This window comes from Tympanuchus pallidicinctus, unplaced genomic scaffold (genome assembly GCF_026119805.1).
Source record: "Tympanuchus pallidicinctus isolate F22 unplaced genomic scaffold, pur_lepc_1.0 scaffold13, whole genome shotgun sequence".
Lineage (NCBI taxonomy): Eukaryota > Metazoa > Chordata > Aves > Galliformes > Phasianidae > Tympanuchus > Tympanuchus pallidicinctus.
Window position 1 is genome coordinate 3,087,642 of NW_026294648.1, and position 72,089 is coordinate 3,159,730.

The 72,089-nt window shown below is 39.7% G+C and overlaps 1 long non-coding RNA gene across 1 annotated transcript; it reads left to right on the forward strand.

Moving 5' to 3' along the window:
• The first annotated feature begins 10,188 nt into the window (after positions 1 to 10,188).
• On the forward strand, positions 10,189 to 49,450 carry LOC128076044 (uncharacterized). Its single transcript, XR_008204225.1, has 3 exons — positions 10,189 to 10,374; positions 45,298 to 45,345; positions 49,247 to 49,450. It is a non-coding gene; the product is annotated as an uncharacterized LOC128076044 (long non-coding RNA).
• Positions 49,451 to 72,089: the final 22,639 nt, after the last annotated feature.

The window sequence follows — 72,089 nt, forward strand, 5'->3', positions numbered from 1 at the left end:
CTCTGCAAGGAAACTTGGATGTTGGTGTGAGGATGTATGGTAGTGACTTATTATGTGAAGTAACAGAGAGACAGCAAAGGCTGTTTACAAATTGTCTTTCTAAGCACTGTTGGACTGTTGTAGTATCTGTGGTGTGTATTTCTGAGCGTCCCATCTGCATGTTCAGCATTCTGTACTCAAGACCACTTTTCAGTTCTTCATTGTCAGTTTGCAGCCTGCAAGAAAAGCCAGTCATGCTTCCATCCGAATGTCTGCTTATGCAGACATTGAAGAGGCCTTTAAAATCACCTTTCTGCTATATGTTGAAAATGTGGTGTTTACTGCAGGGCAGCATCTTATTTTAATACCGTGTACATCTCAAATTGCAGAACAAATCCCATATGTAGCTCTGCTCCCTTCAGTAGAACCCTCTAATAACAGACTTCTGGTCTTTTCCTATACGCATCAATTTTGCCTCAAAAGCCAATAAATGTTTGATGCATGCTTAATAATCTAATGAAAAAGTGATTTTCTGCTGTGTTGTATTTCTTTTCATCAGATATTTTAAAGAGGATATAATGTTGGTACTGTTCCCAGATGCTTCACGAAAACAAATACTAATACCTAATTACTGCCTTACAAACACTTCATTCTTTGTGGTGGTAATTTAGAACAGAATATTATTAATTAGACCAGAGGCTTGGTCCCAGTTGGTGAGGTATTTGCCTTTCTGATCTCATTTTTTTCCTTTAGCACGTACATCACTGTCATTGTCATTGTTTAATTGAGACAAAATAATGCTAAAATGCATTCTTAACTGTAATTTTACCTGAGTTTCTAGGAGACAAAAGGCAGTGAATGAAGTCATCTGGTGCCTTTCTCTATGTTGTCCTGAGTCATCAGAGTAGTCTGAGGGGTTAATGTCCTAACTAGTTCCAATTATTTCAAAGAGTGGCATCTGCTTTCAAACCAGAAACCATTCATGGGAAAGAAACCATTGAAAGAAGCTATTCAAAGAGCTCAGACATAGGAAAGACTGCATAGCAGCACAAATCCAATAATGGTAAGATCAAAACTGTGACATTTTTGTAGTGCCAGAGAGCAGTGGAACACCCAGCAATGAGCTGCTTGTCTCAGAACCCATGGTGGCTGGGCACCTCTAGGTATGACACGTGATACATCCCATGCAAGCATGATGTTTTCCATCCTTTTTGACATTGCTGACTGAAGCCAAAATGTTGTACTATTTGATTTAAGAATAATGTACAATTACACATTCTGGTGGATGTATTTATATCCTGTAGTGTGATTTTTTTTTTTTTCCCCATGAAATTCAGACTGTTAAAAAAAAAAATAAAAAAATTATGGAATGTAGGACTCAATAAAACCAAGCCATTGTCAACAGAGAAATTATTGTGCTTGCACAAAATAGTAAAATGGTTCTCTGGTGCAAATGAATTCATATAGAAGCTTGGTTGCCACAAACTGAGCCTTATATATGCAAATTATCAACAATTTCTTACAAATGCTCACTGTTGTGCCATCCAGATCTGTTTGGACTCCAGATCTATTCAACATTTTGCATTCTATGATCCTTTGATTTTGCATTCTACAATTCTATATTTAGCTATTCTATTGTGAATCTGTTTCTTGACAATCTGATAAAGTACAAGATAATAAAGAGACACAAAATGTAGCTTCTGTTCATTGGCAACGTATTTCTACATTATTATTGTCTCCACTGAATTAAAATATGTAAAAAAAAACCACCAAAACACCCAAAAAATAACAAAAGGCCAAACTTGCAAGCAGATTTAAATTATTAGTTAAATAATAAATTGTTAACTAGTCTCATCTGACTTTGCATAAAATCTGAATTCTTCCATTTTCAGGTGTACTCAGGTGCCTGCAGTGGTAATCAAGAGAAGAAAGCCATGGTATTGTCTGCTTGAGAGTAGGGGGAAAAAAGGTAGGCTTTGAATTCATTAGTTGCAACTTTGGTTCTTTCTTTGGAAGACTATCTCATTATCAGTGGATGGATTCTCTCAAAATGTTAATTCCTATTTATTGTCTTCTAAACCCACAAGTAATGAAAATTATTTCTTTAATCAAAAAGAAAAAATGAGATGGTATAATACATCATGAAATAAGCCTGTAAGTGCTACACAGAAGTTATAAACTACTTTTTATGATGCATAATAATGACTTTTATTCTTGAGAGACAAGACTGACATTCTTGCAGCTGAAATGTGTGTTAGGATTATGTGGTAGAAAGCTATTTTGGGATTACAACGTAATTTACAGTGAGGAATATGATTGGTGAATTGGGATGGCAGATTTTGTTCCTGGTGATTTCTGGTTTTTGGCCTTTCCAGGTGAGTCTGCCCCAAGCATGCAGGGAGCAGATAAGGGCTAGGTGAAGATAAAGATGGGAATCCTGGACCTTCTGGGCTCCTCTAAGGGTTGTGATAGGTTTCAGGATCAGTTTGTGTGTTATCTTTTTGGTTACTTGTTCATGATGTGGCAGCTGTTGGACAAGACTCCTAGCTGGTAAATGCACTTGTAGCCCAGGTAACTACGGAGCTGCACTACCCTATACTTTCTGCCATAGATTGCACTTGCGTTTTGCTCCTACATCTGCAAATGAGCAAATGGCCCAGAAGTTTCAGTGGAAATTACAACAACTCTGTAATAGTTCTTAGAGCAGTTCGAGGCTTCTCTGCAGAGCAGATAAAACTGTATTTCCCTGCCCTAACCAGAGGGCTGAGAGCAGAAGTGGGACAGGGAATGGTGCAGGGGAGGGCTGCAGAACTGGGCCGCTGACTCACGCTCCCTGGAGAGGCTGGCAGGAGCTGGGTCGATGACTGCCCTGCAGCCTGCAGAACAGCCCGTGCTTGACCCCTGCATGTAGGGCGAGGAGAGTCTGTCCACCATTAAAGTTTCATCCCAATTGTCTGGAGAGTGACTCAAAGCAGACAGCTCCTGTAGAGATGCTCATCTGTCCTTGTTTTTTAGCACCCAGCCGTAGGGCTGTTAATATGGGTGGTTTTGTTGTGTGTGCCCAGCCTCTGACTTTTTTGCCTGTTTTCTGTTTGTCTTCAGCCCTTTCCAATTGAAGCATCTTTACTTAGTAGTATTTATCATCTTGCTGGCAATGGCCATTTGTTAGGTGTAGGGTGCCAGATGCATGTGATGGTAGATCCTCCTGCTGCTGCAGAATGGCTTTGTAAAGTAATAAATGAAAATGATTCTCTCCATACCTCCCATCTCTGAGCACGTGAATACTGTAGCCTTGTTAAGAATGTTTCAGATATTTTCCTTTTTCTGAATGGTGTTGGTAATGCACTTCAAAGAGTGAAGTATCCCTGTGTTGGCTGTGCAGGATTTTATGTAATATTTAAGATTTTTTCTGGATCCTCTTGTTGTTCCCATGACTTGATATAGAATGGCTCACAAGGGAGACCAGGTGCAAAGTGTCCATAGAGAGCACATTGAGTTTAGGCTCTCAAACCCACAGGGAAATGTTCTGTTATCACCTGTTAGCATAAGCAGTTTCACAGCTGATGTGAAGTAACACAGGTTTGGAAGGCAGTCAGGTTCACAGATGCTACTTCTAGAAAAATGAATTGAGAAGGACCACTGAAAATGCTAAACTTGCAATGTATTTGCCTGTAACATGATTTTGAAACACAAGCAAAGAGAGTAGCAGGGTGAGCTATTAAAATTCAGCTTTACAACTGACAGAAAAGGTAGCGTGAGCTCATTTTCACAGGCGTTGGTTTCTGCTCTTTTGTTCTTGTGCTTAATATTTTGCTTAGTTAATTAAAGAGAACAGATCTAACTTGGAAATATTTGCATCACTGCATCATACTCCTATTTCCAGGGTTTATCTGCAGTAACGTTAAGATATAAGATTTTTCTTTCTTTATTATAATCTTTTTGAAGGTGACTGTTCTAGCAAATAAATGTAACGAAGGCAGCAAGGCAGCTGTGTGTTTCAGTTTTCAGATGGTGCTGGGCATGATTAGCATAGGCTGCAAGGGAGCAGACAGCATGGATTAAACAACATGCTCAAATCACTCTCAGGCTTTTCCTCAGGGCACTGTTCATTAATTCAAACAACAACAAAAAAGCCCTCGCAAGGCAACACAAAATGAAGCATCTTTCCTCAACCAGCACAGCTGCTGGCTGCCTTGCTTGCTTGCTTGGGGCTGGTTCCAGGAGTCACCTTCCCCTTCAAATCCTGCAAATGAGTCCCTTACAAAGGAGGAAAGACCTGGGAAGAAGATGACCTTAAAACCTGGAACGAACTGGAGGAAGGGGTGCTGGGTTTGTGAAAGGCAGGCCGTGTTACATATACTGTTTATACAATTATATTGATATGTAAATAATCTCTAATTCTGAGGCCGTGAGCTGTTTGAAAGGAGTTTGGGGATTTTGTGTCCTGGAAGAAGAGCTGAGTTTCCAGCTGTTTCCATACAAGTTTCTTCCTGCTCTGTGGTCAAGGTGGGCTGACAGAGGCACACTGCCCTCAGATGCTGGGAGATGTAGGATTTGAATTCAATTTGTAAACAAACACCTTGAGTTGCTACAAATGGGACTTCTGAAATGCCTTTTAGCTTGTATGCTTGAATGCTGGATGACTTTTCTTTGGCTCTGGGTTTGGTGGATTCAAGGCCTGATGCTCAAGAAGACCCCCTGCATTGCTATTGGGAGCAGTTATCCTTCCACTAACCCTTGGAGCAGTGTAGGGCTCTTCTCCTGTCTTAGGCAATAATCTCTGTCCCATAAGCAAGGCCTTGTTGTTGTCCTCTTGGTTTTCCTTTCACGTGTAAGGATGGTTCTCCTGCAAATCTACCTCATTCTGAATTTGATCAGTGAACATTATCATGACCGTGTCCCTTTAACAAATGTAATGATGTATAACAAGGCCTGCAGTAAGTAATTACTTGGACTCTCTTACTAATTAATTACCTGAGGATATTTATGGTCTGTTCAGCACAGAAGAACTGGCACTGAAAAAAAAAAAAAAAAGGAATGTATTTGCAGAAATGTTCCCAGTGTAAAGGGTGTTACATTAATGCTTCATTTCAAGAACTAAAGTTAATACAATTTTTTTTTGTTGTTGTTGAAATAATTGAATTCCAACCCTTCTGGTTCATAGAAGAGTCATGCATTTTCTCTAAGTAAATATTCCAAAGTCTTCTGTAATGAAATTGTAGAAGTGAAATTGACATGTTTATTCTTGCATCCCCATTTTTTTTTCCATTCCTTGGTTCCTGTAGAATATGTGCTGGTTTTTGGTACTGCAGAACAGCCTACCCCTGGGCTTTGTGCACCACACTTTTTGTACAACCCTTGTTTTAAATTCTGGCATTCTTGAAATCACTCTAACATTATCAGAGGCAAGCAGAGAACTGGAAATTCTCACTGCTTTGACATGATGCAGTGGAGTGGATGATCAGACCTTCCCAGTGGGAACTTTGACAAGTTGAAATGCAGAAGTACAATTTTATGTCTGTATGTCCTGCTATTGTAACATCCCTAGCAATTAGTTGATTGGCTGAGCAGTAGGATCTGCTCTCCTTGTCAGTGATTAGGAAAAACTATGCTTACCTTTAACCAGTCTTATTTTCTAGTTTATTTGCTAGGTTATATACTATATTATTATTTCTGATCGCTGTTGTCTTGACTTTGCTGAAGCCTGAAATGATGAAGGTCTGAGCATTACCCAAGAGGTGGCTTCATGAATTGCAGTGACATAAGCTAGCAGGAAAGCAGGATGGAGGGTACGGCGACAGTAGAAGGGAAGAGATGAATGATGGGGTGTAACAGTCAATGTATGTGTCCTTGCACTGAACAAGGGGCAAGGTACTGAAAAGGCTGGGGCAAGTGCTTTCTAGGGAGCTGAATCCTGGGAGCTCTTGTAGGGTGCTTGGGGAGGACTGGAGCAGGGTAGCAGGGATGCTGATTAGCATGAACACTGAAGTCTGTGGGTGCTTTGGAAGTTAGTTAACAAAGCTTGTGAGGATTTTCTTGTTTCACTCCTTCCTCAGTTGCTTTATAATCCTCAAAGTGTTTTGTTTCAGTGTTTTGTTTTGCTGTGTGCATAGTGCCATAGATCATGACTGTAATGGGTGAACTGCTGCCAGCTACCACTCTGTTAGCTCCCATATGCAGATAGCTGCTCTGAACGTGGCTGCGTGGTTAGTGGGTCATTACGTGAGGTCATCTACGTATTCCAAAGGTTAAAGGGAAGTATTTCTGGGCCATTCAAGCTGTTGTTTGTTTGTATGCTACTTGATAAAATAGCAGCAATTAGTATAATCTTTCTGAGAAACGGGAGTGATCTTACCAAATTTTGGGAGAAGGTTAGTGCTAATGCATGTTATTTATATGGCTTTGCATTGAAGAATTTCAATTTACAGCATGAATAGTTCAATTTCTATTTAGGGTGCGGTTCCAAAGGAAGTATAATTACAATCAAGGGGTGTCACAGAGCTGGTGAAGCATTAGGTTAAGACAACATAAGAGATATTTTGTGAAAACATTTTAGGGTTATGCCTTCCTAAATACAGAGGAAGCATAACTAAGCGAGAAAAAAAAATCTACTACTCAGTTTGAGCATTTAGAATCATGGAATCATTTGAGTTAGAAAGGGGCCTTGTCCTTCCTGAGGTTATCCATATACAGCTTCATAGCATCCCTATAGTCCTCCCAGGGTACCTGGACCCTGCTTCCTCAGCCAGTACATCATCTTCTTGCTCCAGCTTGACCAGCATGTCTTGGTTCAACTATGCTGATCTCTTGCCTTCCTTTCCTGACTTCCTACACCTCAGGTAGGAGAGCCCGACTGCTTTGCAGAAAGTTTCCTTAAAGATCAGCCAGCTCTGCTCTGTTGTTTGGTCCTTTGAGGTCTGTGTCCCAAGAGGAGATGTTGACTAACTCCCTATAGAGCCGGAATTTGGCTTTTCTAAAACTTAGTATCCTGATTTCATTCTTTGTCTGATATCCCTCAGGAGCATGAACTTCACTGCACAATTACTGCAGCCCAGGCAGCATCCAATCCTGATTTCACTAATTGGTTCACTTGCATTTATGAGGTCAAGTATTGCAAGTATCACACCCCCCTGGTGGAGCTTTCCATCACTTGGCTCAAGGAGCTATCCTTGATGAGTTCCAGGAGCCTCCTGGGTTGCCTTCAGCTTGCTGTGCTACTTTTCTAGTGGATGTCAGAGTGGTGGAAGTTCCCCAGCAGGATGAGAGCCTGCAATTGTGACACCTCCTGTAACTGGAGGAAGCTGGCTTCATCTAGAGGCTCTGCTTCATCAGGTGGCCAGTAATAGACACCAACTGCAAGGCTCCCTTTGTTGCCTGTCTCTAGCTCTCACTCATAAGCTTTTGACTTGCTTATGACAATTCTTCTTGGATAGCTCTTCACACTCCATTCCTTCTGCAGCATGGAGGGCAATGCTTCTACCCCTCCTTTCTTGCCTCTCTTCTGAACAGCTTGTAGCCATTGTTAGGGCTATCAATGCAGTCATGGGAATCACCTACCAAGTTTCGCTGACAGCAGAAAACATCATGGCTTTCTGTTAGCACAGTGGCTTCCAACTCCTCGTGTTTGTTTCCCAAACATTGTGCACTGGTGTAGAGAAATTTCAGCTGGGCAGCCAGCTGTGTTGCCTTCTTGGAGGATGACGCCTTGGTAACTCCTTGAGTTCTCTGTGGCCTCCTCCTGTAGTATGTGTGCCCTGGCTCATTTTAAGATTTCAAGTGCTGCAGTGTGGCCAGCACATCCTACAAGTGCTGTTCCTCTAACCTAGTTATGCTGTCTCTCACACGGTCATGGGCGGTCTCACTATCACCTTGCTCCCCCTTCAAACCTAGATAAAGCCTGCTAATGAGCCCCATTCACTCTTATAAAAGACACTTAACTTTGTTCACTTCATTTTTGAAGTAACCACCTCTGCTATATCCAGCCCATACATGAGACTATATCCATTTTTCCAAAAAGAGGTGTAATTAGTTGCACCTTTATCAGAATTTTTTTCAATCTGTCATGTTTGAGCTCTTTTTGTTAATGAGAAGATGATTCAGTACCATGTCAAAGCATACATAAATCTACTCAGTGGCAGTACGTATAATTCATTTCAAGTGGATACAATTGATACTTATTTAATATGGACAAAATTTGAAGATGCCCATTTTTCTTCACCTTTCCAGTTGGTTTTCCCTCACACAGTATGAATGCTTCAAGTGACCATGGTTGTCTCCCAGAAGCACCTGTCCAACCATACTTTTTAATCCATTCATTTACAGCAATCTTTGCTTGTAGGAAAATATTGAGATGCAGTCAGGCAAAGCTGTCAGATTGTTCTGTGTCTGAATGCAAGATGCTGATTACTGTTGCCATTGCTAGCTGAATTACACTATTAAAGGCTTTTATGAAGTATTTGCATTGCTTGTTCATACAAATATAAAATCTTGGCAACGCCGTGGTGAAAAAGGAAACAATGCTCATCTTGTGACACTTTTCTTCTAAGACAAGACAGCAACAGTAATCTGTGGAAAACATCTATATACACAGCACATTTAATAACGTCTTTTTGTTTGTTAATTGCTAAATTATTTAAACTGCATCTCTCTCTGTTGCGCACAGATTGTTGTGCACTCTCTGCACATGTTCTTTAGAATGCAGAGGTGATATGGATGGGGCAGACCTGTGCCTCTGTGGGATGTCCATGTTGTGTGCTGCTGCTGTTCTGGAGGATAGGGAGGGAAATCAGGGAGGGACCGACAAACGTGGGATAGGAAACTGCTAGAATAATAGTTGTGTTATTGCAGGAAGTTTATCCATGGGGCAGTAAGCCTTCTGTTGTGCAATGTTTTTTAGCACTGGACAAACCCACTGTACAGAGAGGTGGAAGCCTCTGTCATAGGGATTAGTGCAAATGGTGTCTGAGACAAGATGAACCAAGCAGTGGTTCAGCTTTCCTGGTGTTCTCCAGGAAAATTTCTGGCTAAGAAAATCCAGGTGTTGAAAATGTTGAGTGAGGAAGCAATTTCAGAGATCTCTCACAACACTACGTTATGCATCAGGCAAGGAAGAAGGATCTTGGTTTATATTCTAAAGCAAGAGCACCTCAAGCTCTCCTTGCTGTCAGCTGCAGCTGAAAACACAAATGTAAATATAAATTCTTATGAATGCCCAGGAAGCCTTTGTGGTGGTGCTGAGACACATCTGCTTTTTTCCACTGTTGCTTTGGTATTGCATTGTTTCTTGTGTTCCTTTGTATCAATTATGCTACTAAAACTAAAGAAAATATTCCACTGTTTTAGTAAGAGCCATTCACAACAAGCTTGGTTACAAAGCCATTTAGCAGCCAGAACTCAGCACAGCACAGAAACACTTTGCTACAGCTTCATCCTTGGCAGCAGGGAATGCCACAGCAGTACGGCCAAGGTCATGGCAACACTTGTGAAAAGGAACTGCTTGAAAGGGAGCTGTTGGGAAATGGCACAAAACCATAATCCTGGGAGTAACCTGCTGTTCTCCCTTGGCACCTTTCTAAAAAGTGTCTGTGTTACAGTAATACGCTTGAGAAAAAAAATTGCCTGCCTTGTCTTCTTGCTTTATTGCTTGCAAATGTCATTCTGCAAATTGCCGATGCACTTCTATTATTCAACAGCTATTTAATAAGATGGGATAAAGATTTTGCATTTCGGCTGTTGCTTTCAATGTAGCAGGCATTATTTGGTGCAGGTTGAAAGTTCCAGGGGACATTTGCTCTTGTCCAGCCATAATCTGAAGTTATAAGCACTTCTGCACTCCAAGACAATGCCTTTGTGGTTCTCACTTTAATTTGTGCCTGTTATCAATGCAGGACTGTCAAGAAACTGTGTTTCTGGAGAGGACAAACAGTTGTCAAGAGTAATTTAATACTTGATTATTTCTGCAAGCTGTATGACATAATGATTTATCCTATTTTTTAATACTACCTGTTTTCATTCTTACTACTTCGTATCTTTTAGCTGACATAGAAATAATTTCAACCTAGAGCCAACTTCTATACTCTAATAAGAGTTGAAAATATGGCAAAATGAATTCTACTGACCTGAAAGCAAATATAATGAGAATACAGAAAGTAGCAGTTTCATTGTCAATGCAGGATAATCCTTGGTGGATGTGCATTTCCCTGTTTAATGTGTTAGAGCCATTGAATTTGCATTACGAAGGATCTGCTGCCTTCTGAAGGTCCCAGCCTAGAGCAAGAGATGCAGAGCTGGGGGTCCTGAATTCTTCTTTGGAATCTGCTATGAAAACATGATGCCTGTGCTGTGGGTGTACTTTTATCACTTGGCCTCTGTTTCCCACCCATTCTCTATTTGGTGGTAAGTGAAGCCGCATGAAGTATTCTTGCAAAAAAATCTATAAAAATCACACCTATTCAAATTAGCTAAATATTCAGTAATTTCACTCTCATTAGGCCATATCAGCCCATTTTCTTCTGCCAGTTTCAATTAATCCATTGTTGAAACGGTTGACAGCATGTGACTGCATTTGCAGCCTTCCTGTCTCTTCACTTAGCACACGAGAAGCTGATGGACTGAAGACTCTTGTCAGCCTCTTCTGATGTGGTTTGCCAACAGATGGCAAACAGGTCTTTGAGGAGAAACCAGTTGTTGCTACTTTCAGCATCAACACAGAATTTCAGCACTGTCTGGGAGAAGGACATAACACGATCCTGAGCCTGTTTCCAGCCTCAGACATTCTTTTATCAATTAGCAAAACTGCTGATGGATTTGACACAGCCTTGGGAATGCCTGTGTCCCACAGGATGTAATCTGCTGTGCATACTGATGGTGATCCACTCTGCAGAAAGTTGAGAGATAAGAAGTCGAACGTAAGGTATAATTTTTTCTTATCAATAAGGCAGTCTTTCTTTTTTTGCTGGAAAATGTAGAGTGCAAAGCCTAATGTTTACAGGAGGCGTTACTGTGCATAGCATATAGGTAGACATTACAAATAGAAGCACACCTTGTCAAGTCTTCACCCAGGCAACACTGCCTGAGCAGTATCTTGAGTTCAATGCCATACAAGTGCTGGATGGTTACCATGTGACATGTGAGCGCTGGTATAATTAGTATATATAATTAGTAATATCAGCATTTCACAGTATCACACAGCACTCAAGCTGCTAAATGGGGCAAGTGCCAGCAGTGGGGCTGGTCAGGGCTTAACTTCCCAGGCATGTTGGTGACTCACTTTCCTGCCACTGGCTCCAGCACGTTTGCCATTCTCACTTACAGGAGTCATGAGCCCCAAAATGAACACTTATGTATGATTTGTTGAGGGAGAGACTGTTGCAGTGTGCAGTGAAGAACTGAAGGTAATCAGCTGGGATCATGCTCTTGTAGGCAGTAAGAAAGTGAGAAGAAAGCAAGGAGTTGCCCTTTTAAAATAAAAGGCTTGCAGAATGCTGAGATGAGAAGCATAGTGAAGCTTGGGTCCATGCAATATTCACTGCAAGATGGATATGTCCACATCTGCTTTGCACAATTCTGTTTTATAGCTCTCAACACAGTCCAAATAGTAAGAGCACCACAGCACATCAGGAATGATCATCCTGGTTGCAAAGGCAGTGGAAGTGATCCCGTTAGTGCTTAGGCTCATGTTTTAAAATGGATTTAGAGCCTCAGTTTGTTTGCTTTTTCTCTTTCTCTCTTAAAAACTGTACGTGGCTGACAGCAACAGTTCTGGTCTTTATCATCCTCATCTTCAGTGCATATGTGTTCACCAGTCTTATTCATTTCTGGTCACATTCTTATAGCTCTTCTGCAGCCTCTCGTAGGAAGCATGCTTTGGTATTTTGGCCATTTTCATTCTCCTGTTCACCATATGCTGTGGTAGATTTATGAAGGATTACATCTGCATAATCACCAACCTGCTTTATTTCATCAGCTGTTCCAGTTGGCAGCACCAGGTGCTTTCCTCAGTCTTTCTGCTTTCTCCCTTTTAGTTTTGTTCACTGCCCACAAAACAAATGGTCCTCCTATGGCCACCTAAATGGCTGCCATTTTCTAATTACCATATGGCTCAGCCCTCAGCGGCTCATGTGACGTGCAGAAATTGCCTCGCCAAGAAGCCTTGCTGCTGGTCGTTTCTCACAGACCAGGGCTGCTGGTGCTGCTTGGGGATATCTGTTGTGCAACTTCTGATGCGATCAAGGGATCTCACCATCGTGTCCTTCTCTGAGACTTCTGCATGTGTTTTGTCTCTGCATAAATAGTCATTTTATCAATTCATAAATATGTCTTCCCCTTAGTGAAATGAGATGGGACTTGCTCAGGAGTGAGGAAAAACTGAGTTTACTTCTGAAATTGACACTGGTCTACAAAATAAAATGTGTTCACTTGACAGCCTGTCAAGTCCCTTACTAGAAGGAACGCGCAGGCAGCCTCTATTAATGACTTGGTTCCACCTGAGTTTATTTCACAGACCTTGTTGTGTTTCAGGACTGTTTTTGTGTTTTTTCCTTTGTTTGGAACAGGAGGTCTCTGGGAGCCATCTGGGGCCTACTGTGTTATTTACCATAGAGATAATAATACAGTGATACATTTTAAACTGCTTTTTAATGTGTTTTCTGGCAAATTGTCTGTTGCTGTGCTAGGTGTGAAATCATCTTAAGGGGGACAAGCGGTATTGGCATTTGTGCAGGCTTGCTGATTCTAACTAACATTTGCATTAGATTAGAACGGTAAATGCTGTCTTCAGTGCAGAAACATTTTGCATGCTCTCAATGGTATTTTAAAATGGGGTATTGCTAGTTTGAATATGAGTCAGCTGAAATTACAGAAAACGTTTCCTTTAAAATACCATCTGAATAGAAACAGCTGTCATATCACACAGAACCTGAAACAAAGCATAGCACGAAACTTGTGTGGCATGTAATAACCCTAGTATTAGAATCTATAATGTTTTAATTTCTTCCTTGGGATATCTTTTGTGCTCTTGGAATAGTACATTTGCATGTGAATGGAAAAAGCTAAATTATATTCCTAGGTTCAAGGAAAGAAGCTAATTCTAACACTATTGATAGAGGAACTTCTTCATTTTATTTCTAACATCATCGTATCAGGCTAAAACTCTTATTGCCATCAGCATGTTTGTCAGGTGAAGTTCTGAGATCACCTAAATATTTTATGAGGTTCAATGAACAGTGAAAATAATCTTGCTAAGACCTGTCTCGCTAGTAGATTAATCAGTACTACAGTTTCTCTTTTTATTGGAAGTCGTTAGTATTCAACTTAGCTTATCCTCATCTTTCTGTTTACCTGTGAAAGCAGTGAACAAAGCAGTTCCATGTAGTTCCATGTCCAGGGATGGGCAGTGGAGCTGTGAGGGCTCTGGGGCACAAGTGTGATGGGGAGCGGCTGAGGGAGCTGGGATGGGTCAGTCTGGAGCAGAGGAGACTCAGGGGAGATCTTAAAGCACAGCTCCCCGAATGGAGGCTGTGGTGAGGTGGGGGTCGGCCTCTGCTCTCTGTACTACTGATGGGATGAGAGGTAGTGGCCTCCAGGTTCTCCAGAGGAGGTTCACGTTGGATATTAGGAAAAATTTCTTCTCCGAAAGAGTGTTCAGATGGAATCAGATGGAATGGGTGCCTGAGGGAGGTGGGTGAGTCACCAACCCTGCAGGAGGAGTTCAAGGAACAGTTTAGGTGTTGTACTAAGGGACAAGGCTCAGTGGGGAGGTATTGGTGATAGGTGGACCGTGGGACTGGATGGTCTTGGAGGTCTTTTCCAACCTTGGTGATTCTATGAATATCAGTTCATTTTAATTCAGGGAAAATGCCATGGTCTTTTTCACAAGGCATTTATTTGTGTATGTGTGTAGGTATCCATCCTCTGATACAAACCTAAATACACATATATGTGTACATTTATGTGCCTGTGTGCATGTATTGAGTTCTGTGAAGGAAACAAATGGGTGGAAAAAGCCAGAAATGATATCCTGTATTGGTCCATTTTGATGCTATAGAATAATATGAAATATCATTTTTGGAAGGGCCATCAAAATGAAATCTTGAGTGTGTTTGAAATCAAAATGATCTGGAGGCATAGCAAACACAAGGCGTTTTATTTATTGCAAAGAAGTTTCACAAAGAGGGAAGATAAGAGTGACTGGGTAAACAAGTAGCTTTTAGATAGCAGATAAACCTGTAAAATGAAATCAGTTGACTGATGGACAGAAAATATTATAAGTCTGTTCCCTGAGCTGTATTATCCATTTCACGGATGCTGAAGCAGCAGGCTGACTTCTTCACCTCTCCTGCTGGCAGTGTAAAATGGCAGCTACTGTATTTAGTTAAATTGTCACTTCAATGATTAATGATTTCTAGAGACAGCACAGAAATACAACCAGCATGCCGAAACCTAATGGTTAAAAACAAAAGAGTGGAATGTTCAGAGCACTCTTTCTTCATAATATGTAGGGCTGGCATGAGATGTAGATGAAGAGGATCGTAATCTTCTCCTACCACTGCTGGAGGCTTCATTTTGTTCAAAATGTGGCTGAGTCTGGGTCTTAAAAATATGCAAATAATATTTTAGGTGGAACTTATTATTATATACATTTTTAATTTCTGTGTAGCAAGGATTTCCAAATTCAAAACTGAGAGTAAGGCAAAACACTAAGAAAGGTGGAGGGCAGATTGGCTCTTGCTCATTACTGTATGCTCACTGTCATTAAACACACTCAGAAAAATACTCTTTGAAGCCTGTATAGATCTTTCAGCATAAAAGCAATTGGGCTTTTCTGAGGTTTATTAAGCAGTCGGGGTGAACCACGTGCTTCTGAGCTTGGCATGCAAATTAAAGACCTCAGTTTGGGATTAAATAGTTCTGGGAAATAATATGGAAATGTATTAAGAATTTTCCTTGTTCTTCAATTACTGCGTTGTACCTGCATAGTAGAGGGGATTATTATCATCCGGTAACCTGGTGCAATGCTTTAATTAAGAGCTACAGTCAATACAAAGAAAAAAGGATGTATCAGAGACGAAGGGGAGCCTTTCAGACTGACTGTTATGTTTCTGATGGCCTAAGTGCCAGAGTTGGTTCTGGAAGAAGTTTAATTCCCCTTTCCCTCTAGGTATTCTTTTAAATACAGAAAATATTGTAGCAGGAGTTGCGTTAAGACCAATGAAAGCTCCCCAGGTAATTTTTATTGCAAGTCTCAGATTTTGCACAAGATTTTGTGCTGTATAACACATATATAATATGCTATGGAGCCTTTGCAGTAGCTTTAAGGTGCCTTGTTCATCAGCAGCTATCTGAAATAGAGGAAGAAAGATACCCATGTGGAGATGCATAATATGCATAACACAGGGACTGAGAGTGCTCTCGGTATGGAATAGGATTCAATTAATGTCTTGTTAAAAATCTGGGAATGTTTCCAGATACAGGGATCCTCATTCATTCAACAACGAGGTAGAAAGGAGTGCAAAAAACCACCAGACAGGTGTAGGGTAATTTAACTCCATGGAGGCAGGGCAATGGTAGTGCAAGCACCAGTTCATCTTTACTCAGTGACTGATAGCACGGCTGTTCCTGAAAGACATGGGAATCAGTTAGGCTGTGCCTAATAAAAGTAGGGCACAAAAAATGTTGGAGCTCCGTTGCAGTATCTTTGAGTTCCTATTAAATTGCTAGCATTGCCCATTTCCATGACTGCACCTTACCGCTTGCCTTTCCTCGTGTGAGGATCTCAGCCCTAAAATCAAGTGATGTCTGCCTTGTTTTTTTTTCCTTGGTCAAGGATCTCAGTAATTTTCATACTGAGTATTTCTGGCAACTTCTTAACCAGTTAAAACTCCCCTTCTGCATCTATTGATGTCCTGTTGTGTCCTAGCACTCCACTGCACAAACACTAGAGATCTAGGAGATTTCACAGGTTTTATATTACTTCTAATGTTCTAGAACTGCCTAGAGGTTTGATTTTTATTTTAAATATTCTTCCTAGCTCACGGCCTCTCTCCTGATAGGACCAGCCCAAGGACGTTACTTGCTTTTGAGTTATAACAACTTGGATTTCAAAGTGCTTCTCACTCTGTTGCTGCTTATGCTGTCATTACAGAAAGGATAGTTTGTGTCTAAAATGAAATCTGGAATTTTGCAATATCCAGAGAAATGTGAATCTCCTTTTGTTTTAATATTTATTTTAAATTAATTTCAAAACCACAGAATGATTACTGGGCCAGATCTACAGGGAAGTAACCATGTTTGTTGATTAAAGAGTTGCTGTTTGATCAAAAATATTCGTAACAATTATGATCAAGATAGCAGCTTTAATTCCTCATACACCTCATAGGCAGCAGGATCTTTGAGCCTGTGGCAAAAATACACGCGGTACAAAGAATTGTTTTATCTTCTCTGACTTCCTATTGCCTCAGGGATATGATGCAGCAGTTGTTTTAACTGAGTATGAGTTACACATTGCTATGCTGTAGAGAGTTTTATTTGGAATGTTCCCAGGATGTGTGTTGATGGTATTTTTTCATTCGTATGAAAAGCTTCAGTACTATGAGAAACACATTGATCTTGCCTCAGTTGTCACTTGGGAAGAGAGCATCCCGTTCCCTCTTTTTGTGGCATCTCTCTTAGCTGACAAGATATCTGCATCTATTGTACTCTTTTCTTGTTCTCCTTTCACTCTGACTGGCATGTCAATATGTGCAGGTGCTAATCTATACACTTAGGGACAATACATTAATGAAAGAAGACTCGTCTATATACCCTAACAAAAATATCTTCAGTTCACAGTGCCCCTTTTCACTGATGTAACAGTTTACTTAATCTAAAAAAATTTCAAACTGCAGAGAAAGCTTCTCAAGAGTGGGGAGATTAGTCACAGAAATCTGCTTTGTCCTTCATTTAAACAATATTTTAAATAGCCAAAAGTAGTATTAAATGTCTCACACTGAGATTTTAGCAAGAAGACATTAAATAGTATGTAGAACTGAGCAGGAATCTATACTGAAGTGGCATTCTCTAAGGGGATGCTATTTTATCCTGCCACATCCTATTGTTACACAAAGATATTGTATACTTGATGAAGGATGTTCTTTCCGTGGATGCCGTGATTCAGGCTTATATTAAAGGAGAGAATAGGAAAAAATGTATCAACAAAGAGGTATTTTCTCATGCTCAGACAGAATTAGACTAGAGAATTTATAATACTCTAGTGTAATAATGGCTGTCGTTCAGATTTGTGCTGAACAGCCATGAAATGGACATGTGGAGTGTGTCCAGTGCCATCAGAAACACACTGAAAAACAGGACTAAATACTTAGTGGATCACCACTTCATGTATCTGGAAGGAGTAGCTTCAGAATTTATGGATGATGTATGGAGAAGGATGATGGATGGAGAAGTAAAAAGCAAGTACAGCCACTTGCAGGTGATGAGAATTTCATAGTTTAGAAACATGCACTTGAATAAATGATGACTAACAAATGTTAGCCATGGGTATTCATGCATCCAAAAATTATTATGACGTTCATAGTGAATAATCTAGCCTAAAATAATTCTGTACTTTATCAAAAGCATCTGTGTTTTCATTTCTGAAAATCTGAGAGCACCTTACCTTGATTCTTATATTTCAGGCTCTCATTTTTATTTCCATGTGATTCAGACACTTATGCTCAAGGGGCTAAAGCAGCCAAACTAGGAACCTTTCAGTGCAGACTGATATTTTATAGTCACTGCTAGTGTCCCTTCACTGACCTCAACAGCAGTCATGCAGGCACGCATTCTGTTCAGGTGACAAGTGCTGCAAGTCACCCACTGTGTGAATTAATTCAGCTTCAATAAGCAGAAACTGCTAAATGGTGTCCAATTGTGGGCAGAAGTTATATGAAGATTTTCCCCTAAAGATGAATCCAACAAGTAAGCTGGTCAATTTTAAGGAATGACACATAAAACCTGGTGGACCACATAAGGTTTTGTATTTGCAAAATCAACTGTCATGATCTGATTTTCACATCAGACAAAGGCAAAATATAGTGAACATGTTTCAAAAACTGTTGCCATGCAGTAGATTTACGAAATATATTGTTAGCTTTATACTTGGTGCTGTATTGATTTGTTACTTGCACACCCAATAAATCAGTCTTTTTCTACAGAAAAGACTTCAAAGAACAGTTCTTAGTATAATATTACAATGCCATAGAAATGGCTGATGTAAGTCTATCATTTTGTGTGGATTAGAAACATGTAACTTCTCATCTCGTCTCCAGTTCCATTGCAATGGGTTTTGTAGCTCTAGGAAGTTCCAGTTGTGTGCGTTACTGATTTTGGTTACTAAAATCCTTGTTACCACCTTTTCCTGTGAGACATAGTTAGATGCATGCATGTTTATAATGGATGCCATTAGGGAGTACTGTTTAACACAGTGCACATTCTAGAGGTTGGATCAGTGCTCTCCATTGGTGTCAACACACACCAGAACAGTTTCTTAGAAATGAGAAATAGGACAGGGTGATCCTGGCTCTCGTTTGAAATGAAATGGGCTGCTGCCTGTGTTGACCTATCTGAAGTTTTCTTTGTCTTTCCTTTCTTAGCTCATTGACTCATTTCCTTTTTATTTACTTGCTCCTGAACTCTGATTTTTTTTCCCCCAGTGCTTCACATATTAACCACTTCCCTCCTGTTTCCCTTTTGTCTACACAGGGAACTGTACAGAGAGATGGGGGTTTAGAGCACCTTAGAGATGGGTATTTATCAGCCGACTGTGATTTCACTACATACCAAACCTGAAAAAACTTGCACAGCAAGCTGTCCCAAAGAATACTCTGGATGATATTTCTTAATAGAAGAACATAGAAAGTGAGGTGGAGAAATTTATGGTTCAAGCCAATAAATGTTTTCTTTTGTGCTTGTTATTGTACTCTAGGCTTAGTAACTCTGTAGGTCTTCAGTAAAATATTGGAAAGGAATATGCCGTGCAGATTAAGGCAGTTCTGTAAAAACCACCATTACAAACTTTGAGTCACAGAACTCTTTGTTTAAATGGATTGTTAGCTAAGAAGACATGAGCCCTAAGTAAATAGTGTTGTTTCTTCAGCTTACCACAAATTCATGCTAGTCCTAACACGGTAGATGTAAAACTGTGTAATATGACTATGGCTTGGGACAGAGGCTGTTTCCCAAGAGGTTGCTGCACCACCTTTGCCACAATGCAGAATTCTCCTCAAGGGCGTTTTCACTTCATTTCTGTTGACTGAAAGTTTGAGACCCACTAAATTCATCCAAGGACAGAGCTTATTCAGTTGTCCAGCTACCAAATGTATTTGTCATCTCTTTTGTTTTCTTTCCTTTTAACTTGTCTAAGACTTTTTGAATGATAAATGGCTGCTCTAATTAGCTATTCAACATAGGTAAGAATGAGCAGCTTCTGAAACTCTTTAATGCCTATACTTTTAGGATGAATGTGATTTATGTACCATAGAATGGTTACTAAAATGACTCCTATTTCACGAGAAAGGAAATGTTCTTTTTACTTCAATTGAAAAACATTTTTTTCTGTGTTTTGCAAAATGTAACTAATTTCTTTTACACTTTCATTGATTGGATTTTGCAATTCAAAACATCTTTTACCCGTACACTTGTACATATTAAAGAGAAACAATTCATCTGAAATGAGATGCTTCACACTCAATTATATCTAAATTTCTCATCTACAACTCTTGATTTCAATCTTGGGTGTCTGTGCAGCTATTGAGGCTGAAACAATGCAGAAAGGAAATGCTGTTATTTTCAATTTGTAGCAATTATACTCAGAGCAAAGCAGATGTGGTGTTTTTCAGTTTCTGCACATGGAAAATGGCAGGCAACATGTGGAAAGGTTGGCTGATTTCTATTAGAGAGAATCCCAGAATCATAAGGGTTAGAAGGGACCACTGGAGATCATTTACTTCAATGTCCCCCTGCTAAAGCAAGTCCCCTAGAGTAGGCTGCACAGCAAAGTGTGAGCACTTGGTAAAAAAGCAAGACTAACATATAGATTGCCACCAATTTGTATTGCATCTAAACCAGAGCAGGCAAAAAAACGTTCCTCTAAGTTTCAGAAAGTGCAAACAATTCACAGATGGATTATTGTGGAGATAGTAACCAGGTCCTCCTGACTGTGCACATAAAGTCTGAAAAGAAACTGTTCCTGAAGACCAACAGTGCTCTAAGACGTAGTAAAGTCTCTCATGCCTGGGATATGGATATGACTGAAGCATCACCAAAACTAGGGCATGAATCTGTGCTCATGGTGAGACAAAGTGAAAAGAGCTTTCTTGAATCGGGCTGTAAGTAGGTGCCTACATTTTGCTCTGTTGTAATACAAGCATGCTGAACTTGTGGCAATATGTATATGGATCTCTTGAGGTAGATTAGCAAGATATTGGGAATGTTAATGCAGATTTAATGCACCTACTCCCAGCATATGCCTGGCATGCCAAGAAAGTATAAAACCTCATGCTGTGATTTAGTTAATAAAGATCCTGGAATTGTGTGTCCACTCAAATCCTCCCTAGCATTGAATAGTTGTATTTTGGAGCTGAAACACTCGGAGCAATTTGGGGAAGTGTACGTTTGGCTGAATTGAACGTTGTGTAGCCAAAACCCAAACCACTGTTGCAATAAGAAGTGTAGATTTTCATCCTACTAGAACTTCTCGTGGAATGCACCTATCCTGCACATCTCCCAGAATCAGGTCTTTTCTATTCCCAGCTCTTCTTGGGATGGCTAATGGAGGCTTGCAGCAGTTTGTGAACAACACTGTTAGCCTGAACTTCCAAGATGAGTGCTTTTCTTCAGATCTCAAATTTGTTCTATTTGGCTGTTAAGCATGAGGAAATTGTACAAGCACAGATCTGTTAACAGAATACCTTGTTATGGTTTAGAACAGCAGTGCCCCTGAAGGAGGGTGTTTAAAAGTGTCCAAAAACTTAATTTGTGTTTACCTTGATGGGAACTTAAAAGATGAAAGTATGCTAGACATGACCTAAAAACTGAATGGGCCTGATTTTACACTTATTGTAATGCAACTGTTCCACTTTCAGTGTTATTATTGTAACTGTTTTTCTAGTAATAACTTGGAGGACTCAGTAAAGTTCTGGATCCTGTGGTTTGTTTTTTTTTTTTTTTTTTTTTCCCCAAGATGTAACAAGAACATTATCTTGTCAAAATACGTTTTTTTTAATGTGGTATATGTAAGTGAGCTTGGAGCAGGGTATAGGAAATGTGACCTGCACTTAATGCTGTCACCCTGCAGAGCTCAGCTCCATGCGGATCTCTCTGAGATAATTTCTGGACTATGAAATAGAACAGCTTTAAGAGAAGAAATAGAAGGCAAATGTCATCGTTATATGTTTTGGCCTCACAATGGGAAGGTGTGCTTGCAAAATAAAACTGATGGGGAGGTTATTCAGAGCAAAAGAGAAAGGCAAAATGACAAGACTACCTGCGTGTTTCAGGACTTCTTTAGGGTTCCACCTTACAATTAGGGTTCTTCCTGGAAGGAATGTGTATCTGAGTCAGCATCAGGAGAGGATGAAACTGGACCCAATTCACCATCTCCTGGATGAATGCTCTGACATTTTTGCTCCTGGAGAGGGAAGAGGAGGCTCTGACCTTCCCTGCCTCCTTTTGGGAGGTTGTATTCAGTCTCTCAGAGAGTTGATAAAAGCTCAGGAAGAATAGAATCAGCAGAATACAATCCTGTATTTGATAGTCTGGTCAAACCTCCAGGAATAATCTCTTGCCTGCTTTAAAGCAAAACTAGTCAGAAAAGAGATTCTGCAGCAAATTATCTCTTGCCCTGGGGGCTGTTGAGAGGGATAGTGCTAGAGATAGGGTGAGGCACTGAGTGACCTCCACAGTGCTCCTAAGTACCTTTCATAAGAAAGGTCAAGGACAGACTTTTTCCTCTCTGTGAAGTTTCTTCAGACAGCTGGAGCCTTGTCTGGCTCTTTTTGCTGCTGGTTAGCCTGGCTTTCTACCAAGAGATTCCTTGATTCACAAGGCTGTATTTCTTTTCTCCTCTGACATTTTCTATCTCTCCTTCCTTCCCACTGGTTGTTTGACCTGGTGGTTTTTGGTTTATAGTTGCTACCTGCACAGAACGCAAATTTGAGAGAAGCAAACAAACAAAGACCCACCAGCAAACAGATTTGTGTATGATGAGAAGCATCCAAGTGTGCATCCTTTAAGAAAGAAAGTTACCTAACTGTCCTCCCTGTGCTGATGACCCTCATCCATCACACTTTTGAACTGAGGTTCAGGAGGAGGGATGAACTGTGATGATCTGTGCCGTCAAAATAGAATTTGCAGACTGACAGATTTACAGGGAGTTCATAAAATATGCACTGACTTCCAGGTTATGGAAACTGCAGAGTCATTTTTGCTAGTTCTCATTACAAGAACAACTGTGACCATTTAAAAATAATTTTGAGAGTGCTTTTGAGTATAAACATATTGTAACGTAGGCTATTAAATTAAGCATTGCAAGTAGTAAAGGTAGCTGTGTTTAGATTTAATATATTTAGTGATTAAAAATCAAAGTTTCACAGAAGTTAAGGCCTGCTGAGCATAATTAAACTGGATTCTGTTAAAAGATACTGTCATCAAAATAAAATGCAGGCTAAGGTAAAGTATACAGAACCTGCCATAAATTGAAAACCTGCCAGTTTACCTGCAGCTTGTTTGTTCCTCAGTCATGCTGAAGATAGATGAGTTTAAGAATTAGGATTGGAAAGAAGTAGTTATTACCTTTCACTTTGAGATGCTCAAGCTTCATATCTATTTGAAAAGCTACTGCTTCAACTCCATGCAGTGTGAAAGGCAATTGTGCTATCAAATACCAGCAAAAAAGAAGAGAGGGCTTGTGTTTTCACTTGCATTACAGAAATACGATTAGAGATTTTTTGTTTTTTTTAACCGTAGTATTCAGAGAAAGCTAAATGCTGAGAAAGTACAAATCAAGGTTTTTTTGAAGGGACTTTCTGCAGTTTCCAGTTTAGATGCTGCAGATTCTTTAGTAATCAACATGACTTCTGTCTAGTTTTCTTACATAATAATAATAAAAATACTAAAAAGAAGTCAGCACGGTTGCATCATGTCTAAGATTCTCCAATTTAAAAGAAAACTAAAAATCTGGCTTTTATTTCTGTTTAGTCGCAGGATTTTGCACACTGTGAATAGGGTTCTGTTGTGCTGCTGTAGATTTCTGCAGGGGATGTGGAGATGTTTGCTTCCAATAGTATTTCATTGTTCATGAATGTCACGGGTGACTCAGTACTGCACAAAGCAGGCATGTAAGATCTTATAGATATAATTTGCAAATTCTAGTTTCAAACAGCAAACAAACCTGAACACGGTCAGTTGCTTGGGTTTATAATTTACTCTGAGTTTTCCTGGTAAAGGCTGAAATAGAAGAACAGTTTGCTCCAGAGCTGCATCTCATTCTTGGGTATATTTATATGTACCCCTGTGCTTGATCTTACTGAGAAGCAGGCTGCAGTCTAGCAGCAGGCTATGAGAAGATGTTCTGTTTAGGTACCTCACATTTCCAGCAGCACTCACAAAAATAATGTTTGTGAGGGAACTAAGTATTTCATGAGCTTGCTTCAAATTCCTTCATTTTGGATGAGCAGATTTTTCTTATAACTTGCTTTGCTGTCACAGATGGAATGCAGAATTCAGTATTATTTTATACATCCTGGAAGTGAAAATTGAGCTGGAACATTAAGTCCCACTGATTCACCTATAGGAAAACAGGGAAATGCTAACATCCTCCTCACTGTATTAGTCAGAGGAATAAGGCATGAAGGCTAAAGTACTAATTTGGCAAAATACAGAAATATGTTAAATGCATATAGGTGTATGATTGTTATCCACACTTACTAAAGCTGGTGCTCTGACCACTGTGTCTCACGCCAGTTGTGATGCAGTGGGTGCACTGCACAGACACTGCTGTCGTGTGCCATGTCACAAAAACCTCAGTGGTGAATCTTCATGTGTTTATTACTTTTACTAGCATCTTTGCGTTGTTCTTTTTTGAAACAGAGATAAGGTTTCCCCCTCAAACCTCCAGCAGCCTGTACTGCACCAAGCATAGTCAACAGAGAGCTCTGGAATAAGCAAGGTGATGCATGAGTCCTGACAGTAAGGTGTTATGAGGGGGAAGCAGACGTTCACTTCCTTTGGCTGAATGAGACGTGGGGTCTTCCTTGACTCTTCTGTGCCCAGAGCTCTCAGCCAGGCATGGCGACCTGTCTGAGGGACAGGAGAGGTGCAAGGACAAAGGGGACGTTCCAGGAGTGGGAGAACCCAGTTTGGTGCAGGGATGGAGGCCAAGTATTGTCTTGGGCACACGCTGAGATGTAATAGTTGCTAAATTAGTACTCAATCAGCTCTGAAGATGTGTGATGAAAGAATGCAAGCATGCCGGAGGTAAATGTGTTTGCCTCAGCATCGACCTGAGTTTTTTTGAAAAGGCTTTTCCAGGCAGGGCGGAAGATGAATCTCATATGTGTGTTCTATATGTTATGTATTTGAATTGTTAGAGACTGCAATGTGCTTAAGTTTGCATGCTGTGAGAAATAGAAGCCAAGCAGACGCATAGCACAGGGCCGTGCAGGAGGCTGTGCCTGGTGGTGGCAGCCATTTGGGGTCTGAGGACAGCTCCCTTACCTTGCCTTGTCTTGTGGCAGAGGCACGCTGTGTGTGATTTGCAGCTTTCAATTAGGAATGTGAAACTTCCCTGCTGCATAAAAATTGAAAGCTGCTGATCCTGACGGGTAATCTGCGAAGGTGTCTGTCAGACTGCTTCAAAAACAGCGTACTGCAAATTGAAATTTACTAAACAGGCAAAACGCCGTCAGGGGAATTACGATGAGCCTGTAGAAGGAAGGCCAGATAAGTTAAACAACCTTGAGCGAAGGCGCTGCCAGTGCACTTGTTTTTTATGCCCCTCAGAGGTCAAGAGGACGGGTGCCATTTTCCTGCCTCTGAGGTGGGTGCTCTGCAGGAGAGGGTGGCTGTCCTACATAGCCAACCTGAGGCATTTTCTCTGTTTAATCCATTCTGCCCCATTTTCTATTGGATATCTGGCCTCCAAGCTGATCTGTCAGCACTGGGGCATGCCTCATCTCCCCTTCCAGCTCCACCTTGCCCAACTCTGGCAGAAGCTCTCTTCTACTGATTTTTAAGCCAGCGCCCATGTGGCTGTGCAGGAATGAAAATGCTAAGTGTTGTTCCTCAGGCAGTGCTGTTTGTTGCTATCTGCCAACGTGACCACCATGAGTTTCTTCTCCTCTGCGGTCAGACCAGCACAGGTTTTAGCTGCAGAGATGGTGGTGGATGTAATTTTTTATTGTGCCTACTGGGAACGCAATTTGACTAGAAATACAACTGATACTTTGGAGTATTTAGTGTTGGCTTTAACAAAGAGTTATATGTAAGCTGAAATAAAAGCCATAGTTTATATATCGCTCTTTAAAAGGAAATATGTACAAGCTGGCTTTTATATTTGGACATATTCTTTTTGCTGGCAACACACCTTAGCTAACAAAGCAGGATTTCTTACATTTTTACAAACTAAGGATTACTGCTACTATCAGGAGGAACTGCAGTCTAAAACAGTGAAATCTTTTTGTTGTTATCATAAAATCCAAGGTGTCTGAAGAAATCTGCTGCGTGTTTGGTTTCAATAGACCTTAAATGCAAACAAACAACAACAAAAAAGCACAAGTTTTTTTAGGGACTAAAATTAGATTTTCTAGACACTAATATCGTATTCCAGTTTCCCATTTTTCTTTTTTTTCCCTCCTGATGAGTGCCATACTTTATTTCTTCAGTTTTCTAGAGTTTCAGAAAAGATCCCTGAGCAGTTTGGCACTTCCAGACTATTTCTTTATTACCTTATTGCTGAGTATCACTGCTATTTGATGATCTGTATATAGCCATATTGAATAGTATATTCCCATGAATTTCATTAGTATTTTTATAGGCAATATATCCACAAATTCTTAATATTTTCCTAAATTTGTCTTCAGATGTACCAATATTTACAATGAAATAAACACTACTGCATCATTAAAATTTCTTTTTTTCTTTGTATGTACCTTTCTTTGCTGGTAGACCTAGAAAGATTTTCTTATTCCTCTTAAGACTAAGCATTGTCTTGTTCTGCCTTTTTGTGTCCTTTATTTTTTTGTTGTGAGCCTATAACTGATGCCTAAGGTACAGACTGCCCTCATATAACCCACTTGACTGCTCCGCATAAATGAGATTTTTAATGGTCTGGTTACTTGTCATTAATTGGCTCAGACAGGCTTGAATTTTGTCACACATCTTGACCTTTATTGAATCAACAGCTTTCACAAATAAAGGTCAACAAATTCTGGCCTTGGCACCTCTTTACAGAATTGCTTTGATCACATATGCCAAAATCCAAATCTCTGGTCCCTAAAAGTGCTTCTATAAATACACACATTCTAGCATATGACTGGACCTGAAACATTAAAATATACTTTACATTAGCAGCAATTTCAATAATTGACGCTCCTTTGACTCCAGTCTGCTTCAGTCTTTGAGGGGTAAGACCAAAACACCACACTTGAAAACCAGCCACCTTGCTTAGCAGAGACACAGCACCATCCATCTTCATGTCTTTTTGTCTGTTTGCGACCTGAGCGTGATGTGATCTGAGTAATGCCTCGATAACCTGTGCATTTGTTCTTTAAAGCATGGAATAAAGACCTAGCAGCATTAGTGGGTCTTTTGTGTAGTAACAAACGCCATATGGACAGGTGTAATCTTAGGTGCATACAGAAAAACAAATGCTTACTGGACCATGAGCTTATTTGAAATAAAAAATGATCTGTTTGCATGAGGTTTCCATGTCTGCAGAGTTTAAGACATGAATGAAATGTTATCCACTGTCTGTAAGTTAGTGCCTTATTTATATACTGATTTTTTTACATTCTATATGAAAGTAGTCAGGTTGGTCTTGTTCTTCTGTGTGCCTGTGTTTCTCTCAGAGACAAGATGTAGCACACTTAGGCTCAATAGAGGAAGAGCAAAACACCATTTTTATCACAAAGGAGGTTAAGACAGCTTATTTGTGGAGCAGTCCTTGTGTTTGTGTGTGTGATTCATGGCCTGCTTGTGCTCTCTGTAACCTATTTGTGAATATAGGGCACTGCTGTCTACCCATGTGTGCTGCTCTCCTAGTCCCATGGGTCCACAGCTATTAATAGTCCTTATTTCCAGGCTTTCTTGAACTGTGCTTTTCTTGCCCCATGGTTCATTTGTTGTAGGTGTTTATGAGTCTTGTAGCTTTGACTTTTGTGAGCTGTAATTGGGGCTGGATGTGCTCCTGTGTCAACATTCTCTGAAATCTGCCAGGGTAGGAAGAGTGTAATTTACAGTTGTTCTTGTAAGTGGTGGAAGCAAATATACTAATGAACATGACATATGGCATTACGTGACAAAACTCGCAGTGGCGATGCCCCTGATTTTAATGGCAGTTCTTTAAATCTGCTCAACCTGTGTGAATCTTTGGGCATGGTTTGTGCTTGTAATGTTTTAGATACGCATTTTCAGATGTCTGCCTTTAATTTTATGAGATAATCCACCCGAGATATTGAAAGATAAACTTTTTAAAGTGAAAAGCTAGAGAATGGCAGTACTTCAGAACTCCTAACCTTAATTAGCAGGGCTTCCCTTGTGCCTGGGGCCTGGTGAGGCAAGCAAAAGCTGAAGTAAGGTTACTGCAATGCCTGTAAAGGATTTTTTCATGACAATCTGTTTCATTTTTGTTACACAAATACGTAGCACATATCTTAAAGGAAAATAATGAAAAGACACAACTTTCTGGTTTGGATCAGCCTTATTTGCTTCAGGGTTTGGAAACTCTGTGATGCCAAATATAGTCGGCCCAGCAATCATATTTTGAGATAAAGTGGATAAGATGTTTTTAAGTACTGATGTACTATGTGCTCAGCTTAACAAGGCTGTTTATATTCTTTCATCAGTACGAGACATCTTATACTTTTTTATGATGAGGAAAAAGATGTAAGAAATAAAGAGTTGGTGTGAGATGAGGAACTTAGAAGGACTTCTCAACTTTATGTACTTTTAGCCATTTAAGGGCGGTACTGAAATGTTCAGAGAAACTGTGAAACAAGCTTGAACTGTTTACTGTTCAATTTTAATCACAGAGATGCTGATTACCCTGCTTTGCTATTTAGTGCTCTAAACAAGCCATCCAAGTTGGTATATTTTTGTCATTGACAGAATCCTGCTGAAAGTCTTTCATTTTAGAGTAAAGTCAGAATACTTGGAGGCAGCTGCCCTTCTGGTGATGCTGTAATCCTTGGTGTTGTTTCAGTAATAGATATTTCACCTCTGGTTTTGCCCTCAGTCTCTATTGCTTTGACATGAGAAAGCTGAAGAAATTACGAAGTGTGTATATTTCTACTCCTTCTTCTTACAGGATCATTACATAACCATGAGCTTTACTGATTTCAGTCATAATTTCAGTGCTTCTTTTCCCCTTCAGGTAATCTTTGCTAGTGAAACAGCTACTATCTGCACGGTATCTTAACACACCTAAAATGCAACTGAACTAAAGCCTGATACAAGGCCTCTTGATCTTGAAAGTCAGTGGCCGACTCAAAGAAAGGACAGGAAGAGTCAGTAGCTTGGGCAGATAAATAATGAATATAGGTATTTACTTCTTCATTTGAAACTATCCCTCCAGATGATTAAGAGCTATCAAAAGGTACTTTAAATTAATTTGCCTGCTGTCCACCTCTTCTTTTCCTTGGCAGGTTGTTGCCCCATGCAGTATATTTAATCGCAGTTTGGAAATACATATTGGGCACAGTTAAATCTGCATCAGCACAGCAAGCGAGTGTGGTGTAGATGAGTACTATTTTAGAGCCTTTGACTGTAATTTCTCCAGGCCACAGGCCATAACTTCTTTTGTTTATATTTATGATGCTAAAGATAATGAGACCTTGATCCTAAGTTGTGAAGAACTAACTGAACACGCACGGTACATTATCATTAATCTTAGAAGGTAGTTGGAGAATAGCACTTCATGCCCTCGTCTTGGTATGATTTAAAAGCTGATCTCTGAATGAAAGTGGCTTGAAAATAAAAAAAAAAAAAAAAAAGGAAGAAAAAAAAGAAAAATACTGTTGTGTTAAATTTTGGCTTTTGTTAGTGCCCGCATTGAGATCAGTAATGTTTCACTTCTTTTAAAGTAATTCCTACTAAGCAGGGTAAAAGGGTATATTAACATTTTCTCACAATTTAGGTTTAGTCAACCTATCATCATTTTTATCATTTTAATATCCTTCCAGATATGTTAGAAGATTTTAATGAAGTAAATGCTTTCCTTTCACTTCTTCTAAACAATATGAAGTTTACTGTGACATCTTATTTCAAGATTAACGTTCCTGTATTGCATCAGGTTATAACGAAATATCCCAAATAACCCTTAGTTTCTCAGAAACGCTTAGAAATTTGATAATTATCTTGTCCTACAGCAGATAATTTCAGTGCCATTGTATTGAAAAATACATTATTATTTTCTTTTCCAATTCCTGTTAAGATGGATATTTTTCAACATATTAGAAGATCATTACTAACTCAAAATAGACTTATGAAACTGGTAATTTGCCTGTCAAAAACAGACCACAGATGTAGCTGAGAGAGGTATACTAATGGAATGGCACTAATGCAATTTCACAAATAACTTAATGAAGCATGTAAAGCATATTTCTTCCATTAAGTACACATAGCATGAAGTCGCATTTTGCTTACTGGGTGTGAAAAATATTTTTAATCAGCTTAAAGATGAAGAGACTCTTCAAGGTTATGCTACCGAAAGCCATAAAAAGGAACAATTTCAACAGAAGACTAGGGAGAAAAAAAGCCAACACAATAAAGCAGCAGTATCTGTTTGCATATGTGCCTTTGTGGGGCCCTTAATCCCCGGGAAGGAACAGCCTGGGGAAGGGTGGCTGTCCTTCAGTGCGCAAGCTGGTGCTCTCAGATCTTCTGCTGCCTTATCCCAGAGTGTGGAATGAGGGGAAAGACAAATGAGAGGTAACGTTTTGGGCAATGTTAAGCACAAAAGCACTAAGACAAGAGGCTGTGCTTAATGCACAGATTTTTATACCCTTTTATAACCCTGTTGGGTGCAGTCCCAGCAACTGAAACCTGTGTGAAGTTTGCCCAGATGTTTGATGGCACGTTTTCCTTCAGGGTGCTTGTCTATAAAGTTCACCATGAATGTAACACCTCTTGAATAGAGCTAGGGGGTGCGTGTAGGAAATTCTTTTCTCCAGCATTCTTTATTGCTGCTGCTGTCACTGCCTGAGCGTGGCTCGGAGGAGAGCTCTATCATTCCTTAGATGAGTGCTGCACTGAACGATAACAGAGAGGAAACTAAGACAAAATAAATGAAAAAGTAGTACCATAAACTAGGGATTCCCACTATGAATTTATTGAAGGTGTTGTTGTGGCTTAACGAGAATGTTTTTAGAGTAGTTAAATAGCAGACCCGAGGCTATTCCCAAATGCCTTCCCAGTCTTTCCTTTTCTAAAGGTCGGTGTGATGGAGCATACAGTTGGCTTCTCACACTGAGATCATGTATTGCTGACAGTCTGTACTCCCAATTACCATTTTTCCAGTCTCCAGAGTGAGCCTGGCCCGCCATGCCTGGTTACGTTAATGTCACTCTGTAATGCCATTAACAATAAATGCACTGAATGCCAATACAATCCTGATCTGTACCATTCAGAGTGGTGCAGTTCTTACAAGTTTTTATATGTTAAAAAAAAAAAAAAAATTAAATCCCCTGAACCTTTTATTTCTTCATAGAATATTGTTGCTAAGGTGTAGAAATAGTTGGCACATTTTCTTATTGTAGGTACTGGTAAATTAATCTGTGTGTGCTCTTGCTGTAGTGCCAAGTACCAAGGAAATAATTCCTGTAGTGAATTACTGTCCAGTGCAGTGTAGGCAGGAGAAAAAATTCTATTTTTCTTTTATTTATGCTTTTACTATTGAATCTTTGAATCAGTAAAGAAGAAAATTTATTCAAGTAGTTTAGTATGTATCATATTTTTGACTAATGACATCAGATAGTATTACATTGAGTTTTAAGCTTGAATACTTGCATTAAAGGTCTTTGCTGATGGCTACTCAAGTTCTTCATCTCACCAGTAATTCATCAAAACAGTGAAAATGCAACCTCAGGTTGAACAAAGCCCAAAATTATTCAATGCTTTTGATGAATTCAAAAGTAAAATGTGTCATTTTTTTTTTTTTTTTCATTCGAAAGACAATGGTTCATTTAATTTTGAATGTTTCAGAGAAAATATGTTTTATATTTACGTCCTGGATTTCTGTTAGGAAATGTTCAAATTTATACATAGTTGTAAATTTTTTTTTGCTGAATTTTACTGAAAAAATTAAATTTGTCACATTTTGTTGACGAATGTGCATTAAATACTTTGCTCAAAGAATTGCACTCTACTGGAGATTAAGAAAAACATTAGAACAGCTTTTGAATTAAAGGATCTGCAGTCTTCATTAGAAATATTATGGGTAGCGCTTTGAATAACTCCTATTTTTGTCTGCATATGGGATGGAATTTGTACAGGCTGCAAAAGCATTCTTCTGGTGCTCAGAAGTGGGCTTGGAAGCTAGCCAGCATATGTCTTCAATCTATGGAGGTCGCTCCAAAAGTAATGCCTCCTACTTGTTTCTGTAGAAACTACAACGGATACAAACAGCATAATGACACAGTTTGAGAGAGCAAGTTCTCAGCTACAAAACACTCTTTTGCAGTGTAGTTACCACCAGGAGCTATGCATTTTCACTGAGCCTGTATGCTGCACTTGTGAAACTCTGCAAGGTAGTCCAGAAAGTCATGTCACCACCATGTCACCGTCAGCTCTGCAGAAACACACCACCCACTGCCTTGCTATGCTCACATTCACTATTTGGTCTCCATTAAGTCAGTGGTCATTCAGCAAGTGCCACTGAATGTCAATGGGTGCAATTACTTCTGTGTGGAAGAATTCAGTTCAACATCTTTGCTTTCCACGCACTTCAGTGTCAGAAGCCATTCAGACTGCCCCTTTGCTGCCTTCTGTTGCATGGCATCAAAATGTAACAGGATAGTGGTGGGAAGGTTCAACCTCTACGTTGACCATACGACCATACGACCATCATTTGCTTCTGAGGTTGTGGGCCAACAGAATAAAAAAGGAAGCCTTGCTCTTGGAGCAGCCCTCATACTTGTAACTGAGTAAAATGGTTCACTGTGGTGAGCCTCTTTCACTAGCGATGCACTATCTGTCCTTCCAGAAGCTGTTCATTTCAAAAAATGGTAGGTTAAAGTACTTACAGTATTCTAGAACATCTGAAATTCTCCAAATCCCTTTTTTTTTTTCCTTTAGCTGTGAATGAAAAGGTTTTATTCCTTCTTTCATAAAAGAGCATTCCTTTTATGTGAAGAGCCTGCCATGCACATCTATAAATGCAAGAATGAGTAAAAGAGAAGAACTGCAGCAGCTCCTTTCATTAAATGACCACAAAACAGGATGAAGGCTTCACTAATCTTGTTGATTTCTTACACTGTAGTTCCCTTTAGTCACCTCTACCAACACAAGCAGTCTAAAATATATAAGATGGAAAAAAGTTTTTGGAGTTAGCCAAAGATTTTACTGAAAAAAAAAAAAAAAAGTTGTCCTGTTTTGAACAACTAACTTTTGCATTATTGGAGTATTTGGCATGTCATTGAAAGCCTTTTGGAATATATACCCCTAATTACAGCTTTATTGAAGAGCACAGGGGAAATCATTCACTAGTTTGTCTAATAAAATCTCTTAGGGAGATTAATTTACAGCACCTGTTTTGTGATTAATTTCTATGCACATGTTTTGTGTGTGGTACGGCTAAAGTCAGTGGGAATTTGCAGTGGAATCACTGTGGATTTATCCACCTAATTTTTGCCCCCAAGGCAGACCATCAAGGTCTAAGTTTTGGAAATCACATTTATGCTCTTGTTCTGAGCTACGAGGCTGATTTCCCTCTGGCCGCTACCGGATAGAAATCAGGAATTAATCTCATTGATTTCAGCTGTTATGCTCATAGTAAGTCTGCTTAATGGAAGTTCACTTATTTAACACGTGGCAGTGATATGGAATGAACACGGCAGTCAGTTGTAGAAGTGGCTTTGCTATTTCTACTTTTCTTTCTGATAGGAGATTCATTATTATTATTTTCTTTCAGAAATTAATGCTTTGTCAGAGTTAAAAGCTTGCATTTAAGAATTGTCCAGTACGTAGTCTGTCAGTGTAAGCTTATTAGTAAAGATCCTTTTCTTAAAGATAATAAAAAGATGAGCTTAGAGAATACATAGCACATATTGGTCTTTTGTTAAATATCAGAAAACGACACAGTAATAAGGAGATGGCATTTCTTAAAAGCCTGTCATGTTCTGGAGGCTGCAGAAGGGAGATAAAAATGGTTTGCTATTTACCAAAGTTAGGGAAAAAAAAAAAAGATAAAATGATAGAGAGCAAACAGAGGCAGTTAACTTGCTTGAATAATTATCCATTAGCAGTTCTGATAATTATAGATGAAGCCCTGAACTTCTTAATCTTGCAAAATGCTACTGAAACCAGAAGCAGGAAGATCACTGTGCATGTTAATTATTTTTTCATGAATGCTTTCTTTCATCTTTAGTTTTCTAGCTCTTTGCTCCCATTTCCCCTAACGTTTCATAGGTGTAAGATAAATTTGATAAGGTCTGGAGTAAATTTGATAAGGTCTGAATTCCCTGTAAGCATGATGTAGGTAGAAAATTAGCTGATACATTTTCATGCATCTGTAATGGTTATTAACCTGTGTCTGTCTTAAGAGGGTCCTTGTGATGAATTCATAAGCCCTATTCAAAAGGGGAAGAAAATCAAATTAGAATATAAATGATATGAAATAAAAACTACCGATCAGTAAACAGAAACTACTTCACATAAATTGGAGTCAAAGTGTCTTTTCAGAAATTGACCATTTCTCATGCCGAATTAGAGATCAAGAATGAAATTACCAGCCATTCATCAGCTCTAACGCAGAAATGTTAATAAAGAAAGCATTGCCAGGAGTTTTCAAAAATAGGAAGTCTCCTTTCTTCATATATTGCTATTGATGTTAGTAAGAAGGTAAATTATGATGCAAAACCAAGTGGGTGCATACACAAGTAAACATGAATTACTGATTTTTTTTTCATTATTTTGTTTACTTTTTCAGACTTCATCATAGGCTAGAGATGTTGCATTATACTACCTAGTAAATTCTAATCAATATTATAAAAGTTATAGAATATCCTAAGCTGGAAAAGACCCACCTGGATTATGGAGTCCAACTCCTGGTCACACGTAGCATCACATGCAGTTCAAACCCTAAGTCTGAGAGTGATGTCTGAATACCTCTGGCAGCTCAGGGCTGTGATTCCTGCCCTGGACAACCTGTTCCAGTGCCTGATTGCTGTGTTTAAATATATACATATGTATATAAACACCCTTAATTTGTATTATGGAGAATTGATTTAGTATGAAAACAGGTAGTTTTCATGCTGAACATTTTCAATAGATACTAAGAAAAAGCTCAGTGCGTTTTCTACTGAGTAACTATTTGTAGTAGGCACTGTTCATGGTCTGGAAGAGTTCCACATAAACCCATTTCTATTGGGATTTTGCAGGATTGAATGGAAATAGCATGTTGATCAAGTAAATACTGCAAGCAAAGCCTGGCTTTCTGTAATTCATTTAGTTCTCTTCATCTATAGGGAATTCTTTTGGTCTATAGAGTAAATGCACCAGAAATGCCTTCTTTCTTAATGAACTTGTTGCTTCCTAGTGGCACTGCTGGCACTGTTTGAGCAGGCTAGCACTGAAAACACAGCTGAACTTTATCTGTGTTGAATTTTGTCTGTAATTCATCCATTGGTGCTCAGTTAAGTTAATGAAGTTGCAATGATGTAAATGAGGGCCCGGGAATTCTGGAGTTTATTGCTAATTGCCACTGATGCTGCAAGGACATGTGAAAGGTAGTAGGATCACCGGGGCTCCTAATTGCAGTGTCAGTGTCCATCAGCTGGCAATCACAGCCCTTTGTGTGAGGTTACTAGCTGAGCAATATGCAAGACCAGGCAGTTATGTTTTCTCATCTGTAGATATTGGTGGTCTCTGATTTTTGAAAGCATATCCTAAAATACATACTTTCAGAATAGGGAAGATTGCTTCAGCTGGAGGATTTTAAGGACCTGAGGCTGAACCTGAGAAATTATGTTTTACAAAAGTATAATGATGTCAGCTAGCTGTCAGAACAGCACTGCGCAAGAAGATCTATAGGAAAAAATAAATATAATGAGACTTTGCTGATACAACTGTAGAAACTTGTAGAATTTGAAAGCTACACTCAATTTGTTGTGCTTGTAAGGATTACCATTCCTTATCAAATGTTTTTGATTTCAGAGCAATGAGGTTTCCAGCTAAATGTTCTTTAGCACCAGGTTTAGCAGCTGCAGAGCTTTGTGCTCTAGCTTTGATAGGAGAAAGATAGAAGAGAATGTCGGAAACAGGGATAAAAAATACTAGGAAATTCTTGATCTATATTAAATATATTGACTATAAAACTTGAGTGCAGAGATGTGCACAAATTGGTTATACTATTTATCATTGATTGTATTGATCCACATAATGCAGAAAGCTTTGTTTGTGATCAGAACTCATCTCTGCATTGTGCTCTGTTGGACTGTTGCAAATGTAGCATTTTGAGTTTAGCAACTGGGAGATTGAGCTGGGGGGCTCAGCAGGGCCTTCCTGAAGGAAGGGAGAAGCTGAAGGAAGCAGCACAGACCCCGTCCTGCCAAGAGCCACGTGAACCCCGCTGCCCTCAAGTCCTTGCCTGTGTCACCAGACATCCCTGCTGTGGAAATAGAAGGAGTACAACTTGGACAGACTTCTCTCCAATGGCTGCAGATCCTTCTCTAGGCTCTCATGGCTTCTCATGGCTTGGGAGCTTGTTGTTGGCCCTAGTCCCACCACTACACAAAGTTCTCTAAAACAAAGTTCAGCAACAGCCTGTAGAGCACCCACAAAGCAGGCATTGGTGTTTGGGGAAGGTGTGTGAAAAAGAGGACACCAGGGATAAGCTTTTGTTTTGTACCTCTATTTGAGATTTGGAAGTCTTCTGGGTAATTTTTTTTAGTGGGAGCTGAATATAGGATGTACACAGCAGCATTGCTTAGGGGTCCACAGGCAGTCCTAGCCTTGATTTACTCAACAATCAAGGGAAATAGGCCAGTGGGGTCAGTTGCATTAGGAAGTTCTTGATGTGCAACAGAGCCAAATCCGTGACAGTGGTGTTCCTCCGCTCTGTGCCGTCCATCCATAGTTCATGCAGAGTCTTTCTGGCTTTTGTGTCACACAAAGCAGAGTGCAGCAGTCTGTGCTCAGATGTGTGCTGTCCTGCTCACATTGCTGGTCTGCTGCAACTAGTTAATTTACAGACTCCTTGGTTATCTCTACGTTGCAATGAAGGTCATATCTCCCTCTGTGTTAATCCTTTATTTACCTAGCTTTTCCTGTGCCCTACCATAACTTCCTTACAACTGTATAAAAGCTTTCTAAGCTTGCCTTAGAAGTGCAGGTCTTGGCTCTTCCTATTGATATTGGTTAGGCTGTTGCTAAGTGATGTATTTTTTTTTAGCAATTAAAGCTGGGCACAATAGCTGTCAACTTTCTTTGAACAGGTTTTTAATCCAAGGCATGGGTATTTGGCAATTTGTGGTTAGTGGATTTCCTGAAAGGCTTCAAGAAGCTGCTGTTGCTTTCCCTGTGCTGTTCTCCATTCTCATTTGAAAAAGTCAAGTGCTTCATGGATTAAAGAAAACACAGTAAAATTTTTTTGTGCATCTGCTTCCTGATTACATCCTGAGCACTCAGGTTTAACTTGCATGACCTTGGTATTGCTCTGGTTGATATTCAAGCTGTAATTTCACACTTAATCTTTCAAAGCATTTAGAAGAGGGAACCAATTTTGTTCAATTTCAGCAACAAGTGTTGCATCTCGTGTAGTCAAGGTCAGTCAGAACAGGGTATCCAACCTGAATGCTAGGATTAAATATGTGTGGCAAATTGAACATAATCAATTACAATTAAAGAGCTTAGCAATACAATCTCAAAATTACTTTTGAGATAAGTGCAAAATCTCATTATTTGTTTATGACTTTTAAGGGGCATTTTTCTCTTAAACGTTTATGATAGTTCTTGAAATGAAAAAGTAGCAAATTTAATAGCAATAATAGGTTGTAGGCTACTCAAAATGCAGTCCACCTGTGGTGCTTGTGATTGCAGGCTTTTTTTGTTGGACTTAAAAATAGATTGTTGAATTAAGAAGCAAAATGAATCATAGATGGCGAATGGATATAATGATCTTTGGAACTGCACAAAAAGCATCAGAATTGTTATTATTGACTGATTTCATGTAAATTAGTAAATTTGAAGGCCACCTGAAACCCTGGTATTCACTGAATCCAATCTCACAACTGCCATGGCCATTAGGTTCCAGCAGTTTGTGGTCACTTGAACACTGGTGTGCTGAGTCCTGCATGGCTTTCTGCTGGGCTGTGGTTGAATGGAGAAGGTTTGACAGACTTCTGGGAATTGTATCATGAAACTAACAGTTTTCTTACACCACAGGGGCACGCATGCCAGGTATATGTAGGCTTACCAAAGTAACTTTCACTGAGGTGTCACAGTTTTCCAGAGCATGAAAAACTATCCTTTAGTATGAACCACACAAAACCTGTCAGGGATACTGGCAGTGAAGTCCCTGAATGGCTCAGTGCTTTCCTCACTAGCACTGCTACCTGAGCTGACCTGTGTTGCATTGATACCATAATCACAACTGCAAAATGGGCAGATGTGTAAATGCATCTTCAGCCCTTTGGTGGTGTGATAAATGCATCTCTGCAAGCTGCATTTCCTGTCGTTTCTGTAGTAGCCTTCTCTAGTGACCTCACTTGACTGTAGTGGCTCTCATCTCTGTAACACAAATAGCTGGGCTCTGTGATTCATCTCCTTGCAAGGAGCAATCGGTTGCTCTCTGGAAGTCATCTGCTTGATGCTGTGGTAGGGTTTAATCATGGGAGAATCTATCAGGGCACTAAGTCCCTTCATTTCCTTGTGTGGATGAATTTCTCAGTTAGCTCTCTTCAGTGCTGAGCTAAAGGATGGTTAATTCTCACATTAATGAAGGCAGAGACAACCATCGGGTTGTGTTAGACTTTGTAATGACACAGGCAGCAGCGTGTATTAGTTATGGTTCTGTAAATAAACATTACCTCCTAAGGTTTGAGTAGGACTGGATGTAACCTGAGCTATATAAGCAAGTGTTATTTAGGCTTGCAAAGTGATTGAAATATAGAAAAAATTCTTAATAGAAAACAAACATACAATAAAATGTAGATATAATTTTGACAAGCACAAATGATATTTTGAAACCATTAAAAAAATTCTTGTTAGAAAAACATAGAAAACTTTAGTTTTTGGACTGAAACAACGCAATTTATTCAGCCTGACTTTTCAAATAGTTTTCTTAGATCCAAATTGTAAATAAAGATTTCTTTTTTGAGTTCCAGAGATTTTGAAGTAAAGCCTTAATGGAACATATTGTTTTCTTTAGAGGTGAAAACATGGAAAAGAAATATTGGTGTCTCCTTGGTCTTAGAAACAACACATCATATACTTTTGGAGACAAGGCTAAATAGATTATAAAGATTTAAAATGAGAAATACTGATACTGTAAATGAAAATTAGATATCTTAAACTTGAGTTGACATATATGTGATTTTGAAGTGCAGAATGTTTTAGGTACTGTGCTCTGAAATGAGTATTAAGTACAGAAGTTGATATTCTTCCTCTTTGTGCATCAGCAGGAGATGGCTCGTAACAATAAAATAATAATATAAAAAAGTGCTGAGATGCATCCTTTCTCTCAAAAGTGTTGCTGAGTTCCTTGGCACTGAACTAGTCTTCAAATTACTGAAAACAGTAGGTAAAAAAGGTCTTCTATTGCAGAGTAATAGGGCAGATTCACCTAGTTGTTGGGCTTTTTTCAGTGCTCTTTACGTGCTTCATTATTACTTGCCCTATGCGAGATTCAAAGCAGCTTTAAAAGCATTTAAGCCCCTGAAAGCAAAAATATTTTGTACATAGGCCAAAACGTTCCCCTTATTTCACTCTCTGTGGCACTGAGTCTCAGGAAATATGGCCATCTACCAAAGCTGACTCAAACACAATGAGGTGGAAAAACATGACCTTCAGAAGGATGATTTAGCATGTAGATTGTAGAATACATTTCTATTAGATTGCTTGCAGCTTGGAACCATTGAGGATATTTGTAAAAGAGCTTTGCAAATACGGCATGTTGCCATGTAAACAAGCTGCTACTATTAGGAATAAATTTTGCTTAATATGGAGAGTAGTTTCTTGGTATTTACACTGTGGAATTCTCACATCACAGACGTTATTTAATCCTCATGTTGGGAGAGCTTTGCTACCCATAAGTGGAAATGATCTTCCTTTTCACCATCTTTGAATGATTGCTTTTTATAAAGAAGGTGGTTCCTCATAACCAAAATTTTACCTTTGAAACAAGCAGAGCTAAAATGAGCACTTGCTATGTAACACAATAGACCTAATCCAAAGCCTTTTTCCTTCATTTGTTGCATGGCTCAAATCTGAGGGAATGCCTTCTCTTAATCCTGGCAGTGTTCCTGCCCCTCTGTGTGCTTCCTGGTTAATTTTCGCTCATTCCATATGGTGTTTAAACTCCAAACATCTCTGCCCAGACTCTGTAGCTGCTTGTAGGCTAGGCCTAGCACCATGTGGTCCTAAAAACAACTTTTATGCCAGAAAGATATTACTCAGATCTGCTATTAATAGTAGTATTGACTGCGATAATAAGGTTGCATTCTACCATAATTCTGAAAAGTCAGGAATGCATGGGCAGATTGGATAAGGGGTAGGAAATACCAGAAGAAAAACTAAATAAGGAATGGATGTGCAAATTTTTCTATGGCATTTGCATTAGTGCTCTCATGTAATGTTAGAACGAAGCTCAGTGCAATAGAACTTGCTTAGGAGTGCCTATCTCAAGTGCATAAACAGGCCTATAAAAATGATTGGATCTGATGTCGATGAGACTGTACTTGTCCCCCTTTTTTCCTACCATTACATCTGCCTGCACCTCTAATAACCACTGTCCTTCCCCCCAAAGCTGTGTCTAAAGCTCTGTGGCTGCCCAGCTGGGGGGTGCACAGTGCAGGGCAGAGCCTGGAGAACACAGCAATGTGCTGTGCCTTGGCCTCTGCTGGACAAAGGAATTGTCATGCACATGGCATGGCTAAATGCATTCAAACATGTATGTTTAGCCTTCAGGTCAGCTCTTGGACCTTTTGGCATACACTGAATTTGGTGACATGACCTGTGGGAAGATGAGATTGTCCCCATACTCCTTTTTAGATGACATCTTTGGGTGAGAGGCAGATATCTGTGGGTTTTAACCTGGGTCAGGGGTATGTTTTGGAGTTAGTCTTTTGGTGATCTGCCCACGTGAACTTTGGTCAGCATCAAGGCAGAGTCTTGAAGTTCATGAACTGGATTGCTTCTGGATGAAACAAAACTAGAAGACATGCTCTGGGAGCACAGATACAGTGCTCCAAGTGCAAATGAGCTTTCAGTGGATAGGACCAGACTAAAACTAGTCTGAAGTGGGTGAAACACCCTGGTACATGCAGTACATGGATATCAGGACCTCGGCATCTTTTTAGTCTACAGACCTGATCTTAGTGCATTCTGTTTTATAATTAACATATGCATAGCATAATGGCTATTCAAAATAGTTCAAAATCACAGTATTTGAAGAAGAGTCTGAGATTTACAGCTCCTTTTTCTCCCCTGAGCATGGTGTGGCCATGTGATGTAGGCACAGCTCTGTGACTGTGCCATCATCCCACCCACACCACGATTCAGTCCTGCTGATGTAACGCCATAACCACAGATGTGGTCTTTCAGGTTGACTTCCTCTAGAGCACTGGCCACAGATCTGTGAATGAAACCTTCATCTGGAGTAATGGACTTGAATGAACACTGGTGTTAATTTTCTGAGAGATAATGCAATCAGTTCATAATCTTTCATAGAGGAATCAGACTTGGAAAAGAGTTGCTAGGGCTTGCAATAAAGGAGTTAGTGACAGATGCTTGAGCAACCTTTAAGAGTGGTTATATGGAAGTTATATGGAGTAAGAGAGTTACTGGGGTGGAACAAATTGGGTCAGGCAGAGCAGCTAAGACAGGAGAAGAGTCAATATTTAGAGAGGAGTTGCAGACTGTTGTTGTCCAGGATAAGCAGGATGAGAATGCTATTGATCTTAGATATTTATAGAGCACCCATCACTGTAGTATATTATGTAATCAATACTCCAATTTTCAGGGGCATTCATGAGAAGCATGACATTTTAGAGAATCTGCTGATGGAAGTGGAATGGGTCCTGGTCCCTGCATGTTTCTGCTCACACAGATAACTAAGGAGCCTATGAGAACCAGTGCCAAATTCTCCAGCCACTTTCTGAAGACAGAAATTTCTGCATGTTTCAAGTTTGACATTGACTTCACTCCTGTAGCTTCTCTGCAAATTGCATCATTTTGAGGCAAAATCCCCATATAAAATGCAAAATCCAGGATGCAAATTAAAGATTTATGACTTTCTGTCTGTCAGTTTTGATTCCATCATGTGTTCATTAGTCGTGCCCTACTGTGCTGCCCTGTAACAGTGCTGACTGATGTTGACCGCAGACATTATAAATGATCCCTTTTGATACATTAGTTAATTACAAAGGAAATCAGCCTGTTCCTGGCAAATTCAAATCCATCTTAAAATTTCATGGAGAGACAATTAATTATGAGGAAAGTTATTTATGAATTTACTAAGAAAGTGGATCTGTTCTCATTAAAATAAGCTTGGAGGTACAAAATGATGATAAAATCAGTTACCTGCTTAACTCTTTTGGTGCATGTTACTCTAATGAGCTGAGAGACTCTGAGACTTCTCATTTAGCACTTACAATTAAATTCGGCTAATGTAAGGCAAAAAGAGACTTGGAAGGGACTTGCTTTACACATGCTGGGAAGTATGAAGGAACAGAAATTATGTATATGCACAGACTTTCTTACTTTAAAGAATGTTCAGATGCTGGTCAACTTTTGTCTTTGCTTTGTTTGTTTAAATATAGGAAATTTTGCACATAGTCCTGATTTACCCCAAGTAGAAGGCAGGATTTAAATTCAGGGATTGCACAGAAATTGTCATTTAATCCAGGGAGCCATGATAGAATTTGCCACAGCCTTTGAAATTTTATTTTCCTTATTTTATTATTTTTCACATCTTCCATTTTGGTAGGATTATGCCATCATGATGCAGAGTTTTCAATCCCAAGAAACCTTTTTCTTTCTCATGATCTTTACTCTAGAGATGCCAAGAACTCACTAAAGAGCATGGATGAGGACCAGTTGGTCACTTAAACCTACATGTCTAAATCACTGGCAAAGACTGAGAGATGTGAACCATCCCCTCGCTATCACCAATACATTATGTGTACAAGGTGATTTGAAAAGATGAATAGTACACAGATCTGTAAATCTACACACAAAAAGATGTGAAGATGGACTAAAGCTATATTTTCAAGCCATTTGAAGTCATGAAAAGCATCAGAATTGCCACATGATGTGGTAGATTTGTAAGATGTGGTTACATCTGAGCTGAGAGACTTATGATATCTTGGTTCTTTGACAGAGATGGATGCTGTACTGATCACACAACAAGTATTACGCCCTGGTGACCTGGTTCAGTGTTTCATTACAGCTGATTTTGTAGGATAGCAACATGTAACTTCTCTATGATTGAATGTGCAATCACTCTTACATTTGTTTTTCCACAGATGTTTCTTTCACTACACTGTAAGATCAGTAAAACGAAGACGAAAGAGATGATGAGAAGTGTTCTTGAGAATGTGTTTACTGAATGATTGGAGAGAAGTCATCATGACATCCATGTAATAGGTAGTGTTCTGCCTTCTTTCTGACTTCCAAAAATGTATATTTTTTTCACATCAAAATTACAGCTTGCAAATGAAATTTCAGTTGAAAAGGTGATTGCTTGTTTCCTTTCAGTTATTTCTGTGACATTGAAAGGTCACTGACAGGTGGCACTCTGTGTACATAGTGCTCAGGCCAAGGGACAAGGTCACTAACGGCACTGGTGAGGGGAAATCTGTTACTCTGTGTGTGAGTATGCTGAGAACTAGGGCTGTGTGATAGAAAAATCTAGTAATCAACTAAACAGCCACAAAGAGATAACTTTATTCATTTATTTAGTCATCAAATCTTAGCTCAGAATCCTTCTAAGCTTGCAGTACTTCTCAGTCAAAATTCAGATGTCCATTTGAATTCTATTATTTGATTATGTTTCTGAATAATGCTTATTCTCTGATAAAACCTAAACATTATAAAAGGATCTGATGCTCTGACCCACAAGTCAGTGGTTGTTTGTGGATATATCCAAACCACTCTCTAATTTTTAAGCTTCTTCAAGCCAGAGAAACATTTCTGTTTGATCTCAAGAGCAGATTTCTGAAGGTGACATGGATGTGACCATCTTCCCTCACCTTGCCAGCATTCCTGGCTGTGTACCTGCTGTGTGTCGTATGATAGGAGGAAGGCAACCAGGCACCACACCTGCATTGCCAGGTTGCCCTGGTGTGCTGCTGCCTCTGCTTTGACTCACTCAGGGAGAAACTCCAGCTTGATGGAACTGTGCTTCATCTGATGGATGCAGGAGTGTTTGAATAACAGCACTGGATGAACTCTTAGTGCTTTTTTTTCTTCCCTCAGAGGATCTGAATGTCATCTTTTGCTCTGGTCTAGGTTAACAGCTTAAAAAAATGAGGAAAGAAAGTGAAAATGCTCTCTGTCTTCTGGCACTTTTCTTTCATGATTACTTTCAGAAGTGGTGATAAGTGAAATTTCTTTTGCTATTTACATTTCCTGTCCCTAATTTGTACTGCAATGCTCATGGATCTCCTTGAAATGTAAAGTTAAGCCACTTCTAGCAATGTACTTCAATTTGCATCAGGAATTGCGTGTCAGTCCTTTGTAGACATCTGGGATAGTGTTGAATCAGCTTGTAGTTCCTGTGAAACCTGGGGCAGTTTCTCCTCAAGTATGAAGGGAAGAAGGACAGTGTGATTCATTCAGAAGTATTGGCTAAATCAGTTTTAAGTGCCAAAATTGAGCACATGATGACACAGTGTTTTATTTTTAATTTTGTTTTGTTAAATTTAGCCATTTTACTCAGCGGCAGGTTCAGCAAAGATCCCAGATATATCACAAGTAGTCTGCTATGTTATTTGAGAAATACTTTTTTCTCCTGTTATATTGTTTGCAAGCTGATACATTCTCCCCCAGGCAGTGTTTTTGCATCTGTGTGGCAGTGACAATAAACAATCACCTTCAGACCCAGATACAATAAATCAGCATGTTTTTCAGTTCATATCAATGTCAAACCAACTAGTCAGACTGGCTACACATTGCAGTGAAGTTTAATAAACCTAGGCCAGCTGTATTGTACAGTTCTGTCATTCTGCACTAAAGGGGATGTTTAAATTAAAGAGAAGGATGCGTGGTTTAAAATTAAAGCTGATGTAGCTGTGGTCGCAGCAGCAACTGCATTGTCTGTGAAAAATCTCTATGATTTGTCAACTTTTCAAGTGTACTGTGCAGGCTAGATCAGCAGTGAGAAACTGAACAGGGCCTTAACATTTGTCATGTGGGAATGTTCTGTGTCGGGTTTGGAGAAGGTACATTCAAAATACAGGTGATCCCGTTTCCTGTCTTGTGGTCCCTGTATGAAAAACTAACTGATGTCTGATGGTCAGCAAAATTGCATGGACTTTTATTGTTCCTTAGCAGTCAGGAAGAGAAAGAGATTAGTAGGGAAGGGATGTTAACAGTTATGATTTCCCTCTTGTAGAAGGCTCTATCAAAAAATTCTGCATCTTTCACTTTCCATACTCCTAATTTACTTCGACTGATTTTTCCTTTTATTTTTAGCATAATTAGATGTTCCATTGCCTCTGAGAAGTTGCTTCCTTTTCTAAGGTGAGTTCTATGCATTGCCTGTCTATCAGTGTTGACACATTCCTGTGGGCTCTTCAGACACATTTGGTCATGGTGGAAGGATATTTCCTCACCAGTGGTGCAGGCTTGTCTCCAGCTCCCCAGGCCTGGGTCCAACCGTTGAAGGGAGGGCAGCATGACAACATGATTTCTTGTGAGGGAGAGGAACCAAAATTAATTACTTAGGAGATTATTTCCATTCCTGCATACTTCTGCTCCATGATTCAAGGTAGAGCTGGCCTCTGGGTACATCTGCAAGAGCTTTGGAAGTGCTAAGATCTCAAGTTGCTCTCACTTTCCCAAGGGTAAATGGAGAAGAGAAGGAAGTCTCAGGGTGAGGGAGCTTCTGTTTCCTGCCTTGGCAACAGTGGCAACTGCTTTGGCTTTTCTGATTTGGTTTTCACTGTGATAGTTAAGAATCAATTCCAGAAACTGCACTGGATTTATTTGATGAGGTGCATATCTGAAAATGAGGCATGGCCTCCTGGACACACAACTGGTGCAGTGTCTGGAAGTGACAAAAGTTGAGATCTACCTCAAGTACTTCACTTTCTACCCCAACAAAGAATCTAAGAAGACTGCAATACCAAAGCCTGTTCCATCTAAACTATTTAGACTTAACTGGTAGTCTGCTTTATCCCAGCTCATTTTCAGCTGCAGAAAATATGGGAACAAAATGGAATATGGTTTCCTGAAGCAGGCAGGCATTTGCTGCTGCTTCAGCATGGCTTTGTGGAGGAAGCTGTTGTAAAGTCTTTTCCCCTGGAGCTATGGCTCTGCATACAGGGCCACACTTGCAGCCAAGTGATGAACTTCTGTCCTTCTATTCACGTTGATGGCATGCCCTTCATTTAGGCCCCCTGATAACCTGAGGTTGTGTATAATCTAAATCCAGCTGAGAAAATTTCCTTCTCAGCCTGGCAAAGAATCAGTGTGAATTTAAACTATAAAATGCACTCACAGTGAAAGCCTGTTTCCCCATAGTTCTTGTGGCGCTTCTGAAGCTCTTTCTGTGTGTGAATGGTCTGTGAAAGCACTTTAAATACTCATGAACACATTCATTAATTTGAAATTATTCAGTGAATGACATATGTAATTACGACTCAGTGTGTGGGTTGCCTATAAAGGATCAGCTCTGAAGCAGCAGTGGGGATTCACTCGATGATGTTTGCTATTTGTGTGATACAATCAGCCCCCGTCAGTGTTGGGACAGTACAGCAGCTCTTCCTCAGTGGCTCTTGAGTTTCCAAATCACTTTCTCACTGTGGCCTGGGCTGGCTAGGGGACTGGCTGTGGCAGTCCTGGCCTGTGATCAGCACGTCGTGGCACCATCATTACCCTGAAGCACATCTGAAGTCCTGCATTTCCTTCCTTCTTCCGATAGTGCTTTGCTATCAGTCCCACTGGGGCCATTTGGAAGAGTTCCTGGGCCCTGAATCAGAGCCTCCCACGTGCTGTGCTCACCAACGTACTGTGCTGCTCCTGAGCATCTTACTCCTCTTCAGCAATTGCTGACGAAACTCTGCATGTAACACATTCATAATCACAGTATGGAGAACTGTTCTCAAGATGCAGGCTGCCACTTACATGATTCATCGAATTCATTTTCCCTCTCTCTCTTCCAAGACATCTTCCTGCTCTCTTTGATGAATCTAGCTCGGAGCCTATTATTTATACAGGGCACTCTGTCGCTGTGCAGTTGACACCCATGTGTATCTACATTGTTGAAGTAATGCTTCCCTAATAGTTAATGGTTGCTGTTAAGATTAAATCAATCATTGTAGATCAGATGGGACAGGAACACTGAATCTCAGGTTAATGTATGAACCAGACAGATGCCTTAACTCCTTTCATTTATGTAGAGCATTAATTAATAGAAACATAAAGAATTTCAGAGGCAAAATCCTCAGCTTGGAAAGTGCTGTTGTGGAATGTGGTTTGAATACAGCAAGATTGGCGGTATGAGTGAAGCTGAAGGAGATGGTATTTATGCTGGTGGTGTTACGTGGTGTGCTAGGCATGGCATATTTTGGCAATTAGAGCAGCTATTTCAGAGCTCTGTTGTTTAACAGTTGTAATTGAAGTTGCAGTGTGTGGTACATTTATGTTTACGTTCTGTGTTTAGACAGAGGTGCACTTGTTTAGAAGCTATAAAATGCAAAATTTGTTTCGTGCTTCTCTATACTTTGCTTATCGAGGGAAATATAAACAAAATCATTTTGCAGTTTGAAATTATCTAGTCCTGAGAGGACAGTATTTGCATCTTAAATGTGACTTGAATATCAGCTTTATTTTTTACCTCTAAATAAAATTTTATTATTTGTATACTTGTTTAATTTGTATATTATGTGTGCCCCTAGAAAATAAACCTGTCAAAAACCGGAGGTTTCCAGCTATGGAAATAGCTTTTGGTATGGGATTTTTAGGAGTAACATTAATAATGCTCTTCATTTAGACCAGTATCTGAGTTTCTTTCATGGAAACATTTTCATAGCTTGCAAATATTTTTTGCTATTCAAGCTTTCAAAAGAGAAAGGAAATTGGAAAAACTGGGTCTTTGTGTACTGCTTGCTAGAAGAAGTGATGGATGAGCTTTGCCTTCCTCAGCAAGGTCTCCTTTGTAACTTTGCTGATAGGAGCAAGCTTTGGGTTTTCTCACATATTGCTGGTTCTAGCTGCACCTGTGAGACTTGTTCTCGAGGCACATCTGTTATTTTTGTGCTGCAGATTCTGTAGTGCTGCAGGGGCAGCATTCAAAACCTGAATTAGTCATAGCTATTGTTCTCTGGTGACCGGGAGAAGCAGAGTGCAAGCAGAGGTCTATTGAAAAGACTGTCAGGGTTGCATATTCAGAGATGCTTTCTGGTGAGGCTGCATGTCTGCACTTTGCTAATGACTAATTGCTGTGGAACAACTACTGTTTCTCTTCAATTTTGAACAGGCATTCTTTATTAATGCTGTGCAAATGCTCTGTTCTTCCCAACACGGGGAATGGGAAGTCATGTGGAGACCATCACATGCTAAGAGTTGTTAAACGTTCTCTCTCAAAGAATAAAAACTGGATGATCTATAATACAAATAAGTAAATTCTGCAGAAGGATCAATTGTCCTTGGAAAAGCAAAGCATTTTCTCTTACTGTTTCTATGAATATTTATAGTCATGGGCAATGATGTTGCCACAAAGATACTGCAAATTTATGTTGAATCTTTCTGAAAGTTGAAAAATCAACATTGGAATCTTAAAATAGAGACAGTATTGGACACATTCCCTTGTTCATTGCTCATTTGTACTGACATTGATTTTAGCTGGCAAACGATGCTAACATAAAAAGAAGCAAAAGGTCGTTCATATTTGCACAATCTAAATGAGGATTAGGCCCTGATGGTTCATTAAGTGCTGCTACAAATATACTTTATAGGTGTTACTGTTCTTGCCTTCATCTGAGATGTTTCAGTTTCTTGGGAGCTGTTTAGGATTTCTTTCAGGTTTGTAGAGTGTAGGAAAATTGTTTTTACAGTGAAAATCCTGAAGGCGATAGCTGGTATCCTTTGGAAGTAGCTGGTGTTAGAACTGATCCCCAGACACAGAGAATCTTTTCATGGCAGTAGTGAGTTAATGCTTTTTTTTAGCATATCACATCGAGTGCTTTCTCATGAGATACTTTGCCATCGTCAGTGCCACCCAAGCATTTTTTTGGACCCAGTTTTGTCCTGCTGGATTCATCCTGCCCCCAGGTTTGCTGAATGAGCCTGGAGCACAGCCCATTGCCTGGGGGAGCTGCCAGGTTCAGAGTACCATCCTATAAAATCACAGGAGCAGAAAAGCTGGAGGGAGAAAAAGGAGAAGCTTCTTGATAGACTCTGAATGTGCTCTTTGGTTTAGTTAGGAACCTGTGAAGAGGCAAAGGATTGTGAGGAGCCCTTTCAGCAGGGGGATGGCTGCTGGTCATGTAGAGGAAGAATCTTCCAGACTAGCCAACTCAGCCCACAGTGGGAGCGTTGGAACTGGGTGAACATCAAGGTCTCCTTCCAACCCATTCTATGATTCTTTGGTTCTATGATATAAGAAGACCTTGAGATATTATGTCTGGGTTTTAAGAAACTGATAAATTATGAGATTGTAATAAATAATGATAATGATAAAATGAATTGAGCATTCTTGCTGGCTCCTGTGACCTCTAAAGTATGTCTGAAATTTTAAATATATATTTTTTCACAATAATACTTAAACTTTAATGCAAGTTTATTCCCCTAGACTGTTTCACTGTAATGTCTCAGCTGATTGATCATCAGTTCAAATTTACACATTATACAGGTCTTTTTTTTTTTTTCCTGGTGAAACTGAAGCTGGAAGTCACATCACAACTTGCTGTTCTCCATGAAGGTACTTTAAAAGATGGTCTGTGAGCAGAGACTGTACATAAATCTCACAATTTATTACATTCATTAGTATCTAGATAAAGGTTATTAGACAATCAATCAGGGCCATGTCTCATTACCCTTTAGTACTTGGGATGTTTTTGAGGTTTTCATTATGGAGTCAGGTTATTTTCTTTCCTGCTGCTGAGCAAAGAACTCCTCCAAGTGGATATTGTCTAAACTGGAGTATTGGAACATTAAGATGAGACCACATGAAAAATCCTAATGACTCAGGCAGTATATTTGTCTTCCTGAACGAACACAAAGGAGATGTGCTTTCCAAATGGAGAATTGGATGAGTCAGTTAAAGGGCAGATAATATGCAAGGTCTGTGGGAGAGATTATGATGTGGCATATAGAGGTAGTAGCTAGCAGCACAGTTTTGGCTGTGAAGACAGATCAGGACATGAGTGTGTCTGGTGTGATCTTTTGTCTCACTTTTAGCTTTTGCAAGAGCACTAGGTAGGTACTGCCAGGCTGTTTCTGCAGTAAACCATAGGAGAATGATTCTGTTCAGATCAGCAGTCACAGGACTGGTGGGAACGTTCTTTGCCCAGTGGAGCTGCATTCATGTATGCTGGCAGAGAATTAACTTCTGGATGCTTAGCTGCTGCTCCAGCCCTTTTCGTTTTTCAACCTGGGGCTAGTAAACTTATGTCAACTGCTTTTCTCAAAGCATTTCAGCATTTAGGCTCTGTTTATCTGGACTCCTCAAGTACAAAGGCAATGAAAATCACCAAGATCTAAAAATAATAATTGAATTTATATAAATGTCAGTGGTATTTCATAGCTGAGCTGTGGGGAAATAGTTTTGGGAGGTTCCTGTATGTATTGGGCCCAGTTTACTCTGCTATCCCCTATTACTGATGATATTTGTATCCATGCTGATGTTCAAGATAGGTGTTCACAAGATCTCTTTTCTATCCTGTGTGTGTATGTACTGTGCATAGGGATGACTAATGACTGCATGAGCTTTGTGACATTTACAGCCTAGTGTGGAACTAGATTGCTAATAGGTTTATGTCCTAGCTCCAATTTACTGATCTTTTGCCAAAAGTCTCACTGAAACTCAGACTGTTTTGCATTGGTCCTCGTTTTTCAAACTGTGATTTTAAACTGCAGGTAGCACATTCCTGTCCTGCTGAAAGTGCTTTTAGTTTTAGAACAGAATAGAATAATAGAGTTGGAAGGGAATTTTTCTGATAATTTAGTCCAACTGCCTGACCATTTCAGGGCTAACCAAAAATTAAAACATATTTATGAGGGCATTATCAAAATGCCCCTTGAACACTGGCAGCTTGGGGCAATCATCTTCGCTTTGCAAGGAAGCCTGTGCCAGTGCTTGAAGACCCTCCTGGGAGAAAATTTCCTATCGTTCAGTCTAAACCTCCTCTGGTGCAGTTTTGTGCCATTTCCATGCATCCTGCTTTTAATTCCCAGGAGCAGAGCTCAGCAGCTCCCTTTCCATTTTCCACCTCAGGAAGCTGCAGAGCAATGAGGTCACCTTGGAGCCTCCTTTTCTCCAGATCGGGCAACCCAAATGTCCTAGCTTCTCCTCACAGGACATGCCTTCCAGTCCTTGTAGCAGTTTTGGTGCTTCTGGAAGCTTTTAGGGACCTTATCATCCATTTTATATAACGGAGATCACACTCTTGTGGGAGAATCTTGCTGGCTATGCTGGGTTTAATGCACCCCAAAATGTGATTTACTGCCAGGCATGCTGCTGGCTCACACTGAGCCTACTGTCAGCAGCACTCCCAGCTCCCATGCTGCTGAGCTGCTCCTCAGCCACTCATCTCCCATCTGTACCTGGGTCTGGCATTGCTCCATCCCAGGCACAGCACCTGACATTTGCTTTTGTTGAATTTCATGCTGTTGCTTAGTGTCCAATTTTAAATTGGGATTTTGTAAGTGTAAATCTTGTTGTGAAGCTCGTCTGTTTTCATTGTGCATCTCAGTCTCTCTTCCCTCAGGGTTGATGAGATGGGAAGAGGAAAAGAAGCTCTTTACTCTTGCTGCTGCACCCTGTGCTGTGCCATGGCAAGTGCTGTTGTCTGCTGCGCTGTGGGAGCTGGGGAGAGCAGCTCTACTTCTGAATGGAGCAATTCAAGCTGCATGGCAATTTGTCAGGAGTTGTGAATCTTGTCCAAGCAATGATGCTCTGCCATTCTTTTTTTCCCCCATGTGAAAGCTGTGGTTTGCTGTCAGACAAAGCAAGTGTGATAGGAGGGTAATTGCCTAACACTCTTCAGGAGAGACTGGGAGAGCAGAAAAGTGTGTGACTGATTATTATTGTATGATCCATTTTATATAACAGATGCACAAAGTTATAATCAGACAGATCTCCGCTGTGGAGCTGGTCAATGTGATTTTGAACAAAGCAAGGATTGACTAAAATTGCTGACTTTTGTGTTTTACAATGACTTTAGTGAATTATGATATAAATGCCACTTGAAGACAAAGTCATTCAAATTTGCACAGCTGATGGGATTATTCAAGAAAATAACATAAAGTTACCAAGATACGCTGTGTTCTAAAGGCTGATGAGTTAGGACTTACATTTGTAAGTAATCATACAGTGGATCATAAATGTGTGATTTTTAGTTTCTTTCCAAAAGCTGTTTCTGTTGAAATACATTGATACATGTATTCCAGAGCTGAATCAGGAAACTTGCTCTTTGGTATTGCTCTATGTCACCAGAGTAACTGGGAAATGAACTTCCATATGCTCTTTTAGCTGGGATATGCTCAGTTTGCCATTGTGTCAAAGGACTTGCTGTAAATTAAATTAGAAGTTGCTTGACTGCTTATCAAGTTCTTTGCCTCATCACTAGTAGAACAGCATGCCAAAATGACTGAAAGTTAATATCATGCTCTCTGACATCAGTCCTAGTGTTGTATCACTCACAGAATGAATTTTCATTGTCAGTAAAACTTAGAAAACATTTACATATATCAAACTCACAATTCTGGAACCTGGTAATGTCCTCTCAGTATATGACATGGATCCCAGAAGCAAAGTGACAGCTATATATCTATCTACTAGATTGTTCATTATCAGCTGAAGACAGGGGCATAATATCATTGCACATTTTCTGCTGTGAATGCCTGTACAGAGACAAATAAAGATGGAAAATGGGAAACTATTGCTCAAGGTTTTGCTTTGGTGGCAATATCCAATGTAAGTTTCAAATATTTTCAGAGATGCATGGTTTTCCATTTTCCTAGGTTCCTTCCCTCCATTTCTTCCTGCAAGGCCAGTCCTTTGCATGAATCACAGAAGTTGATGAGATCCTGGCAGAGTGCTCCTTAGGAACCCTACTGATGCATCTGCGCTGGGCCTTCCTGAAGGTTTTGGTTACCTTCACTGCTGCCTCAAAGCAGCACCTCATGTCAGCAGTCTGGAAAAGCAGACTGCTTTGAAAAGCAGTGGATAACAGGAGCAGTGAAAGAAAAAAACAGCCAACGTGAGTGTCTGAGGGCTGTGTGGGAAGAAGGGTGAAATCTCCAGTCCTATGCACAATGCACGCCTGCACGTGTTGGTAACAGCATCACTATTGACCAACAAATAGCATCTGTTTCATCTTCATTGAACCAAAATAAACAAAGTAGCATGCTGAGCAGCCCTAAGAAAGCACAGTGCTCTCCTTATCTGCAATTCCCATACCCTGTAGGGAAAAGAAATCACTAAGCATGTCCCTAGTGCTTTGTACCAATACTGCTGTGTTATCCTTCGGGGCATCCTCAGTGATTTGTGAAGGGTTTCTTAGACGTAATCTGACCAGATTCCACTGCATCATCAGTACCAGGAGCAACTGGATACTGGAGATGGGCTCTGGTGTGGTGAATCCACACATGCACAAAGGGGAGGAGAACAGACAGGGCAGATGCTAATCCATTCCAAGGTTAGGTAGTTACAGTCCCATAAGCCTGCTTGTAGGCTTTGCCGTCATTCTTATCATTACCTTCAGTGCTGGAAAGCCAAGAGCTACTCCTTCATCTTGTAGAGGTTGTCATACCTTGTGTGATCATGCATCCTACAGAGAATTTCAAATGAAGCAAATGAGAGGAGCCCAGGTTTTACTGAGATAGTATGCTATCAAGGATTTTAAAGGGAAGAAGTAGCAAACCATGCTTCTTAATGACATGTTTCTGTTAGTGTTGCAATGCATCCATCTCATTGTTTTGGGGATAAGTTTTCGCTGCTGTAGGTGAGTGCCTGGGATCTGCATGAATCTCAAAGTTCATCTGGAGCTGGAGCTGCAGCGTTGGCACCACAGTGCTGGCACACTGCTCTGGCATCCCAGGCTCTGGAATGCTCCCAGTCTTCTGGCTGTATTATTCGTACTGGCTATGCAGAACGATGATGTCCAAAGGATGCTACTTCACTTCACCACCACCCTCCTTGTATAGCTGTTGCAATTGATGCTTACATTTGCTCCCAGCACAAGCATAGCCAAGGTGGAGGCGTCTTACTCCTTTTCAGACTGGCTGCCTTGCAATTTTGTTTCAAGCTAACTTTCATTTTTCTTAGCGCTGTTCTGTGTTGTTACCTGGTGATGAAGTCATTGTGTGCCATGCCATCAGGTACAGTCACATCTGGCACATTCCTTGGAGCCTAACAGTAAAAGAACAGAATGAGGAGCGTGGAGATTTGCACGGCCTGGCACAGGATGGGACAGGACACCTAGAGGAGGGTTTTGTTTTATTTTGTTTTTGGTGTGTGTGTGAAAGTAAGCAGTTTGGCATTTCCTAGAATCATAGGAAAGCCTGGGTTGAAAAGGACCACAAAGATCATCTAGTTTCAATCCCCCTGCTATGTGCAGGGTTGCCATCCACCAGGCACGGCTGCCCAGAGCCACATCCAGCCTGATGTTAAAGTCTCATGACTGAATTCAGGCCTTTGTACTCATGACACCTATACCCATTAGCAGCAGATAAATGCAGATTCATTTGGTCTTGGGGCACTAGCAATGGTGGAGAGGAGATGGGAAAGAGAGAGGAAAGCTCTCTTTGGAGAACAGCTGCATTTTCTGCATTTTCCAGTGCATATTTTCACATTTCAGCTTTTGATTACATTTCAGTATTCAGCAATAATTCTATAAATCCACGTGTTTGCCATTTGCAGCAGCAGTGGTGGCTGGCATCAATGAACTTTAGAGAAGTAGGTTTTCATGTATTGCTTAATTGGGTCATACCAATTAAATGCTTGGCACTTTGTCATTACAAGAAGTCGTCATAAAAATAGATATATAAAGCAACTAGGTTTTGACACATTACATTTTTTACTCTCTTAAAAGCATTTGCAAGTAAAAATTAAAAATAAAACTATTTACATTCACAGAAGTAAAATTTATGCGTAAAGATCCGGTGTACAGGCAGCAGAGTGCATCCCACAGCACTGCAGATGGAGGCTGCTGCTGCAGGCTGAGTCATGATGTGCTCAGGATTTGTCTCAGGCTGATGTCAATTAATTGATAAATTCCACAGACTCATTTTTTACGGCTGATGCTCTATGAAACCAATAAAATACATCCACAAGGATGTCTTCAGCTGGAAGTCTGTTTCCATTGTGAGTGCACTGTTGGAATCAGAATGTATTTCCCTCTTTATTTAAGATAGATCTCTTATTATAAAATGCTGTCAGAAAAATAGAATTGCCACCCACTGAAACCAACATAAGTCATGGACAAGTGGGAATATAAGTGGATTTAAAGCCATAGATAAGAGATTTACTCTATTTGCTACATTCAGGCATCATTGTGGGTCTTCAGGCTGGGATATGGCTCTATCTTGGCAGAACAGGTTACCTGGTTAATACCACCCTTCAGCTTTGGGCAGTAGGCGAATGTATACATGCTTGTTGATACGGTGAACCCTGAGGTTTACTGTGTCCCTTTCAGAAATGAACTGATTTAAAGGCCTGATCCCTCCCCAAAGAGAGAAAGTAGAGACCTGAGGGTGGCAGCTGCCTTGCTGCCTTCAGAGCTCTCATGAGCATTGTATTCTTTTATCCCATTTTACAGAGATGTTGACTCCTTAGAGGAAAAGTCTTTTGCTGCAGTACACATATGCAAACTTCACCTTAGATTTCCTTCTTAGCTGCTAGCTGCAGTTCTGGCAGGTATGTTTTATTGCTTCCATTGTGAGGGATGCCGCCTGCAGCTGTGGGGGCAAAGGGCCAAACGAAAAGAGTATGTGAATGGCAAACCTCCAGCAAGTGATCTGTGCCACAGATTCATTTTGCAGGCTGCCTCCTGATCCTGGGTTGGGTCCCAAAGCATAGCTAAAAATTCTCCTGGAAGACATTGGTCTCCTAGCCCTAGGTACAGCATGGCCAGATCATTCCATTTCCACTGGCACCCAGTGCACTGCTTGCTGCAAGGCATGGCCAAACTTGATTGTCTTGAGTTCGTGTAGTTTTCTGACACAGTGGTTGGTATGGATTATATTAGCTTTCTCAGAATACCATCATAAAGCAGGAAGAAAAATTATCTTTCTTAGTCAAAAAATGAGGGAAGTAGGAGCGTGTGATTTATTTGCTCTCTGAAATTTTTTTTGTGGGGGGACCATCAGTTTCCATTGTGATTAGTGCTCTGTGTTAGGATGGGATGGCCTGGCATGCAGACATCCTTGATCCCAGCAAGGGCTGGGCAGAACTGTATGAGACAGTGTGGGCAAGAGTCTTAATAGGTGGTCATGCACAGAGATTTAAAATTCACTTTAATCAAGGCATTTGTCATTCCTTTAACTCGTTCAATGAGAGGATTCTAGTTTCCAATGAAAGGATTTCTTTAATTTGGCAGGTATCATAATTTAAGCTGTCGAAACGCACTGCAGACTCTGCTCTATCACTGCCAGTGTTCTGCATGCTTCACGTGTGAAGGATTGTTTGCATTTATTCTTCCACGTATTTCTTCTTTAAGAAGAATTCTATATTCCTTTTTGTTTTCTTTTTTTCTTTCTCTCCTTTTCCCCCTATCTTTATAGTATTAGTGCTGCTGAAAACGTGAATCATTGTTTGAATCACTGTTCTTTGAGACCATTGGAAATACATGCTTTTGGGTGACAAATTTGTTTTTCACACATATGGCAAATACCGTGTGGAAGAAATTATTCTAAGGAACAGAAGACAGAGATATGTAAGATTCAAAGTGATTTTCCACACCCAGCAGGGATTGGGAACTGACAGGAGTGGATTAGGATGGGGGTTTAAATCTTCACCTGTCAGTATTTCAGGGTGAAATTTGGACTTAAATGTCTGAGTCAGACAACACAACCACTGTTGGTTCCAGATGGGAAACACTGGAAGAACAGTTCCAAGTTACCGGTTCGAATATTTTGCGATAAAAAATGTGCGAAAATTTCTGGGGTCATTAATTCGGACAGAGATTTCCCTTCTTTAGGAGCAATTATAATATGCTTTCTTGTAAGTGCGTTAGAGATTTGTGAACGCTCTCAGGGAGTTTGGAACAGCTGCTGGAATCGAGTCCTCCTGCAGAGCCAGCATCCCGCTGTGTCACTGCAGCAGGCCTTCGCTGGGGTGAAGGGTCAGTTAGAGAACTGAAGTACTCAGCTCTGATTTGCGACTTCCTTGCCTTACAGTTTTTCTCTAGCTCAGAACGCAATAAAAAAAGCCCACAGATCCTGGTTTGGGTAATGCCAGGTAGTGCAGAGCCCGCAGTCCTTCACTCAGCCGTAGCCTTAGAGGCTGGCTGGAGAAAATGAAAGCCTTGCTTATATTTATAGTGATTTTATTAACAGTTCTGCACTACGAAACTGCTGAACATCCTACCACAGGGAGCTGTGGTTCTTTCTATTCAGTAAGGAATAATCTTACGTAGGGAGGCTGAAACCTCTGCTGCCTCTAATAAATATTACATGCCTGACATTTGAGCCTTGTGTCTCACAGTCACCGGGATCCTTCCGAAAGCAGAGCCTGAGGCCCTATTAGGTGAAAAACCAACTGTGCTGGCATCTAACTTGTGAAACCTGTTCTCCATGAGGTGTCTCAAAAATGACCCCGGCATCCTGGCTGGGAGCAATTCCAGCAGCTCAGCTGATCCTGCGAAAGCTCCACTTGGTTGACAGCACATAATCTTGCCTACAGAATAGCACTGCCTGGTTTCATATTAACACCCCAGGGTCAAGATGAACTCTTTGGGATGCAGGAAGAATCAAACTCAAGGTATCACTCCAGACGTATGTTGTACTTCTGGCAAATGAGCAGAATTAACACAATCCAAAAGTTCTAGTACATTTTTTAATGGTCATTAATCATTTTTTTTTTCTTGATGTTATATTTGTATTGTTTTTTCTTTGTGTTCTACTTACACGTTTGTAGAAAAAGGAGGAAGAATAAAAATTGCACTTGGAATTTACTCAGAACTGTCAGGCTCTGAGGTCAGGCTAAAACGCATCCTGTGCTCAAAACAACACCAATAGTTCTCATATCATTAAGTCTGAATAACTATTTCCCTCCTGGATTTACTCTATTTTGGTCTCACAGGAAAAAAAAACAAAAAAAAGCTGGCTTTTTCCACATCCATGTGAGTTTTTTCTTCATAATTCATGTCAGGAGGCTTTTTTACATTTGGACACTAATATGTCTTGCAGGTTCAAAGTACAGAGTCTGTCAGATACATGTTGTGTCAGAAGCCTCAAGAAAGTGGTCTTAATCTGTGCAGACTTTAGACAAAGTAAGAAGATAGGGCAAAAAACAAACAAAAAAAAAAAAGGTAAAAGTTCATGTGAAAGAATGACTTGCAGCAGGGGTCCTAAGCTACTTGAGTCTACAGAGGAGGTGGAGACCCAGAGAGGAGAAGAGCAAAGAGCTGGAAAATGAAACAAGCAGTTGACTGGGAGCTGAAAAAAAGGAGAGAGAAGAGAGAGAAGATGCCAGACTTGAAGGAACAAGGATGCTATTCCAGGTTCAGTGGGTGGGGTGAGAGAAGCCCCATGACAAGGAGCTGAGAAGAACACGCGGAACTTTTCTGCAGTACACATCACTGCCTGCTTCATCGACAGACACACATGTATTATAAAACTCTGCGTGGGGGAACCACATGGTGGTTTCCTCTGTCTTCTAAAAATCCCAAATGGAAACATTTCATGATTTGCCACCTGTCAGCTTCTTTAGATTTTTTTCACCTTTGCTTTCTCAGTTGTTGGAGGCAAATGTTTTCTGTCCTTTGCTGCTAGCTCTCCCTGCCCACCTCCCCACAGCAGCCACTGAGCTGACGTGGCTCTGGGCAATGCTTGACGCCTCTCAGTGACAGAAATCCCCCTGCTTGCCCACAGAGCAGGCTTGCTCTTATGGCTCTCGGCAGTGGAGCAGGGCCAGGAGTGACAGGAAGGGTGGCTTTTCTGTGCCTGGGAGAACAATCTGTGAAGGATTATGTGGGCAGGAAAAGAGGGAAGGTGGGAAGTGTGTCTGCTATGTCCCAGGCTTGAGAGACTTGAGGGATGGTTCAGTCTGCACAGAGAAAAGTTTCCATGACACCTAGATGCACAGCCTGTAGGGATCTCTCCCGAGCAGGATTCGTAACCTTTGCTTTAACTGTTTTTTTCATCCCCTCACTTTCATTTGTTAAGCATGGAAAATGTTGAACACAACAGTGACAGAAATGAGTGGCTCTCCCTAGAGGTGTAAGAAGAGGGTGGGTGTTGGAGACCAGGATTTCAGGGTGATGAGGATACCCTGAGAGTCTGCATAGATTCAGATGGCCTCTAACACATCGCTAAGAGTTGCTGCTTGCAAATTATTTTCTTTGTTTCATGCAGTGGTCCCCCCCCTTACAAGCAAAAAGAGAACGTTTAAATCTGTCAGAGTAGAAGATACCCTAATCAATCTAACACATGCATAGCATATTTACGGCTTTATATGTGCCTGTGTTGATGGATCTGGACAAGCAGCATGCTAATTGCTGTTCTCCAGAGAGGTGAGGGGCAGAATCATTAAAGGAGAAGTCCTTGGTATAATGAAAAATTGTGATGGTCTTTTCCAGCTTTCTTCAGTGTGCTTGTGAACAACAGGGTGGCTCACTTGATTTTAAAAAATATTATATATTTTGTAGTACGTGTCTGTAATATCATTATGTAAGAGCTGTTTTTGGGAATTAGAAGGATGAGTAAGGCAGGCATCATTCCTCACAAGGACAAGCAACATTGGGATTAAAAAGCAAAATGGATTATATTTATTTGGAATTTTCTCTGTCATTTAGTACAGGTTCTGTAATTTGTTTCTCTCTCCTTAAAATTGTGTATTGAATTTAATTAAATACAGCATAGATTTATGAGTCAGGGCAATATGATTTTTTTCTTTTTTTTTTTAAAGCAAGCCTATTTGTTCCTCAGATGAGTTTTCTCAAAGGTGTTGTCATTATATGCCTGGATTACTGCTGGCACTGCAGAAAGTTTACTCACATGGAGTAACTGCAGATAGGAAAGACACTTGTAGGCTCTATGAAATCTGCCAGTCTCCATGGCCACACAGCTACAGTCATCTGCATCAATTACTTAAGAAATCTTCATTGATGATGCATCTTTAATTACTCACCATAGAACTAATACTCTTAGATACGTGCATGGTTAATCTCAAATATCCTTTAATCCTAGCATATTGACTTTGTATGCTTGTCTAGACTCTTTCACAATTCTCTTTATTTATTTTTTCCTTCAAGAAATATAAAAATCTGTCTAATTTAATGTTGATGCAAATGGTTAGCATATCTGAGGGCTCTGTGACATCATGCCCATCAGCAAGAACAGAAAAATTAAGTCATTAAGTTAATGACAATAGTAAGGAGGAAAAAAAATACCATTGGTAAAAATTAGTTTGTGATCCTTTCTGGCTACAGATTTCCAGATAGGTGGTGCCATAAAGTTAACGAGGTAGCTAATCACAGTTTGTCAGTGATGGATGTGTAATTGTTAATCCATGCAAGTTTTGATTATTTCTGTAAATCTAAAGATAGTAAGGGATCTGATTAGGTCTATTTCATGTGTCTGGCTCACCCAAGAGAAGAGCTGTTGTTCCTATGAGTAAGGGCACATTATTTATGTTCTGTATGCCTGCATGTATTGTTCTCAAATGCACCTATGTACAACTACAATTGTGTGAGAACAGTCTGACCCAGCCACACCAAATTCAATGGAAAGAGCCTGGCTGAATCAAATTAAGTGTGAGGAAGCACAGCCTTGTTTAAGGGGCTTCTTTGTTCCTCCAGTGATCGTAACACACTGAAAAAATTACTAATTGTTGGGTTCAGAACCTTAGAGTGATGTAGCTGCAAACTATGCTCATGGTGGTTATTTTGTTGGGTTTGCCTTTATCAATGCTTAATAGAATGGTTTTAATTCATATTTTAAAAAAATCAATAATGATTTTTTTGTTTTCTTTTGACAAAATAAGGAATAGGTAAAATTCTAGTTTAAACTGTGCCTGTGGCAACCTTCACATTGCTTTCAAATAGAAGTTCACTGACCCAAAGTTATTTACGAATCAGAAATATTCTATTTCCAAACCGATGCTGCACCATATCATGGGATAGGATTAAATCTAAGGAGGTCCTGTGTCAGCCTCACCTTCATTTTTGGCACTGTTTATATTAAACTGTATGAACTTTGAGGCCAATTAATTTCGGTTCCTTAAAAAGGGCAGAAGTAGTAGAGGAATTTCAGAGAGTTTGAGGAAGCTGAGGTGGTTTGGGATTTTAATCAGATATTACAAGAGAAGCCTTTGATCAGAATCAAGTTTTTGATCAAACTTGATGGTTTCAGCTGAATTTCATGTTCCAATCTGAGATCCATTCAAACTCCTGAGAGAGAAAGGATAGTTGTCAACTGATACTGAATGAAATTTTCCTAAAGGTTTTCATGCTGAAATATCTCATTTGCTAAGTTGCATGCTATTGCTGCTATGGCCACTTTTTAATAACCATTTGTACTGTTTGTCTTTCTTTTTAGTAAGAAAATTGGTGAGAAGATGAGGACTGACATATTGTTTTGGAAAGGCATGAAAATGTGTGGGTACGAGGCAGCCATATGTGAAAGAAATAAATGGATGTGGTAAGTAAATAAAGCAGGAATATTTTCCATTTCTCCCATGAAAAAGTGGAAATACTTCTAAATTTTCACCTTTAATTTAAATAAAAGGATTAGGAGGAATGAGGTAGGCATTTGTAAGAAAGAGGAGAGAATTCATGATTACCACGTATCAAGTCTCATCTTTTTAAGATGAAGATTATAATTTTCTTTATCTTTGTGGTCTTGCCTATGAAGTTACTGGTTGCTGTCATGAGTTTGATGTATTTTAAAAAACATAAAAGCAATCATGCATAGGCTATAAGCCTTCTGAGTTACGTTCTGGTGCATTAGCCATGGGAATTCATGTCTTCCACAGAAGTTTTTTTCAGTGAACTAGTTTAAAAAATATGAGATGCTTCCAGCAACTTATGTTTTCAGCTTCACAGATTATAAAGGCAGAAAGAAGGACTCTTGCTTCTCCAGTCTGATCTGAACACTATAGGTCACAGTATTCATTTTTCTTTGTGGTAGAGGATGTCTTCTGGGAAATGGGAGTATAAAGATAATAAGTAACTTTTGGTGCTAAGCTCACCATAAAATTATTTCTGGTCAGATTTTGTGTAGTCTTCATCTCTAGCATTGTGTCTTTACCTGCCAGACTGTGGTGTCTCCATAATTGCATTCCAATAGTAAACTTCACAAAAGGATGGGATAGTTTCCTATCTCTGTGAATTTAGGAGACTAAAACTTTCCTCTAAATCATGCTGGAAAGACATCTGAAAAATATAAAACCAGTAGCTGAGAGGCTGACTAGCATCACATCCATTGACTCTGGAAGGCTGGTCAGCAGAACTGCAGATGCTTCAGATCTTGAGCAAGGTAGCATCATAACCTCAATGTGCTTCTTAGATGATTAAGGGAGGGTTTAAAATCTGCTCTTTGTTTTCTTTTCTAAAGCTGCCCATATCTGTGCACACATATGAGCTCTTCTGTTCTAGCACTGCTTTTCTGTGCAGTCATATCTTTTAGACTGTGCAAAGCGAGAGACTGTCTAAAAAAATAATATTCAAATTTTGATTGTTTTCTGGTAATTGTTTGACAAATGAGTTTTTGAGTTAGTTCCAAGAAGAGGCTGCATGCCTGACGGGGAGGTGAGCAAAGACATTTTTACAGGCATTGTATGTGAGTAAATTTTTGTGTCCAGGGCCATGAAAATGAGATCCCTGGAAATGCTTGTTTAACTGATGCTTCAGAACATCAGCTCAAAACTGACGTGGGAATTTTTAGGCTCAGGCTTTTGCAGCAGAACAAATCAGATCCATCCAGGGAAGCCAAGGCTGGAGTTGCCAGCCCATGCAGAAAGGAGGCTGAGATCATTAGTGCCCCTGGGGACTGAGGTACACCGAGCAATGGGACATTGCTCCCTTCTCAAATGCCTACAGCACTTGAGCTGTGAAACTTCAGCAGTTTCACTGTCATTTCAGTTGCAACTGTCAGAGTCCTAAAAAGCATATTGTGTTTCAGAATCAACATATGCTGGCATTTCCAAAATGAATTTCTCATCTCCTCTAGGATTTCATTTTATGGGAATCATGAAATATCAGAATTTCCTCTCTGTTGTTTTTTCTGTCCTGAAGAGGCTTGATCGCTATTGCTGCGGTTCCCTGTATCTTTTTCATCTTCAATGCTTTCCAAGGTGGAGCAATCAGATTTCATGCAACATAGGGTTATAAAACAGCACAATAGTATTTTCTCTTTTATTATCTCTTCCTTTCTAATAATTCCTAACATTTTATTTGCCTTTTAAAATGCTTCTGAGTAGCAAGCTGATGTTTTCATGGTACTATATATTATAACTCCAAGATAGGTTCCTTGAGGGGTAGTAGCTAATTTAGACTCAGTCTTGGAATGTGCATAGTTAAGGTTACTGTTCCTTGTGTATTACTTCACATTTATTGACACTGAATTTTGTCTGTAAGTTTATTGCCTAATCATTCTATATCATGACACTCTTGTGCAAATCTTTGCAGTTTGATTGCCATTTTACTGCCTTGAATCACTTGTAATCACAGTATCAAATGTTGCAATTCTGTCCAGCCCTTCTCCAGATAGTTTATTAAAAAACTAAAAAGTGGAAGCCTCAAGGCAGAGTCTTCATTTGAAACCTTCCTACTTATCCCTACTTTAGTTTCCTTTTAAACTGTTATTAACCCATAATGAAACATTCCTATGGCATTTTATGAACCTCCAGTTAAAAAATCCTACTGAAAACTTCTAGAGATTTTGACTACAGGATATAACTAGCTTTTCCATGCCCTATTGAGAACTCAAACATGCCTCTGTGGTATGGCTTACCTTTACAAGGACTATGTTGACTGACTGTTTTTTATTATAACGGGTTTGTTCCTGTATATTCTATTCTTATATAATGTATATTCTTATATGAACTTTATTCTTATAAATTTAATTTTAAACTAAAAGAGGAGATATTTGTATTAGATTTTAGGAGGAAACTCTTTACTCAGAGGGCGGTGAGGCCCTGGCACTGCTCCCCAGGGCTGTGGGTGCCCACGTGGAGCTCCAAGTCTTGGCTGGGTGGGCCCTGGGCAGCCTGAGCTGGGGGAGCTGTCAGCCCATGGCAGCTTTAAGGTCCTTCCAACCCAAGCCATCCTATGATGCTATGATCATATGATTGGTATAATAGTTCAGCAGTGTTACATTTAAGATTCATGAGCTCCTCTGTTTCCTGTAATTTACCATTCCTTTTTTTCCAGTTTTTTTGATGCCCCCCTTCTCCTAACACAACCATTCAATACCAATCCTCTGATATATCCCCAAAGGCTGTTGAGTCCAAGTGCCTGCACTTATCCCTGTGACAGTAATGTATTGACTTTTCTTCTATGGCATTATCCTCCATGAATGATCCCTTTCTATCCCTGTTATCACCTGGTCATGCAGAAGGACTGATTGCCTGTATACTTTGGCCATTCTTTAAGAATTAGTCATTAGCTTTAGTGTTTTCTGGTAGTTGTTTGTCAAGAAAAGATCTTAAGGTCTCTGTTTGTTTGTATGTATTTTTTTGTGTTTTTATATGTAGCTTGCTGATAGTCCATTCTACTGTTTTCCTTCTTGGAGACTTTTGCAGTACTTGAAACATATCTTCTTGCTTCTAATAGATTCTGTTTTGAACTACATTGGCTTCCTGGAGCTCCTTAAAGATTTTTTTTCATATGTTGCCTGCTATTGCTGATGTCATTATATATAATGTCACCTTTGAAAATGTAACTTTTTGGCTGTTGCTTCTGAACTCCCTTACTGAAACCAAGCACGTGTTGGGACTCTTCTGTAACACCATGCCTTTGAAACAATATTCTGTGTAAGGTCATAAACACTATTCAATATGAAATCAAGGGCTAGGTTTAAGGTTTTAAGTGAGTATTTCCTTTTTCCTTTCTGTTTCCCAAGTAATTACCCCAAAAAGCAGATGCTTTTGTTATCTAAGATTTTTGTATTGCCTACACTGACCAGTATCCAGTTTACCTGAGCATAGATGAAAAACCTTCTGTTATGCTTTGTGTCCTTGAAGTTGCTCTTCACAGTCATCATCATCTTTCTGGCACATTAGTGGTATAAGCTTACTACTGTTCTTTTGTTGCTGAGGACTAGAATTACAATCCGTGGTGATTCTGTTCCTTGTTGATATGTTTAATTTACTTATCAAAATTCATTCTGAGCTTTCTTTAGCAAACAGACTGTATGTATTTGTTCTGGTTGCTTATTCTTAGGCTCAAATTTAGCATTTTTTGTTGCAACTTTTATTTGATGCTTCCTACTGGCATTTTGTTGATGTTTGTCCTATGTTTTGCTGGAGGGTACAGAACTATTCTGTCTTTGCTCATAGGAGAAGTGTTATGCTGAACTGTATATTCTACTCCTATCAACTTTCTCTACCTTTCAGTTCAAAAACACTTCCATACAACCATTTTAAGTGGAAGTACCGAAATAAATTTCCTGGGCGGTTAATGCCATGTTAATCTCTGGGCATGCTTGACAAACATCTGTCAGAAGTGATACAGAGATATCTGAACCTGCTGTGAGGCTGGGAGATGGACTATATGACCTCCAACCATCCCTTCCAGACTTATCTTTTCCTTTGAATTTGTATCTAGGTAAACAGATGCAGCTTCTGAAATCTTAACAAAGTATCAAATCCATCTTTTTTTTTTCCCTTTTGATGGAGATTGGAGCTCCTCAAAGATAAAGGTATTGAATATTCTATTGAAGTACTAGAGAGAGAGTGATTCTGATGTAGTTTTTACTGCTGTTTTAGGACTGAAGTACAGAAAGGTCTTTTCTTCTCACATTCCTTAAAATAGTCAGCCATAGCTCCAGTGCACATCCAGTATTTGCTTTTAAGAAATAGGATTTTTCTTTTAATGGTGATGACAGTGTGTTCAGAGTCCTTTAAATTACTCTCTTTGGTTAAACTGTTTCCTAAACCATGATGCAACATGGCAGAATTCATTCAATCAAGTTAGAATGGTCAATTGGCTTGAAAAACATAGAAGAAAACCTCACACTGTAAAAATAGCTACATGCAGAGATGAAAAATGGATTTTTTTCTTATATATTTGTTGGTAAAAATTGTGCTACTGAACAGCACACTTCCAGTTACTGCAGTGGTTAGGTAACCATGCAGCTTAGGTTAAACAGAGCACTTGTGATTCCTAATGTAATACCCTTCTCCCTAAACATTCCATCTGTGAAAACACTCTGACTTCCACTGTGTATTTGTCTGAAATAGCAGAAGGGGCAGTCATGCCATACTTTATTCCACTTGCATTCAACACGGCGCTTGCTAAGAATAGGTGGATATCATTGTATGAAAAGTAGCATAATGGCATGTGACTGTATTTTCAATGAGGGAGGCAGTATGTGACTGTACTGTCAATGAGACTGCTGCCTCGCAATTTGTTATGCAGTCCTGCTTTCATGAAATCAAAATATGGATGACTCATTGCACCCACTCAAATATTGTCACAGCGTATCTTCGTTGCACAAAACAGTATTTAAGACTTCCTAATCATGTTACAAATCATCTTGGTAATTCCACATGGTGTTGATAGTGAGCAATAGACTTCAGGAAATATTTTTGAAATATCCATTACGTAAAGGCAGAGGCATTAGGTTTGTCTGCGAGGCACACATAATCACTGACCTCTGATGCAGAGTGATGCAGATGAAAGCACTGACAATGTTACTGAACTTCTAAATAGGAAAATTAACATAATCAATTTGACATTAAATATGTCCTATTACAACTGATTTAACGTTTTCCTTGGTAATGTCAAACTTCCAATCTAATTTAGTGTCCAGGGACACAGGCAAAACTTGTGTGTGCAGGTCACCAGAGTACAGAGACAGAGGTATATGCTTTTGAATTTGAAATACAGGAGAGATTTTGAAGAAATGTTAGCAAAAAATGAGATAGCGGAAGAAAGATGGAAATAATAAGACAGAAACATTATACTCAATGATGGAAAGAAAAAAATGGTATAAAATTTAGTGTTTCAAAAATTAATGCACATGGGACAAATAAGCGGAGCTGCAGATACATAAGAGTGGACTCCGAATCTTCTATTATTGTTCAGGGAACAAATCCTGGAGTAATTGCGGACATCTCACTAAAGAATCAGTCAATTTCTTAGCAATAAAATAGGATTTGAATCATTATTAGTGTAGGAAATGAGAGCAAAGCTGAGAACATCATTACACCACTGTCTATTCCCCATTTGCCCATATCTTGATTTGTGCTTCCAGCTCTGCCCCCACAGCCAGCACTGAAAACACAAGGAGAAGGCAAGCTAACATGGTTGGTTGGAAGCACTGGAAGGTTTCTCATTAGGAAGGTACCAAAGGGGCCAGGATTCTTCAGTCTAGAAGGGAGATGACTGAGAGGAATGATATCTATAAATTCAGATAGGATCTCTTGGGATCCTTTCCAACCCAAGACATTCTATGATTCTGTGGCATGTGGATCACAAACATTTCTTGTTTCTTGTGATAGAAAACTAGAAGTCTCTTAAGCTACTAGGTAGGAGAGTTAAACAAATGAAAAGATGTGCTTCTTGTGCAGACTTAGCTGCAAAATTCATGATTACTGAAAGTTTTGGAATACAAAACTGTGCATAGGTGTAAGAAAGGATCTGGCAGATCAATAGGGTGTAGACACACAGACCAATGGTGACTAAATGCAATTGCCTGGTTGCAGCCACTGGCTCAAGAAGACCTAAATAGATACCTGCGATCCCTGAGCACAGGTGGGAGTTTCACTCCTTTTTGTTATATACTTTTTCCTGCCCAGTCACAGCTGGAGACAGAGTTATACTAAGGCTGAACTAATGTTCGGGTAGACCTACTAAGAAGTTATAATGTTCTGGCATGCAACTACCAAACAAAGAGGGTGATAGGTTTTCATATCCTGCTGACTAACTTAGAATCTCCAGTGTCTACAGATTGATACCAGAGATGATATCAGATGGAAAATTTCTTGTTTGGGAACTCTGAACTATTACCCATTGTGGTCTTCTGTGTTCGAGTGCAGTGTATAGATCAGAAATGGTTGCATTAGCTGAGTCTTTGATTCTCTTTCCACTCCTACCAGCAATGTGCCCCATTTCTCTGATATCTGTCTTGAATTGTAAGCTTTTGGGAGTGAAAAACCTCCCCACAAGTTGAAATATCTTTTTGAGCATACCGACTGACTTTTGGCTAAAGCCTGGAGGTCAAACTGTGGTTTGACACTTTTTCTGCTGCTGAGGAAACATGTTTTCTGATGGATTTGTGCAGAACTTTAGCACGCCTACACTTCTCCTCCTTCACAGGCAGCCCCCATCATAGGCCTGCTTGTCCAAGTCCTGGGGGCAGTGTGCCCTGCAAGGTGTCAGCCTGGCCAGCCACACTGCAGCTGTAAGCTGAGTTTTTCTCCTCTCATTGTTCTTGCTTTTCATGAAATACACAGAAATTTGTACGACTGAGACCTTCAGCCTTCTGTCAAATTGGCTGAAATCATTCAACAAGTTCAAAATATGCTTGAGGGAAAATAGCAAACTAACAGATGGCCAGGCAGCACAGCATATGCCTTTTTTCTTAAAGAACCAGGCTAAGAATTCACCATTTTAATAGACCTCAAGCAGGATGGCTGTCACAAGAAAACCATAGGTTAGACTGCCGAGAATTGACGATTTGATGTATACTTCTGTCTCTGTGTGGTCCTTCTAGTTCTGTGGGAAGTACCTCCTATTTGTACATTCCTTTTGGAACCTCACATTTTCACTGAATTTGTTGAACCCATCCCTTAGCTCTGACAAATGTCATATTTTTCTGTATTGTTCTTATCGACCTTACCACATTGGTAGTTGTCACTGGTAACCACAACTAGGGAACAGGTGTACTTATGGTCACTTAATTACAATACATATCTATTAGCTTTAATTATATATAGTGGGTTAAAGGTCTTCTTGCTGAAAGCTAAGAAGTGAGATGAGTTGCATATTGTTTAAATTGCCTTTCATGAAGTAATTTTTTGTAAACGCTCATATATTTTTCACTTCTTTTAGTTCCCTGGTCGATCAAGGTGGACAAATTATTTCGTCTTCCTCCTCTGTTCTCCATTGCTACTGAGACACAGTGGCTCTGACTGCTGTAGTATTTTAGATGGAGGAGAGCAATCTGCAGCAAACACACTCTGAAAATTTCCCTTTGTTTTACTTCCTCACTTTATCTGAGATTGAGTTTTTGTGAAAATCTGGTTGCTCGTAGCAGAGCATTTTAACTGTCCTTGTTTGGGTAAAGCATGCATATTAGAAATGTCGTTTAGGAGGAATGCTTGTGCTCACAGCAAAAACTCTTACACCCCTTTAGAGACAGGCAGTTAATATCTTCAGATTTTTTTACCATCAGCAGATTAATTAAAACAATCACCACCTCCTTTTTAATTTTAGGAAATTGCTTCATCCCATGGGATAAAGTAGTCTGAAATGTGTTAGCTACGGCACTTGAGGATGATCCCTTCCTGCACACAGCAGAACAATCAACAGCTTTCTCAGTTCTCATTCATTCTCAGTGTTAGTAAATAGATTAAGCAAAGAAAAACTTTGAGTCTCATATTTTTAACTGGCCTATAATGAATAAGTATGTTATGTATGGAGCTAGTCCTATTTTCATTTTGAATAGGAGCACTCCGTAACTGAGGAAGTTAATTGCTAATTACTAATAAAGGTCTAATTACACACAAAAAAGCAATATATGACACATATATTACAGACACATCAAGTAATGTTGCTATTTCACAAATATTACTTCAGAATAAAGGAAATGGGTTTAGCTGTGTTCCCTGAAGCAGACAACATATTGTTCTCTGGCACGAAGTCTGTCTGTGGAAACTGGCAGATGCCGCCTTAAAAGGTGGAACCGTGGAAGTTCTATTTAAACATTTGTGCTTTTAAACTCAGTCATGACGTTCAACATTCTACATGATCCGCTTTTTTATGCAATATTTTTATTTGCTCTGTTAAATTTTCTAAAGTTTCTTTAGTACTAAGACATTTGGAAAAAAAATAATGAATATCTCCAGAGCACTGGAAGACATAATTGCTCTGCCTACTCGGGCATTCCCCCTGTCTGCATTTTCTTTTATTTTCATCTGTTCTCGAGTATTGTCTTGCAGTTTAATACACAGAAGCTGATCCTGAGCTCCATCCCATCAGCTTCTCATCAGATTTCTGTGAAGAGATGTCAATGAATTCAAATTCTGATGTGAGTCTAGTTAGGCTGCTAGCGCTGACAACTCCAAATTTAGAGAATCATAAATGATGTATGGAAAAGATTCATTCTTCTTTTAGGGCATTTTTCATGAGAAATTATATTTCACTCATAAATCCATTTCCTTTCCCTGTATCAAATATGCCAAGCTTAGTGTCCAAGTAGATTTTCATTGCTGTTCCAAATGCGGTGTTCAAATTCTCTGAGGCACTAATTTCAGGATGTTGGATTAGACATTTTTTAATGAATTAGGCAGGTGAATTTATTATGCAGTGAGGGTGTTGTAATAAAATCTGAATTTCTGTTTTCAGAGTGGTTTGGGATATGTGAGGCACTTGCATAGATGGCATGGCTTTCCTCTGTTCTGCAAGATAGTTTCTACCTGGCCTTCTTCAGGTCTGTCAGGCAACAGTGCTATTTATAAATCTGCTTTAATGTAAATAGTGATACCGTATTAATAGAGATATATGAAAGTGTGTAATACAAAGCGAGCAAATTCAGTGTGTACCCCATCATACATGTTACTAACACTGAGAGAGTAATAGCAGTTAAAGAATCAAAGGGCTTCTGTATATTTTTTTATTCCTCTTGATGTTTAATGAACACAGCATTAGTATCGAGCCTTATGCTGGTGCTATTTAGCATTCAGTTTAGTGAGTTTGTATTTCTTTATTAATTACACAGTTCAATCCAAGGGGCAACTATTACATGCACTAATAACTTAGGCATCCATTTCACTTAGAGCAGAACATCAAAAAAATCTTGTATTGTAGGATTACATCCACTATCTGCAGCCCTCTTTGATATCAGTCAGCTTCTGAAAACAAAGGCTAGTCAGCTCAATTGGCACTTTTATTCTTCCCCGGGGGAACTCAGCAAGAAAGGGAGCTAGGGCTGTTAGCATTTAGCCTATGAAGACTGTAATAAAATATTTTGATTCCCTGAGAAATTTCAGTTTGATAGAAATGATTCAGATGGGGCTTAGTTGTAGGGCTTATTGGTGGAATGAATGCACCACTGTGCTGTGTTAGCCACAGATAAGAGCAGTACTGTCAGGTGTGGAGCAGCTGTGTATAGTTAGGATAGTGCAGTGGGTTAGCAGGTGTTGTACCAGATTCTGATTTATCAACATTCAGAAGAGAAAAATAAGAAATTCTGTTGAATTTGAGAGTTTAGAAAGTTTGAGGATGCCGTGCCCTGACACAGGTGGAATGCTGGCTTGCAGGTGCAAGCGTTACCAGTGCATTTCTGTTACACACAAGGTTTTTAACCTGTACCCTGCTATGGGTGAGCTTTGAGTGCTGAGGAGACTTAACAGACATGGATTTGTCTGCCAGAATCCCACAGGTTGGTGGTTCAATATGCCAGATGGAACTCTGCAGATGCCCAAAGAATAGAGTTATGAAGGAACAGAGAGACACAGTAATAAAATACAGCATTTTGAAATTATTATTTTA